A 70,495-nucleotide genomic window follows, 5' to 3' on the forward strand; every position below is an offset into this window, starting at 1 on the left:
GATGCGTTTCATTTCCCTGTGACTCTCCCGAGAATCTCAAGCCCAGCCACGGGACAGGCTGACCGAGGTGTTGGGCCATCATAAAGCTGCCTGTGATGTTTAAGAGCAGAAGCTGGAGATGCCCCCTTCCCAAGATTTACAGGTGCTAGAGCTAACTATAAATGACCAGAGGAAAGAGTAGTGGTAGGGCTCAAGCAGCCCATTGTAGCAAAATTGCCGCTGTGTGTCATTAAAGCCGCGCACGCATGGGGATTGTTGGCATCAGCAACCGTAGCCACAGCTGTGCTTCAGGGAGCTCAGCCCAGCACGGGCCTGATGCTGGTGGGCTCAGGGGAGCACAGGTTTTCCAGAGGGGTTTGCGCGTCCCCAGGAACTTAGAAAAGCGGAACGGCGTGCAGTGTTGCTCAAGAAACCGGTGACTGGGCAAACAGGACAAACTGCCCCGAGGGATTAATGGCCAGAAATGAGGCCAAGGAGAAACCTTGGTCAGAGCAGTCAGGAAACATTTCCTACGTGGTCAGCTGGAGGAAGAGAACTTTAACAAGGATCTGGGGGCTGTGGAAGAAGCAGGGCTGTGGAAAGCCCTGTTCTGCTGCTGGCTTGAGTGACAGGAGTTTGTGCCTGCTGTGAGGCATTTTTATAACAGAAAGGAAAATGCACAGAACTAACATTTCTTCCCTTCTTTGGACGGTAGGAATGTTTTAATTGAGAAATTTGTTTTAATTACATTAGGTGATATCACAGTCTATTTTACAAGTTCAGGGTAAGAGGATGTGGACCAGTTACACAGAAATCCAGTGAAAGGATAAAAACCTACAACATGAGAAAAATGAAAAGGTTAACTTAATCCCCCCCAAAATGAAACGCATTGAGAGTTTGGTGTGAGTGGAAATGGGAGATTATACCAGCATCCAGAGAAGTACAAAGGATGAGACTAACATAATTTACAGTATTGGTTCTGCATGACCATCGTTTGCCCGTGTTCAGAGACAGCCTCTATTCCCCAGTGCATCGCTGAGCAGATGGTCCTGTCTCTGAGGGTTTGGTCTGGTCTTGTCAGAGGAGAAAGCAAAATAACTGATGGGCAAAGGTCACAACCCACGTTGAGCTGGTCCCCAGGGTCACCGCCTACAGGAGTGTCTTCCACTGGATAGTCGGGGGGTTCTGCACCAAGAACTGTATGGAGGAAAACTAAAAGAGCTCCAAAAAGCCCCATCTCAAACGTAGAAAAGTCTCACTCTGGAAGTGCTTACGAGAAGGTCGTCATCATAGAATTTGGTTTCTATAATAACATTACCACTGTGGAAGGAAAAGAGGAGAAAGAAGAGGTATTAGAAGAGTGCATGAACAGTAGAAAACAACTGCTTCTCTCAATACTCTCACAAGCCTGGGCTGACATCTTACGCCCCGCAACACAAGCTTTGGTTTGGAGCCGCATGCAGTGAGCACTGTGTCCTGATCTGGGGGCCATCAGGGCTGAAGGATCTCTCCACTGCATTCCTACATGGAGCAGTTTCCCCCATCCCTCCCTTGTCACCCCCTTTCTGGGCACAGTACCACGCAGGCTGCAGAGAGTGCTCACAAACTGCAAAGGTCTGCTCAATTCTGTTGCTAAAAATAAACTAGCAGTCCCAGCACCTTCAGGCCCCTCTCTCTTGCAGTGAATTGTGAAAACCAATGGGAATTCTTTTTTTATCCCCCATCTCTGTCCTGTAGTGCTGAGCAAGCTACTTCAACCAACTTAACATGTCATTTCCCTCAAGAAGTACTTAAATGCAAACGCACAAGCATATTTTACACAAACCACAATGGAAATGTAGATTTGGGTGTGACAAAAGCTCTGATGATTTAAGTTGCTGATGTTGAGATTTCGGTAGACAAAAGTAAGGACTTCGGGGTCACTACAACACCTGGACACCTGAGCAGTGTGGTCTGACCATGTCTGAATAACCTGGCTCTTGAAAATCAAAGCAGCAGTTCCATCTCCACTGTGGCTCTTGGTATCTGTAACATTGGCAAAGCTAAACCTGGCAAGAGCGCAAGGTTTTTGCTGTGGCGTGGCTAACGCTTGAACTCAAACGTCAGGGAATGTTCTCAGTCTGATAGTCAGTCATCCTGGGAATCCTTTGCGCAGAGTGCCTTGGTTAGCACCAAATACCACATCTCCATTCTCTCCTGCTATGGAAACACGGAGACAAACATGAGGTCTTTGGGAATATCAGAAAGCGAGGGGTTGTCCAAGTCTCGGCAGCTGAAAAAAGATTATTTCTTTGGGCCACAAAACCCCCTTTGGATTTCTTTGGGCTGGTGATTCTACTGAAAAGCCTCAAGAATGACTTTAGGACACCTGCATCAATAGGAGAGAGATCTGGGCTGCCCACTACAAGTGGACAGACTCCAGCGAACGAATGGGACACTGGAAAATCCTCAAGGTCACTTGAAAACTGGACTCTTGTGACTCCCAGTCCTGAAAATGCCTTGATTTCCTGAGATGGTCAAAACCAACTTGTCAGATGTCTTTGTTTCTTTACTCTGATTCCCAAATCTGGCTCCTCCTGTACTGACTGAAAGCCACCAGCTCTGGGAGCCAAGGACGTGTGTAGCACTTATGAGGTTCTGAGCAGATTGTGCCAGTGAGCACTCTTTGAACACTGATGCTCTCTTCTGAGTCTGCTCTCTCTTTGAAATGTGCTGTGAATAGGAATCACTGACGGTAGTTCCCATCCTGGTGCCTTCTCTATGCGACTGGCTTGTCTCCAGAGAGGGATCGAGAGGGAAAACGCTGGAGAGGAAGGTCTTCCAGAGGACACGGTGACCTTGCGGTGAGACTGGCTGCTCCCTCTCTGCCTCTTGTTGGCAGGAGGATTCCCATACCCTTCTGTCTCTGCTGGCAACGTGCTCCTCATGTGCTTGCCAGCACCCATCTAGCACTGCAGGGAGGGTGGCTTTTTGTCAGTGATTACAGCTTCCCAGGGACCTCCCTCAAGGAGCCTTTTCCATCATCCCACCAAAGCTTGTGCCTTGCTGTTCACACTCAGAGCAATGCCCGGCATGCATTTCTGACACAATTCCTAGGGATCGCTGCCCTACTCAGAAGTCACTGTGCAAACAGCAGCCAGGACTAGACGTTTCTGAGGAAGGTGTGTGAATGCCATTACAGGTGACTGTAAGATGACTGTTTCCTACCTGTTAAGGGTATTTAATCCCCAGATACAACTCCATATGACTAAATACATAGTTTATAATCCAATGTAAAAGACACAAAGTTTGGCAAAATGGTACAGTGATGAAATAAACACTAGAGCAGCTCCTATAGGTGATACACTGCATGAAAAACAACCACCTTGGACAAGAGTCAGTGATCAATAGTTGGATTTGAAAATGGCCCAAACATCGCTTTTTTTTTTTTCCCCCTGGATGGAAGGGGTATTAAGCTGCAAAGCATTTTAAAATCCTTTCACAGTTCACCTTTTGAAAAAATTAAGCAACTCTAATAAGGGATCAGTTCCACTTTCTGCAAACTTTTATTGCTATATTAATGCAAATTGGACCTATGGGAAAGAAGGTAATGAGGTTGGCTTTGCCCCTTTTATCTCTCAACAGCTAACCGTAGTGAGGGTGATTCAGAGTTGGTAGCAGCTCCCTCTCTTCATTCCCACTGTGGCCCCCAAGGAAATGCCACACACTGCTTTTTCTTTGCCTGCTCTCAGATTCTGTAAGCCCAAGGCACTCACGTTAAAACGTTAGCTGGCATCATCTGTGATTCAGGTGCTGCCTCTATCAAGGACTGCCAAGTGTTTGTGGAGTTAGGAATCACAAAACCGAATTCAAAGAACCATTCTGCAAAGTAAAAAGAAGATCCAGAGGCATTTGAAAGAAGATAAAATCCACAAATGGTCCTTTTGCTTTTCACCTGACAGGCTGGGGAACTCCCTAAACTGTCCTGCTATGCTGCCAACATTTTACATTTAAATTACTTTGTACAGCTTAAACTGCACTGAACCCTGCCCTCCTCTTAAAGCAGCTACTCCCTTTCTAAAATAGCTGATGGTAGTGATAAAGACATGCCACTTCCTTAGCATTCAGTGGAAATTCCATCACACCTAATTGGGAGCAGGGAAACCACACTCCCCCTCTTGCAGACATCCCCTGGATCCAGTCGAGACTAAGTGTACAACTGGTTGCCCAAAAGACAAGGAGCTCAGTGTTTTATCTCCCCCTCCTCCACCCTAGATTAAGAGTAATACTGCAGTGAGGGAGATCAGATGTGCAGCTATGGAGTCACACGGACAATACTTGGTGGCACTGCTGTAACCAAAGTAAACCAGAGGCTCGTTTAGTCTGGCCTCCAGTCTGGCGGTGGCCAGCACTAGGTGCTTTTGAGGAAGATGCATGAATCCCCATAATGGATGACTCTAAAACAACCTGTTTCCTTGCCTCAGGCAGCCTGCAGTGGATTTATGCCCTGAAGCATGATTACCCAGATTTTTTGCTTACATAACGAAGTGTTAATACACTTATGAAATGCTATCCCTAATACTGTGGCCCATTAGTCCTGACAAGATGAGTGCTTCAGTGCTACTCTGAAAAATTAAAATCACCATTTCAACCCATTTTAGTTTCTCTAATCCCCACCGCGCTGGGGGTCACTCCCTGTGCTGCAGCAGGGCTGCACACAGAGCAGATGCATACCTTCTAGACACTGCCCTTTGAAATAAACTTTCTGTTCCAGTCGGAATTTTTCCATTTGTTCTGCTGAGGAAAAGTTTAACTCCCGAGACACTGCTTTGCATTTCAGGATTTTTTTAGGAACTCGAGCTGTGAAACAGATAAAGAAGCATTATTTGGGCACAATAAAACAAACCCAGCTGCTTCAGGTGCTATTATAACAGCGCTTTGAAATAATGATTAGTGCTAGTACAAGTTCACAGTAGCAGGAGAAATGCAAACATAAAGGACTTTGTTTTTACATTTGCAGGAGTGAAATCCAAGATGCAGATAGGTTAAGTAACTTGCCTAGAGCCAGGAAAGAAACTTGTGACAGAACCAGGGATACTGATTTCTCAGACTCCTGGTTATTAGCTGTTTATTACTAAAAACACAATTCTTCAAGTCGAAATATGAGATGCAACTTAAATTTTTACTTCAGGAAGTGTGCTGAAGATCACAAGCAGCCGAAGGGCTGCTTAGTACACCAAGTGTGTTAGCCTTTCTCATTTCTCCTTCCCTTTCAGACTGTGCATCTCCAGCAAACCACAAACTGCTATTTCTCAGCCCAGCAGCACTGTTTCAGCCATCTCACATAGCTCTGGGAAGTCGTCCTGTAAAAGTATGCAAAATGTCTGTTCCCCAAACATTGAAACCCACAAAGGCATTAAAGTCAGTACCAAACTAGAGAGTTTAAGAGAGATTTGGCAAGTAATTTGGCAAGTAATTTGGCAATCCAAGGTATCAGGGCTCTTGCAATGGGTGAGACACCACCAGCAAGTGGCAAACTGTACCTGGTAGATATTTCATAAGGCTTTTTTTAGAGGTGGAGGAGTAAGAGAAGGGACAGTTTGGGAGCATTGATTAATATGCTGAAAGGTCCCTAATCAGGACAATACGGGGGGGGAGTCAATATACTAAAAATCTCCCAAGCCCGTCATACTTCAGTGGTGTGATTGTACATAATCCTTCCTGCGTATTAGAAAATGTTTCATGTAAATTTATTAGAAATAAAGAGGGGAGGGAATACAGCTGGCATGTGCTTTAAGAGCCAAACTGTTCCTAAATGGAAAACGTATCAAAACATCCATGAGCAGACAGCAGGCTGCTGTTTAATAAACGGAAGAGTCTACCAAACCCCAGGCAAATCCACCTAATGTAGAACAGTTTAACGGAGTAGGGCCTTGATATGAAAGCAACCTAGAGAGCTGGAGGGTTAGGGAATGCAAGCTACCATCCTATCCCATGGAGAAGTACACACCCCACCCTTTGTGTAAAAAAAAAAAAAAAAAAAAAAAAGGTAAAAAAGAAACTTAAAAGTGTAAGGGAAGAGTTTTAAATGTAAAAGCTCTCTAATTATTTTTAGTCTTTCTTTTTTTTTTTTCAGCATAGAAATCTACATGGCACCATCTTTTACTGGCCTCACAAGTACAGACTACAGACTGTTGTGAATAAACATCCCTTTACAGTTAAGTGTAAAATGACTTCTGCAATTTAGTAATTACATTTCTTTCATCCCCAAGACAGACTGCTGGGAATGTTTAATTTAATATTGTAAAACTACAAAATAAAAGGTTACTTTTAATAAAAGTAGGACTGTGTAGTCTTTAAACCCCTGATCTAAGAGGTTTTAATTGATACGTATACCATCAAGCAGAAAATTTTAATTGAAATTATTTATTTTAAACTCATTTTGCTTTTATATCTCTTATTTTCCATTAAAAAGATAGAAGAGAGAGAAGTTTGATTCCCATCAGTTAGGACCATTTAAAAACGTGCTGAAATGCAGGTAAGCATAGACTTTATCCTAAATTTAGTATTGCTTGTTGTTAACCTGAGGATATACGATACCTGCACATTTATTTAAGCACTCATAGAGCTAACTTACATTTAGTCAGATACTTAATTCTGATTAGGTTAGAAAGGGAGGAATGACACATTTCTTATTTACTATGCAAGTCATTTTGGGTCCAACTGCATTTAGTTCGAAACTGAAATTCAATTAAAATATCTGTATCATTACGTTTTCATATAGTTTAATAAAACTACCTTAAATATTTGGGACGTGTAAGAAAGCTATCTTAGCCAAACTTCTTTTATATTTCAAACTACATCTTTTCTTACATAATGAAAGGATTATTTGTATTTCCTGAATGAAAGCTGGCTGTGGTGACTGGGAACAACACTGGAGATTCTACAAGTGCTAGACCGCAGCAGCTTACTCCAAGATTTGCTTGTACATTGGAAGAAACCAAACTTTATGGATTTGCATCTCCCAGATTGCCTCCCAGTTTTGCATGCACTGTCACTGAACTGAGCTGACTGAGTAGAGGGAAAAGCTCCTGCTGTCAAAAGCTGGTTTAGATGGTTAATTCCAGTTTCAGTTGCTCAGGCAGTGATTTTCACTACTGTCAGTGGTTTAACGTTAAGACTTCGGCAGCAATCCAATACCACATTAATATTCTTTTTATTTAATCTAAGTGGTAATAGTAAGTTTAGGTAGTAATACAGTATCATGATTTGAAACTTAAGAGTTCATTTTTTAAAGAAACCTGTACTTAAATCAAATAGAAGTCCCATTTAAAAAGCAAATAGAAGTCCTGTTTAAAGGAAATACATTTTATTCACTCTGCTATATATTTGATTCTTTGTTTGCTATGTCTAGACTGTGATTTGCCCTGAATGGCCACAGAACACACACAGACAAGTACTATATAATGACTTTGAGACACACACAGCCTTCATTTTAAAACAATCATTCTGACTGTTTGCCCTCCCTGTTTCTGTTGCAGGACTGTACCATTTCCCCACACCTTCTTTTAGTTCATAGCCAGATTATCCTCCTTTGTTGGACACCTCTCCCCTTTCTTAGCCTATTTATTGAGAATAATCTATCCATCTCAGCCTTCTTTTCTTGCTAAGCCACACAAGGATGGCTTTTTTCCTCTCTTCTCCTAAGGAAGACCATCCTCCCATCTGTAATCTTTTCAGTGGCTTCTCCTAATAGCTCTTCTCTGCACCTGTTCCAGTTTGCAGTCATCTATCTTCTAGATGGATGACTGAACTGCACACCAGATAAGGTCTTAACAGTTCCTTGTACAATGGGCATTAATCTCATGCCAGAGTATGCTTTAATTAATTCCCCAAGCTCCTCTGATGGAGGTGAGGGTTCCTGTTTTATATGTGAGGAAAATCTGAGACACAGTGAGGTGATATGATTTGCCAAAGTGAGAAAGATGGCAGGAGGGAAATGGGGCAACACAACAAACCCTCATGAGACACAGCTCCAGCTGTCCTCTCTGCCCCAAAGCACACCTTTCTGTAGTTTGCATTAATCCAAGGCAGTGCAACAGTCTGTTGAGACAGAGTGAAGAAGATTTGAAGACTAGCCGTGCGTCCAAGGAGAAACTTTTGCAGTGCAAAATCTGGGAAGACTGGGAATACTTTTGGCTGATTTTCTTCTGCTTTCTAAAGCCTGATTCCTCATTTCTCCTAGGTCTCCTGTTAGCTGCTGTGGACATGCCAAATATTAGTTATATCAAGAAGGCAAAGCATCACTAACCTGCAATTTAAGAAATTTAGTATTGAACTGATGAATTATCGCATTTCTTTTGAAAGTTGTATTTCAATTGCTTTCCTACAGGTGTATTTGAAAGTGCTGGAATGCTTTTCCTTAGTGTAGGTATCTTGTATGGTAAGCATGAGTAAATATCTAAGGCCTATTGGCAGAACTGTTTGCTGTTACCACTGGTATGAGAATAGGAGTACAGGTTAGCAAGGCTGAAGGAGACAAAGCTTGGAAAATGCTCTTAGTAATCAGTGAGTCACAGCTTTGCTTTCCTCTAGCTCTGAGCTGCAACCTCTATTCCTGGCATCAGGCCCCTCTTAAGCTGAGACAACCTACTACTGGTCCTAATAATGAACTCTTGTCATAAAGCAGATGAATGTTGACTGGGGATCAAATGAGGAGAAAGCAACTCGTTTCTCTTGCACCTTAAGCTGGCTTTGAAACCAGGTATATTGCTGGAAGACTACTGGACTCACAGTGTTTTGCCACAGATCTTCTGTACACTTTCTGGGCAGAGAAGGATCTTTATATGCTGGTTGCCTCCTTCAGACACAACAGATTTTCCAATTTATGGGAGAGGTAAGTCCTAGTAGTGCCAGGCAGAACTCAGTCCTTGATGTTTAACCAAAAATACATCAATGTCACCAGCATAATTAAATGATCAAGTTTACTCCACTTACTGGAGATCAGCTATGGTACTCACATAATAGAAAAGCCTTTGAAATTAATTCAGTGAGGTCAGACTCTTCACAGAGCCAAAGCAAAGCTCTTGGCAAGGGATGTTACCTATCACAGTGCTTTGTCACAAATGGGGAAGAGTAAGGGACAGTGAAGTCCCCTGCTACTTAGTGAGGACAGAAGTGGAAGGGCAACAGGCCTTCCTAGCAATGGTAGAGGGACGGAAGAGCAGAGCGAATGTGCCATGTATGCCATTTTAAAGCAGAGGTCAAATTTAGTGCAGGAGAATATTAGGACAGTTGTGGCCAGGCAAGGTAATAACTGTGTATGCTTCATCCCCACTGGTTCTCCATTTGAGCTCTACCTTGACTAAACCCTGTTTTTATACTTAGAAAAGTCAATATATTTTTATACTTTTCATTTTGGAACCAACACTCGACCTGGCAAAGGTTGGACACTCATTCCTTACCCAGCTGCATGCCCTGCTTAGCATTGTTTAACTTGTGCCCTTTGCCAGCCACTGATCCACTCCCACCCTTCTCCATGTGTCCCTGGGTTATTGTGGTGGAAGCCTCTGAAGGTGTGAAGTCACAGCCAGGACATCTGTCCTTCAAAGCAGGGGTACACTTGCAGCTCTGGTGACCCAGACATACAGCACCACCCAGCCCCAAAATGCACAGTAAGGCCACACAGTACCTTCATGCTCCACTCCAGGTACAGACAGGTCTTCTGTTCCTTGCCAGAGGATTTTCCCCGTTTCTGCATCCCGAAGGTTCATCCAATTTCTGATTGGGAAGCAATTAAGGAAAACAAGCTATCTACAGTCCCAAATGCTGTGCTTACTATTCTTTGCTAAGCCCTGAAATAGGCTACTCCAGCTGAGTTTCAATCATGTTTTGTGATTCTCAGGAGGCCAAGGAAAAGAGACGCTTTTTTCCCAGAAAATAAATGAACAAACCAAACCCTGACCAGAATGAATGCAACAAGAGTTGTATAGTCACAGATCTAGTTTTCATTTTAGAATGAAGATTGTTAACCTCATTTATAATTTTCCATTGCTTCTAAAGGATAAAGGCAATGTCACTGTGCTGCAGAGAAGCAAGAACATTACTAACAATAACAGATAATTCTACACAAACAATTGCTGTTCTCCAGCATTTGAAAAATGCTAGAAAAAGAAGTGCTTCCTATATAACATTAGAAAAAGAAAAACACCCAAGCAAGCTTGTTTTCCTAGTTTACAAAATATTAATATCAAGGGTTGTTCTATTGCTGTTGACCTGGTAACTGCCACTCACGGGAATTCTTCAGCTGCTGAGCACTAAGCAAAGAGAGAGCCTCTCTTTTCACTATCAGCACGTGAGGCTGTGCTAGCTTTCAAAAAGCCTAGATCAGTGAATTAGTAATTAAAGTTATAGGCAAGTATGAAATACTCACATTTTCAAAGGGACAATTAATAATGATCTTAAGCACACCTTTGAAAAATCTCTCCCATAACGTAACTCAGGCATTGACACATCAGAACAAGGAACCTGCACACCTGCCCGCTGCCATTTTGAACAGGGATATAGCTGTCAGTGAGCCCAAGGTTCTGCAGCAGCCTCCTGCTCCACAGCTCACCAGAGTGGCTCTGAGGAGTCACCAGCACAAATGTAAGCAGCCTAAATAGAGCAGGATCTGTGAGATAAGGCCATGCAAACCAACACCTTTCCAGGTGTTTCCTTTTGTTGGTTTATGGCAGTGCACCCTTCGTACTCAGTACTTCCTAGACAAGATACTGGAAACTATCTGGGAGAAGGGGAGAGACCAGCTGCTCAAGGAACTGACTGGGGAGGTAGAGTAACATAAGAGGGACAATATGGACCTTGACGTAGGTATAAATAGGAGCTGTCAGAGACATGCATATTGAACTCATCCTCTAACATACACAGTTTCCATTCCAGGAAGACTCACACAAACTCGTCACATTGATCAAATTTTTCCAGAGCTCCAGGGAAGAAACAGATGCTTTAGCAAATTTTGCATTACAGGGTAACATTTGTTTTAAAATTATGTGTGTGGAGGAGGGAAGGGAAGATGGCTGCTTCAGCGCAGATGTGAGGAGCCTTTCCCTTCCTGAAGGCTGGCCAGACTTTCCATGTCCCACTGAAAGGGCAACGGGGAGGAGAAAGGTGGGAATGCATGCACAGGGGCCGTTTACACAGGCATGGCCTTACAGCTTCCAAAACTTAGCAACAACTTGGAGCACGGGAAGAGGGAGCATAGGGCAGCCTGCTCATGTCCTTCTAGACTTGTTCTATAACACATAACATCTACCACTTGTTCTGGGATTAAGGCAGGAGGGAAAGGGGGAGAAGATGGAAAGCAGCATCCCCGGAGGGCCCCACATGCCACCTCCATATCCTGGCAGAAAGCTGGAAATGGAGATCCCTCCCCAGCTACCAAACCAAGGGAGACGGGGGCTGTAGGCAGGCAAGTCAGAGAGAGAAAATGAGCAGCAGCATGGCAAGAAGAACCTGCAGCAGGGCTGGGCACTTCATGTGGTGCTGGCTGGAAAACTCGAAGTCCCCAGCCAACGCAACCCACAGGATGGAACCGCCCCAACCGTAATTTAAAATGTCCAAAAAAATCCACCATTTTTAGATACATCTTCCCACAGACAAACACACAAACTAGCCAGGGTGAAGCTATTTGCATAGAAAGCAGTGTGCAATCTATCAAATGCCATGTACGAGGGAAAAATAACAAATGAGACAATCTGAGCATCTCACTGACAAATTCATTTATCTTCACAACACCTTGCGATGCAAACACTCTTGACTATTAGCAGTACAGTAATTCAGTAAATTGGGCACTTGATTATCAAAAACCTATATTACATTTAAAAAATTATCCCCTTCAGAAGTATTTACTTGCTATTTGTTCACTATCAATATCAGTGGGAATCATGAGCTCACAGGTCCGGCCATAGGCTGTGTAGTGCCAAACTGAGCAGTAGACAAGGACCACTGAACTGGAGATGAAACAGTAACCAGAACAGCAAACCCAGCATTGCACAGGAACTGATCCAGCCTCCCAAGTGCTATACCAGTACTCTAACCATGTTCCTTTTTCCTTGCTATGCCTTGCCCTACCTTCCTGTCCCTCTTCCCGTATCAATTTTTGGAGTACTCTGAAATCACGTTTGCCATTTTCAAAAGTATTACATTAGAAGTGCCCTTCAAAGAGTATACATAGCCTCTCAGCTTAATTATTATCCTTACGTGAAATACATAGTTATAGAGTGATAGTGACCTACTATTTCTGGTGAGAGAAAACACTACTGTAGACCACTGACCTCTGTTGCTTCTCCCTGTAAGGATTTATCTCTCAATCCAGTCCAAGAGAGATGATACAAGTTACGTTGCCATGCTGAACAATGCTAGATATGTTAACATTTGGGGTGTTAGACTTCTATAAAGTGCTATCAGACTTTATTCTGTATTGATGTTCCACTGTAAGAGTAAATCTATGCAGGACAGCCTGCCCCATGCTTTGTATTCTAGCTGTCAAATTAAAGATGAAGAATAAATAAAAAGCTCAAGACTATATCCCTGCTGATGAGAGCATGCAGGTCAGCAATGCATGCCACAGTTCCTAGAAAATATCTTGTATTTAAACAATCTGGACATTGCTAACCCATGTAAATTCCGTATCAAATGAATAAAGGTTTAGTGTCAGTGTAGCCAAAGGCTTTCTGGCCTAGAAAGATGCATGTGCAGGTTCAGGACATGCTTTTCCAATTTCTGCAAATAAAAAAAATGAAATCAACCTGCTATTCAGAGTGTATACACAGAGTTAAAATATGTGGATCCAGACATACTTTAAGAGATCACAATACTCTAGCCAGTTCATAAGTTTTTTCCCAGTAACTAAGCATTATTAAAAGGGAAGAACAAATCATCAGATCTTAAAAGTGCACACACAATCCTCTTCTATTGGAAAAAAACACTTCATGTTTAAGAGATTCATTCTTTTAAAAAAATAAATGTTTAAAAAGAAACAGGTATCTGAAAAAAATGTCCTAAGTCAAAATAGAGATAATTTATAAAACTTAACTGTAATGGAATTAAAAAAAAAAAAAAGGCAAAACCCATCACAAGTGATTTTTTGGCAAGGGAATACCTGACAAAGCAGCAGCTGTACTGCTTACCTAGTTAGCAGCTTATCACACTATTTCTGTCATCTTGGATAGAAAGGCTGGTATTAGGACATACCCCAGAGTGAAGAAAATGGAGATCTTGAACCAAACCCACACACACTGTTATCTTCTAATGTGTTTAATTGGTTTAAGATCCTTCCATCCCAGCATGAGATATTGTTACTAAAAATAAAAAGTGCTCCATCTTCTGAGCAGCAGTGGAGACCTACAGGCAGGATGAAGAGGGCATTTTAAGTATTATTGAAAAGGAGAAAGTAAATTAATATAGGTTTAACACAATTACTCTTTTTGAAGAGGCTCATGTCAAGTCACCTGGCAGGGGTAGCTAAGGAGAGCAAGTAGAGAGCCAGGCAGTTACAGCTTTGTGAGGTTAATATATATGAACAAAAAAAAGGAAGAACAATAGTATATTCCTAATTCATCTTCTCATTCTAAAATCACAAGAACACTCTTACACCATTAAATTTTCATTCTCCTGGATTTTGGTTTTTTTTGGTAGGAAACAATGTCTGATTTAAGACTCGTTAGATCAAATACTCTTCAATCCTGAAGGCAAGGAAGGATTAGGTAGAACAGCAGAAGGAAGGGTGTACTGTTGATCTATTTATATTCCACCACTTATTGGGTCAGCAAAGTCTTACATAAAAGCTTTGTAGTAGCTGGAATTTGACTTGCTTTATATACATGACATGAATTAGCTTCCTCACAGACCTACTTTGCTTAGCCTGATGAAGGGAAATGGTTTGTGCATTTCTAAATCCAAGTTTTGTTGTCTTGAATACCTCTGATCTCAGAACAGAAATTCTTTCTTTTTTGTATCTGTCATAGACATCACTTCTTTCAAACAAATCGAAATATACATACTTATCTTCAAGTGCTTTAGCATTGCAAAAGATTCCCATGTATTACCACACTGGTAATTAAGAATAACCTTGAAGGAAGAGAATGAGTACAAACAAAATTAATCATTGAAGTAGTATGGAATTAAAGAAGTTCTGCCCCAATCTCCCTGACTATTATTTGTATGTTGTAAAGTTTAGCACTTTTTCAATATCTGAAAGGCTGCAGCAAACAGTAGGTGTCATTTCTTCCATTAAAATGGTCCATTTTTCATTTTATTCCTTGCTGTCTACACCACTCTAAAACCTGAGTAACTGCTGCACTCTTATCTTATTCATAATAAAGGCAAGCTTAATGCTCGTAACCACTCCTGGAAGGGAAGGTCTTTCATCATCTTTGCCAGCTTTTTTTTTTGTACACAAAATGCAACATTAACAACAGTTCACTACATGCCAGGTGCAAACAGGATCTCAACAATTACAAGTTAATAAGAATTGTCCTATGGGATAAATGACAGAGAGAAGGTGGCGAAGGTGGAGCTGAAAGGCCTGGACAATTCAGACTTACATCTCTGTTGCAGACCCAGAAAAGCTTCTGATCTGAACTGCCCAACTTTCACTCCTTATTTTACATTTTCTGTCGTGAAAAGCAGACACAACCAGGCACTCATGACATGGGTGAGCATGTTACTTTAAAGAATGTTACAGGTAAGTAAAGATCAACCTTTACGGATTATATTTTTATCAGACATATTTTCCCAGAAGAATATTTGCACCTCAGTTGTTTCAATCCAGTCTGAGGAGTAAGGACCAAAATAAGTTACGCAAAATAACTACTGAACTACAGGATTACAAAGTAGACCACCCAGACAGCCTTATGCTTCTACTCCACTCATGCCATTCATCCTGTAATCTTTCCAATCTCTAATCTCACTTTTTATTACAATTCCCAAATCCCTCTTCCACAGAACTCTTAATTGCGTGCTTAAATTTAAGCATATGCACAGACATTCTGCTGAATCAGGTCCTTGAGTTCACTCTGTTCGCACTCAAGAGAAATGCTGCTGTCTTTGGTGTTTAATAAACCACAAGTATACATGTTGGCAGTGTGTTAAGAGAAAAGGAGTCTTTTCTCCTAGCCTAAGGCTGAAATTCAGTGCAAAATCATATCTGAAAGAACTGGATGAGCGTCCATCCATTCTGTCTAGTAACAGAAGTACCAAAACAAACACACAAAATGGAAGCTATTCCTCAAACAGTACTGGAGCCTTTGGGTATAGCACTGTCAACTTCTCCTGCTTTCAGACAACAGCACACTCTCTTGGGTTCCAGATTAGTCAGAAAGGGTGCTGTGACAGCTCTTACAGGAGCAGGTATTTTTTAAAACTCTGCTATTATAAACCAACTTTCCTGGAGTGACGCACAAGATGTGGGTTACTGTGCTTCTCCAAATGACGGGAGGTGCTGGGTACTGGAAAGGTGCTCTATTAAATCCTCAAATGGAAGGAAGCCAATTATCCCTTCAAAGCACTCCTGACACTCCTGTACTCACTGTAAAAGAGCCTGCTTTTAAAGTCTCCTGCACAGAACAAATTGCTGTGCAACAGAAGCCAGGGAGATCCACGGATTAATGTGAACCACATGACAAAATGCAGCAAAAGTCCTCAGCAACCAACAAGTAATTTCACAGCAAATGATGTAATCAGAGGGATATATTTAACAGCTATAGCATCATAGCAAAAAACCTGACACAATATCATATACTCGTATATTTTGTACTTCCCTTTTTACTTTCCCTCTTACATCTTTGCTTGCAGATGCTGTCTATACGGATCTTGTATCACCACATATTTTCATCTAACATCAGACAGTCCTGGATTAAGCTGTTCTTGGCCTGTACTTGGAAAGACAGTCACACATATTACTGAATACCATGTCCACCTTACCTTGATTGTAATAGAAAATTATGCTAATAGGGCAGAAGTTAATATTGCTACATTATATTAAGTAGACCTCAAATAATTTCTGCTATGCAGCAAGGTTGGTCCTGTTGTTAAGCTACAGTATGCATTGCTACATGTCACATTCTCCCTGTAAGAATTTAACAAAGACAGTCTCTGCACCTTGGGTAACCATTTTGAAGATGAGCTATGTTCTCACCATGAAAGTATTTCCTGCTTGAACCTCTTAATATATATTATCTTATTATCACGTTGTGGCACACTGCAAAAGTCTACAACAAAAAAGCAGCATAGGTCAATTCGTAGTCAGACCAGCTGCAAAGAGATGCTAATCAAACTAGAGAAATACAGAAGCCATTTAACTTGGCATCTTTGGAAATGCAGTAAAACCACATCCAACATTTGCTAATAAAAATTTTATGCAGACTATCCAGTTTCACATCTGTGCCTTTCAAAGAGTTTAGGTTGAATAATACAATTATTATTCACTATTTTCATCAAAATGGACAATTAACATACATCTCTACTTCATAGCATCCTAGTGACGTCACATAGCAGACTAAGGGACAGAGTTTGCTTTCAGTTAGATTACATTTAATTTTCACTCTTGTCAATTTACTGTCTGAAAATATTCAGGGTGAAATCTCTCCAAATCTTAAATATTTAAATCAGAATTGGTGACACCTGTAGTAGGCTTAACAAAAGCAGGTACTTGTACAAAAACAATGAAGATGGAGAGCTCCTAGACTCTGGAAAGAGAAGTGTCCAGCATGGGCAGGCAGGATGGGAGAATGTGTTTTGTTTCTTCAGTAATACACAGCAATACTGCAAACTAAGGCAGGCTTCCATTTCATTGACTTTCCCTCTCTTCCTCAAACCAAAGGAGCAAGAAAGAAATGGGTGTACATTTTGAAGGAAAGAGTTACAGACCTACTGAGATGAAGCTAAGGGTCATCAGGAGGGAAAAAGGTAAAAAAGAATAAATTACAATGTTGTGCGAACAGCTGAACTAGGGACAGATGTAGACACTATTGTTTCAAGATTTACCTCTCTGTCCACATGAGTCTCATCTTGTAGAAGCTTAACTCTCTTACAAATTCCAGCAATTTTTGTTACTGCTGAGCAATAGGAACCAATTTAGGCATTTGCAAGCAACCTTTGATTTCTTCAGACAAAAGCAACAACATGTGACATTCCCCAGCAGCTCCTGCCTGCAGCAGATGAGAAGTCTGCCTTGTTACCCCAATGTACCAGCAAAGGCCACATAGACAACGCTTCTGGAGCGTGTGCTAGGCACTTCTCTAGGAAGTAAGCTCAACCTAAAAAGACTAACAACTTCTAAGCTCTGAAAGAAATACCTAAGATTTGAGATCCCTAACAATGAAAGTTAAAGCAAAAACCAAAATGCACTTGTGGTACATAGAATACAATGTTGTTTAGAGTGGGAATAAGCTCCAAATCAAATCTACACACACAAATTGCCAGCTTATGGGGCAGGTTCTTCCATCAGAGGGAGCAAGCTGCTTTCTGTGCCAGCTCTGTGGAAGTGCTTTGTTTGCAACTATTAGAAATGTGTTTTGTTTCCTCTAGAAATAGATGTTAAAATGGTTCCTAGAACCAGATAACAGTGCCAAAATAAAGGCAAGCTGAAGCAATGGAGTGGTTTTATGTTGCTTTCTGCTGCCTATGTTTTTTAGGCTTTTCTTTGGCCTCTCTGAATAGGCTTGACAGAATTCCTTTATACCAATGCCTCAGCAGGAAAAACAACATGCGATCACATCTGGAGATTGCTTTACAACCTAGGTAGTAAAACAATCAATAACTTAGAAAAACTCATCATTGCTTGCAGGACCATCTCAGAAGCATGAATTGCACAAAGAAAATTATTTTCTCTTTCCCAGTGCAATAACGCTCAACTCCTCCCCATCTTCCCTGCATTCTAAATGGATCTCAAAAATTAGCGTGTTAGAAAAACTTGAGCTCATGCTAAGAATCCTTTGAATATTAACATAATTAATGTCATCAGTAATACTGAGTTTGCAGAAACAGCAGGTGAATCAATGGGAATTATGTATTCATCCGAGAAAAGAATGTGACCTTTAAAATCCATAGGGCTTTATCAGAATGCAATTTTAAAGTGGGTTGCTTGTAGCTCAGTGGAAAGAACAAAACTGAATGTAACTAAGGAGAAAGCTAATAGAGACACCACATACACAAGGGAAACTAAAAATACAATTGAAACATAAAACACTGGGACCTCCTTACAGAAGATGCCCCACCTATATCAAAAGGTGAGGCAGCTCACAGGACAGCCTGAGAAACCACTCCAAGGGACATTATGATGAGGGAGAAGCAATTAAAAGAGCATTCCTGGAATTTAAATCTGGCTGGATAGAGATTTTTTTATCCATAATGCTTAAAATTAAGTCAAATGCTTTAAGCCCCCAAACAATTTGGAAAAAAAAGAGTATGCAATTCAGTTTGCCCACTTTTTAATTTTAGCACATCAAACAATTTTCCTTTCTGCAAGTGAATGCTGAAAGTGATTCAGTGGTTGAAACAACTTCATTTCGTCTTAACTACTTCAGAACATTCAATCATTTCAACACAGCTGAACTATTATGATAATATTTCAAGGTTCTCAGCAATAAGTGAACTAGAGGGAGTTTCATGGAAATAATCTATCAAGGGGTTCTGGTGAATAACTTCATTTTCATAGATGAGGTTGTAACCAGAAGCCCTCAGAGGAATTTACCTCCCTGTAAATCGTTATGGCCTATTGCTCTTTATAGAGTTGAAACACAGGATGTCACGACAGTCATGCAATGAAATTAGCTTTAATGGAATTAGGTGTTTCGAACCTTGATATGCCTCTTTATTTTATGCCATTATTCAATTGTTTTAAAATACGCATTATATTGGCTTGCTTATAAAGGAAAGCTTGTCTTGATTTCATGTCATTTTTACAACACTGTAGGAGTGGAATTTTTTTTACATGTCTAAACGGATCTTCACACTTCCGCGTACTGACAGGGCACAGACCCGAGCAGACGAACAAAGACTTCTTTGACCAAATTTTTAAATGGGATAAACATGGCTGCTTAGCTGGCGTTTTCATATAGTTTCACTTGAACGACCTGTAGCCTTGTGTGAAATGTGGGAAAAAAAAAAAACCTAAAAGGCTTTAAAAAGGCAGTTTTATATAGCACTGTTTGTGGCCGGTCGATGCCTTTGTTCCTTGAAGGCCTCTGCAATAATATCTCTATTGAGTGAAGTGATGTTTATTGAAAATGGCATAGCTGAGCATCAGCAGGTTCCCCTGCTGTTCGGTTATCTATCCTCTGAACTCCAACCAACATCTCGGTCTGAAAGTGTCCCCCTGGTAAAATAAGCAACTGACAACACAAAAAGCCTAGATGACTTCCAACTGCCAGTGCTTATGTTGTGACTATGTGCTTTTTCCCCCATTAATGTTTAATTTCTTTTTTTTCCCCTTCACCTCATGTCTCTTCTTACAGAGCTCTCTAGCACACCAGCCTATTGAGCTCCAAAGACTACTTCTGATAATCCATAGATTTATCAGATTCATGTATTTCAAAAGAATATGTAATTTACTGGAGGTATTAATATATCATGTTCTTCGATGAACAGATCTGCAGATTGGAAATTGATGGGAGACGGAGCTTTGGCATGAACTCATTCACTGTGCTACCAGTTTGCACAGCTTCATACTGTCACTATCATCTACCTTGGGCTACTCCAGACAGGAGACGAATCCTATAATTTAACTAGAAAGATAGGATATCCCACTGAATAGGCAATACCCTACAGCTCAGTGACTAATAACTTAATTCCTAGTACTATGCTGTGCTTCAAAAACTTAAAATAATATTCTCAAAGTAGCTTTTTAATAACTACATATTGTAGGGACTGGGAAATAAGCATGAAGACTTGCCCACAGCCACACAATGAATCAGTAAGGGAAGAGGAAAGAGATCTCAGGAGGTGTTTGGCTTCAAACCTTGTGCTTCAATAGACAATACTGCTTCTCTCTTTAGACAGCCAGGAACTGTGCTCTCTAGCTAATGGAAACTCTTACTCTAACTTGGAGTGACTTTGCAGTAGCACAGATTGCTGCAATCATGCTACGGAGCGGGTGCCAGTGGTTCCGTTCCCTCCGTGTTTTTCTTGCTTTTGGTGGTTTTTCATTCACCCTAACTAGAAAGCAGGGTGGTTCTGAATCACTGCCAAGCATTACTAATGGAAGTGGGGGGCAGGAAGGAAATAAAGATGACTGGTTGCAGAATTAGAAGTACTTTTTAGTGTCTAAAATGGCATAGGAAAGCAGGACAAAAAATAGATCTATTAGCTCTGACAATAGAAGCTAAATGCTTCTAGCTAGAAAAATGAGCAAACCTCTGAAACTTATCAATAATATTTTTGTTATGTTAAGACAACTTAAAACCACCAGAAATATAAATAGGATAGTCATGGGGGAAAGTACCACATTTGTTCCTTTCTTTGTTCATTTTAATTCAAACAGAGTTCCCATGAAAATGCTTAATTTCCTTTTCTTTTTCCTTTTTAAATCTTGAGACTCAAGCATATTTTGAGCTCTGACAAAGTGCTTCAATGAAGTCCATATATGGGTTATGCTTAATATCACAGGTTGTTTCTTTGTTCATTTAAGACAAGTAGTCAGCCAAGTTAAAAAATCTCCCCCACTCTAAAAATTAGAGATGCCCCTGATACATGGTTTCTAACATGCTTTTATATACAAGGCTTCCTTCCACAAAATTTCATTAGGTATAAAAGGGAGCCCAATGAATGAGTGGAAACACAGCACTTTCTCATGTATTCAAATTGCCCTCAACATTGCCAGTGCCGGGAACTGTAGCAATAATTTTGCAAAACATAGTCAGCAGTTAATCTGAAAGGACAAAGTCTTAGGACAAATGCTGTGGCTGTTCATTGCTGGCAGGGATAGGCAGACACCATTTTGTACAAAGTGACCATCAATTTTGTACAGAATGACATTCAGAGATTACTGACTAAAGGACTCTTAAGAGCTGAACCAATATAAACATATTTTCTTTAAGTCCAAACAGCCTGATACCTCCTTCACTACATCAGCACTCTCACCATCAGACTCCTTGAACACGGGCAGTCAGTGGTTGAGCTATTAGTCTAAATTTCAGAGAAAATGCCAAGTCTTGAAGCTGTTTGGTTAAAATACTAAAAGTAAAGTCTCCATGCTAGGCAGAGTTGTGCTTCCAAAATGAATGCCACACAACCAGCCATATTACAAGGATCCATGAATGGACCTGTAACATTGAGATATTCCCTTACACTGTTTTGTTATGGAACTGTATTTTGGGACTAGCTGTTTCCATATCCAATGAAGCTTCCCAGAGTTGGATTGCAAGCAGGCAGCCACTATGGGGAAGTGCCCACCCTTTTGCATCTTGCCTTGTTTCCTTTCTTCATTACATTCTTTCAGAATCCATTGGGATCAGAGCAGAACAAGGTCTGAGCAGCCCTGGAATAAAAAACTTCTGGAAAAAAGCAGTAAGTTCCAGCAGCAAGCTTTTCCTAACTAACTTAACTTTGCTTGAAAATGTTTCCAGTAGTTCCAGCCTCACCAGATCCAGCTGGGAACGGGCAAGGACTCATTTTTTCACTCATACTTGTATTGTTTTTATGCAATCTATTAACACATACAGTTTAACATTTTAGTGGGAAATCTTTCAAATCTTAAGATATCTACCTGTAGTTGAACTCCTAAACATCAGGCTGCCATTTTTCCTTTCACAAAATCCCATGCAGAAACATTTATATTTATCTTGATGGATCTTCTCTATTTGTGAAGGATGTCTGAACCTATTTGATCAGATTGCCCCACATAGGCCAATTATAAGGAGAAACAGCAGACCTGTTACCAAAGACACACACTGTGACTATACAGCTTGCGCTCAGATGGAGACAATTAGCCTGGATGGGTCTGGCAGCCCCTACCCAGAACAACTCATGTTTTAGCACTGCACACCGCAGCACCATAGGCCAGGAATACAGGCTAATGATAACAAGACAGGTCTGCACACAGCCAGCCCAGATCTAGCAGACCTTCAAGTGTTCAAGCTCCCTACTGAGCCTCACCTGTGAAATTCTGAGCTTCTTTACACTTTGGGAGTTACTGCCCTTGTCTGCTCTCTCTACCACAGGAATAACTTATTGTAAAAAAATGTTGGCTACTTAGTTGCACAAATAGGTAAAACAACATTTCATAAAAGGAGGCGGATGTACTTAGAAAAGTCTCAAGAGAGCTAGTTAGATACTCTGCAAAATGGTAACTGAATCTTACTTAAAGTTAGAAGAAACAAACCTATGGGGAAGCCAGTTTGTGTGGAGTGCATTTTAGTTCAACCAAGATGAGCTGCTTGGCTTCCTAACACTTGTTCTATTTATTCCTCTACTACAATCTTCTCAGTGTGACGTCTTTAACGAGGAGATCACAACATCCTCTATACTGGCCAGGGCAATTAAGCAACACACAACGAGAAAGCAAGAGTCTTTGAGATTTAACTCAAAATCTATGCTGGTTTGCCATAAAGATTTGACATTTAATTGGCTGAATAATGTTAATCTTCCACTAATATTAGACTGTTGTTATGAGTAGGCATTACAGGATAAAAACAAACTGTTTCCTTTTGAAAATATATTTCTTTATCACTATATAAAAGATGTCTGCTGATTTTCCCTAGGGTATCTTATGTTCCTGGGAGATTTGAATTTAATGGTGGATTTGTCCATGCCTAGGTGGCACTTAGACCACAAGCTAGGGAACAAGGGGTTTGTTTTTCATTTTCATAAAGCTCAATAAACACACTATTCCCTACTAGAATGTCAACTGATATACAATCAGAGCAAAGTCCATCTATTTTTTAACTGACCAGGAACAGATTTTGTAGTATTTTTTTTACAAGATTCACTGGTATAACAAGGAACTCAAGAACATAATGGAAGTAATTAACCTCTCATTTCTATGTTCACATTCATAAGAGACTGCTTGAGGGTGAGAAGCGGGAAGAGAGAGAAGATCACAGTTGAAACAAAAAGAGAGAATTTATCTCTTGTCAGTAGTCTGGCCATACTACAAAGCAAGTACACACAGCAGCAATAAATTAGGATTTTTTAAATAGAAAAACTAACCAACAATCTTAGCTAGAACTGCATAGCTGAATGCTCAGATGTGTGGCATCTGAACAGCCTTTCATTTAAATAAGCCTGCTTTAATTGCTTATTTTCTATCTTTTTCCATTGTAAGACAAACAAAGATGCCATTGAAGATGCATCTCCCCTGATAAGGCGATCAGAACATGAGCCTGCAATTACAGTAATATTTTGCATAAAGGCTTCCCTTATATTTATTAATCCAAAAGAACTCTAATTTCAAAACCCACTATTTTACTACGCTGCCATCCTCAACAGTGCAAAAATTCTTCTGTTTTTTTGTGCCAGTACTCCAAGCTGCTCAACTGGGCTTCCTCTCTTTAGAGAACCTTTATTTATTCCATTTCCAAGGATAAAAGAGGCACGGTATGGTAGCATCACTGAGTGTCTAGCAGTTCAACATCTGGTTCTTCATACTGCCATTCCTTTGGACTGCTGCCTATGTCAAAGATCAGCACCACGTAGTTCACACATACAGGATGCACGTACTACCTAGACATCTATGTTTGTAAAGCCTCCTATTAATTATTCCTGTACTGCCATAAATTAACATTAAGTAGGTGATTAGAGTGTTCACGAAGGAAACAGTCCTGCTAGCTTGGTTACCTCTCTCAGATGGATACTGTTTACTCAATAATTTTACTGTAATCTCTGTTGGCAAAAAATATTCCACACAGAACAAATATATATTCCATCTTTTAGTGGAATCCTTTTAATCAGTCTTCATTAAGAAAAAAAAAAAATCCAAACCAAAACCAAAAACTTGTAGCAGCTGCAGACCCACAAGTTCTGCAAAATAAGGGGGAGATACATGTGAGTCCTCCTAGACTGAACTGGATGGCCTTAAATAACCCTTGGAGAAACACTGTTCTGTGGAGAACTATTGGTAAGAGAAGTGAGGTGCCTCCCATGAAAATGTTCTCAAACAGATGCACGTACTAAGAGGAGAGAGAAGAAACAGGTTACTTACCACAGAAGCAGCCATCTCCATCTACCAAAGTACCCCTACTGATATAGAGCAGAGAATAGAGGAACACATTAACATGTGAGATAGTGGAAATCTGGATAGGAAAATCAGCAGTTGTCTGCAATAGTTTAGTCCCAGTATTCTTTTCAGTTGAACTAAACAACTTGGCCATTCAAACTCTAAATCATTAAAAAGAGCTAATTTCAAGACCAAATCTCTTCACAATCCTACTTTAGTTCAATGATGAAAAAGGTGCAGCAAGTATGCCAGGTGACAGACTCACATAATTTGTTGACATACTTACACATTGAACATATCCTAAAGGAGACGGGTCTTGAAAACAGAACACTTTTTTTTAAACCCTAGTTGAGTTAGCTATGCTTTAAGTTTGAAAACCTCTTAGTTTCCAGGATAATTTTTACCTAGCATTACCTATACATTTCAGATTAAATTTTATACTTAATCTTTATTCAAGTTATCAGTGGGAACATTGCTTCCTGTTAAATTTTTGGTGTAATACAGTAAATTGATTCACCCCATTAAAATGATAAGAAAAGGATTCTACTTGTTGGAGCTACAACTAAAACTATAAAGCCTTAACAAGAAGCAATGCTTCCACCTGTGAAGAAAAATAACAGATCTTGAAAGCAATCTCAGAAGCCTCCTGCAAAACTCCTGAGATTCCAGAATTCCTTAAATGTAAATTCCAGAATCTTACAGCTTCAACAGTAAGATTATTCTATGTCACCTGTTATAAGTGAAGCTTTCTTCAGTCATCCTCTCTGGACTAAAATTAAAGCACTTCTTCAGATCTACAAGAAAAACTAGATCCCATTTGTGCATCTACAAAGACTATTGGAATACTTTTTCTTCTGAAGTTCAGCACTATGTTCACAAATATTTGTATAGCTGATAAGAACTACTATACACAAAATAAATAGTATTAACTTATTGGTAAAGCAATCCTAATCAATGTTGCTGAACACTGATTTCTTCTCTCAGTAGCTAGCCGCATGAAGAAATCTGAACGGAGGGCAGTGAATACAGAGGTTTAGAGATCAACTGTATGGGATCAAGTCTGTTAAGGCCTCCCTGGGACTTATAAGAACATTTACTCTGCTGGGTCAATCTTCCTTGATTCAGACACTGATTAGATCCCAATAGAAAGAGATGAGAAAGTGATATCCACCTGCTTCTGCACAGTAATTCACTCAACACCTGTGATTTTATTTGGACACAACAAGGTCTGTTAACTTGATGGCTTATCTGTAGAAGATGGCACTGGTGATGTTAGTTTGAAGAACTGCTTCTGTGTATCCCAAGACCTCTGATAAGCAGGTTTGCCTTCACCTTCTCTTTTAAAGGGTACTAAATGTATCTGTTAATGAATGTGGCATACATAACAGTTTTGTGTCTTCTTGAAACACACTCCTCTCTTCTCTACATAGTGTGTGGGAAAGGTGCAGTCTGTGGGTGCTTCCTGCATAGAACAAAAGGTCCACAACTTTGCTCTGACTTTCAAAAGACTCAGACTCCCTGGACTTGGACTCCTAGATATTCCAGAATACTCACCTTGGCAAGGAGAACCCCACACCAAAATAGTGCTATCAGTGGACAATAAGATGTTAGGAGAAAAAAGGAGCAAATTAGAATTTGTGTATATGACATGACAAGTTAACATCTACAGCCATATTAGCAAGGACTGTGACACAGGTCCTTTTGAACATCAAATCTAGCAACTGGGAGGGACTGTCATTTTTAAAAATCTTCTACAGCAGAAAGACTGGCCAGGGCAGAGCCTAGGAGTATAGATTTTGTACGTTTGAAAGATTTCTTACTTCTGGTTAACTGCGCAAAGACTGGAAGAGACTACAAGCACGCTGCATTATTACTGGGGAGACATCCTGTTCTCAGCCAGCCCTTAAAACTCCCCTCCATGCACAGGAAGGCAGATATGCTTAACTCCAGATATCCAAGCAACAGCAGCTACCACAAAAGTCTTCAAGAGCCATAAGTTTAAAGAACTCTCAGATGGTAGTTTGTTGTTCTCCAGCGATCTTATATATTTGGTGAATGTTTGGTACATGAAAGTAGGCATCTTTCATATCAAGAGCTTTTCACGCACCTCTTTCGCATGAGGGAGAGATAGTTGTCCCTAGAGAGAAAGTCCTGCCCTTGACTTTTTATATTTCTCATGAAGATGATGTTGCTTAGCCTCTTGCTCTTCCAGGGAATCAGGAAAGAGCAGAAATAAAACTGTCTTCAAGAGCATACTTTAACTGGTGTTGCTGAGAACAGAAATTAGGCCAGGGGAGATTTCAGAGTTACTGTCAAGTGAGGTATCCACCTATACAGAACAAAGCAAAAAATCATCATTGAAAAAGACTGTAAAAACTCCTTTGAGGGAAAATCTGTAGCTCAGTCTTCACAGAGACTTGTCTTGATTTCAGACAGGCCTGTAAAAGAGGAAGAATTCATTTGTGCAAAGGACTTCAGGGACTCAAGAGATTTTTATTTGGCCATGGAACCTTTAGGCTGTCTGTTAGCACTCCAAATCCCCATCACATCAATAAAGCCTGTAGTCATTACATCTGATAGCTCCTACCTTCCAGGAAATGAGCTTGTGAGTTTTATTCTAATTGCTAATAGGCAGGTGTTCGCACCACCAAAATCAACGGTAACAGGAGCACTTAGAGATTCTTGTTGGCAGTCTCAGAGAAGGTACAAATAAAAGGTCAAGCACTGAATTTCTCTTGCATTCACACACTGATTCTGACTAAATTCCCCTTGTTTTACCTAAAGAGAATTTGTTCCTCAATACCTTATCAACACAATGCTAAGTTTAAACAGTACCTCTCACTAGCAATTGAATTAATTAGGAGTTTGTCAATGCATAGGAGCCAATCCAGATTAAGGCATGGAGTAAATTTAGAGTTGAGCTAACTATCCCTTATTTAACCCTTGCCTGGATGTTCTTACTGTGCATCAAGAGAGTCCAATTCCAAAGCTTTGAAGGGACTTCTGTGATTCGGAACTGGACACACTCATCCTGGGACAAAAGTATGCGCAGTGGGGAAATCAAGCAGAAATGGTTAAGCTGGAGTAAATTTTAAGCATATAAACCCTATGGTTTTATCTAGATTAGAGCTTTTTGCAACAGCATAGCCACCTCTTCTTTGACGCTGGGGAAGAAAAGTATAGACACTGCTTTATCTCAGTGCAGTACATTTACATAGTGTAGCTAATGAGTTCAAAAACTCCTGGTACTGACAAGCTCCATATTGCCCAAACTAGTTGGCATAAAGATGGTGTGTATTCCCTCAGGGTGGGATTAGAGCTCTGTATGCTGTTCAGGAAAATAGGCCAGACAATTGAACTTCCTTTTCCAGGTGTGTTCATATGCCTTCTCTCTCAAGTAATGCTAAAAAATGACAAAAATGAATGAAATCCTGAAAAGACACTCTTTACATAGCTTTCAAAGCAAATGCCAATTGCAGCCTTCAGAGAAAAGGTGAAGCAAGTGCTGCTGCTACAGTACATCTGTTAATTAGTCTATAAGGATTTGTGTTTATGACAAGAGTGAAAACTAACTATTGCAACAGAAGTAATACCAGCTGAACGCTGTTCTACTGTTTTGTTCAATCTCATAGCAATACTCAGCATATCTGCACTGGCATGAATGTGACACTGGAGTTGGTAGGGCAGAAGTCACTCAGTTCTACTAAAGGTGGTTTACTCAAAGGACTTCAGGCTTTTTTGAACCTCTGCACCTTTAACACTGCCCCAATATATCTCACACACAGCATATCCCTCACTGTTTCAATCCAGTGTTGTTCTGTAACCAGGGATACATCTAGAAATCACCACAGGTTCTCTGGGAAAGAAACTCAGTATCCTTGAAATGTAATTAGAGAATGACAAGGGGATTTAATCTTACTGAGATTTTATAGTAAAACAGTATTTAGCCCTGGCACTAACACTCTTCACTTAATAAACAAAATAAAAATTCAAATCAGCCAGAGAAACAGCTATGACAAGCACTTTCATGAAGTCCACAATGACAAATGCCAATCTCCTATTTGCTGATGCGGCACAGCAGGGGAACAAGCCACCCTTTTCCTGGCATTAGCTTAAATGGTTCCTCAGATATACAATCCATGTGGACAGTACTGGCCTGAATTTCATTGGAGCTACAAATACTTTGGTTTTGTTTTGTTTTGTTTTTTAAGTTGGGCTATGTGTGCTTGAGAAATGGGCATACTTTAGCCTTACAAACAGTACAACCCTTACAGCCAGGGCCTCCGTGACTAAACACAAAAAGCATCTTCACTGCCAGCTACCCTATTTTTCCAGGGATGAACTGGCAAAAAATGATTACGAGCACTCTCAACACCAAGCCGAGGGAGTAAGTAAGGAAGTGATTAATTAGGTGAATGTAAGTGGCCCTCTCAACTCACAGGACAAGACCACAGTGAGAATCAGAGGTTGTTCTCCAAGGGACAAGAGAAAAATAGGTCATGGATCTGAGCCACTAAAGTAGTTACATCTCTGAAGCACTACGCAAGTCATTGAAAGAACCATTTTACAGCATCTTTTAAAAAGCTGTCTTTCTTCTGCTGACCTGGCACTGTTATTTTTCAGAGCCAGGAACAATTTCCACTGACATGATCGGAGGCTGCTACACAAACAAGAAGTTGACAACTCATTTTAGGATACGTGGTATTAAAAACATAGGATATAAAAATCAATAGCTGCTACATGGGACACAAGTAAGTTATTTAACAAAGTGAAAGCAGTAAATTAGCTTAATGGCAGGACCACATGCTGCAATATAGATCAAACCATTTCTGGTTTTCCATTTACAACTGACAGGACTGAGATTATTCAAGGAAAACAAGTTCATTATCTTGTCTCTTCTGAGGAAGGGAGGAAAACTTAGAGCACACAGACCAAGTGGAGAATCAAAACAAAATTGAAAATACAGTCAGGAGGGAATGATTGGCAGTTGCATGAGGAAACTAATCTTGTAAATGGACCAGAGGCTGCTGAAAGTGGAGGCAGAGAGGAGGAATAAAGGGGGATTTACGCAGATTGAGGCAGAACTCTCAAAAAACAAGGACTCCATATCAGAATTACTGTGCTTTTTTAGGAACCTACTAGAATATGAGAAGTGCTTAAATTTGCAATGTGGATTAGTGATTTGACAATTTAACCATCCCAACATTTTACACAGTGTTAGACAGTATGGCAGTCTGAAAAGAGAGTAAGTTGTTTGGAAGAGCACTACAGCAACACACTGAAATTACAAGTAAAAAATTCAGTTCCAAACAAGTTTAGAATAGGTAAAATACTAGTATTTGGTTCTGGATGTTGTACTTTAATCAGCCTCTACAGATATAAATGTGAACTATACTGATGTGAACCCCTGAGCATGTCACTAGGGGATCTCTGGAAGATGGAGGGTCTGTGCCCAAACCAGCATCTCTCTGCTTTAACATGCACTGGAATTCAGATGAAAAACATTACTGTGGGGATACAATAATGAAATCTCCACTGAAATGGCAAAAAAGTGATGAGTTCTATTGCAGTTCCTATAGATTTCATTGTCAATAAAATCTAGTTATGTTTATGCTAAGATTTTAATTTTATTATTTTAACAAGCTTGTAGCTGTATGTTAAATTTTCAGAGTATTTGAAATCTGATTTTTCAATTTTAATCAAAATCTATTAATATTTTTTTCGCTGAAGCAATGGAATATCTTATTTCTGCTGTGAAAAAGAACAGCATGCATAAATAATACAATCAGCTGTAGTTCACAAGTGGATTCTTTCAATTTAGTTATTAATAATAACAAAATCATAACAATTTAGTTATTGAAAAGCTAGACTTACACTCGGCTGATACAAATATTATGTTTTGAACAATATTATTTTGGTGTTTCAAGGTGTGAACTTCACAAGCATTTATGTTAAGGTGAATGCTAACGTTGTGAAGTTATACACAAAAAGCTCAAAAAATGCTGTAATTAGCATTATCTGCACCTTTTACAGGTGTGCCTACATTAAAATATAGCCTTATTTCAATTTGCACAACCTTTTCAAACACGTCTTTGCCTTATTCACTGCATTTACTATTTCAGAACTGGCAAAACTGGGACTTGCGCAAACAATGTTATTAAGCAAGAAAACAAGGAACTACTGTTTTATCAGTGAAACAAATGCACAAGACTGTCATGAACCATGAAACATTTTCACCTGGCCTCTGGCACGGCTGTATTTAAATGTGGAAGAGGGACTTGATGAGGCTAGAGGTCTTGGAGGAATAGAGGCTTGCTGTACAGCTGCCTGGTTAATGCCTCATCTCTACTTTGTATAGACAGGGAGAAGGAGGTCATGGTAGGGCTGCTAGTGGCAAGAAGGGAGCTTTAATCCTCTTCTCTGTGGAACAGACCAGAGCCTTGAAGAGGTAAGCTTACAACTTTCCTTGGGGAATCTTTGGTTTTATTTTGTAAGTAGTACTTCAGTTCAGGCTACTTTAAAATACATCTATAGGTTTGTGGGGTTTTTTGTTTAAAATTCTAAGGAACTTATTCTAATGGTAGAATGGAAGATGCTAGGAGAACTAGGGAAGCAGTTTTTTCTTTCTATGAAGCTAAATGTTTCTCTGCAGAAGCTGAGCTTAAGGTTAGTGTTATACTAATATAATGCAGTTCCCTTTGAAGGAATTACAGGGGGAAGCACATAAAACAATTCTTGCCTGGGGCTGTTTAAATACTGCATTTTTATGGCAACAGTGTAACTGTAATGATTCCTTGTGGATTAATGAGGGTGCCATAAATAAAAAGCCCAAACTGGACTGAGAAACTTATTGGCTCTTCTTGTAATTTAAAATGCATTTCTCTTAAGAGAAGTTATATGACCACAAACTTAGCAATGTGAAGTTAAAATGCTGAACTAATAATGCTAAGTTAGGACTTCAGAATTGGTGCTGCAAGGGTCATTAAGCATGGTGATGTGAGAAACCTCCTCAGGTGAGTTGGTGCTGACTGCTAGAGAAGACAGCATGAGGCTGCACTGAGAACAAGTCCATCTGATGTAAGACTGAGGCTGTGGGCATGAGATCTGACAGCAGCAGTGGCTGGAGAGGACTGCTGTTTACAGCCCTCCCCAGCTGCTTCTTACTTTCTCCCTCAAATCTAACGGCTGAGCAGTTTGTAAAACTGCTAACCTGATCTACTTGACCAGCACAGGTCTCTGCTCCTTAACCTATTGCTTAAGCTGTTTAAGCCAGCATGCTTCATTCTGATTGAAACAGGAGGTTGCAGTGCTCATCTGAGCAGCTCAGCAAGTAAATCTGAAAATGAGGTAACAAGCAGCTGGGGATGGTAATCTGTGCTCTGCACAGCTGCTGTGACAGAAGCACACATTAAGAAGAATGTAAGGGCAGATATTTTTCAGATGTCCTCTTTCCTCAGAAGCAACAAAGCCATAGCACTTCCTGGACTGAGCTTTCTAAAATGTCACTTAAAGGCTAATAAGGTTCAAGTGAAATAACAATCAGAAGGGCTTTTTTCCTCCTTATCTCAGCTTCTGGGAAAGAAAGTAACTTGCCTAGGGAAACAATGAAGTCTTAAGTTGGACTGTGGCTGACAGGCAAGTATTCTAATGCACTAAAGAGTCTACCCTAAAGACTTAAACTGGAAGTCAAATGTCTAAAGTATCTCCAGAAGATCCCCCTGTATTAAAGGTCAGTAGGTATTTCTTGGTGTCCAATTTCCAGACAGGTTGGTCTACTCCACCACGTGTCAGTACACTAATGGGGACAATGGTTCTTCCACCTTCTCTCTCTCTGCAAACCTCTTCCTTGAAGAGGAGTTGGGGTGTTGCAGAACTCCCTTTAAGCACAGAGCTAGCAACAGTTCATGCCAACAGATGAACAGAAAATGGGTTCCTCCTTAGTGAGGGTCTCTATAAGCATTTTCCCATACACAGAAAGAATTTTTATTTAAAGCAGTGCAAATAGCTCGTTTTTCACTGTCTCCTAAAATAGAATTTCCTTTGACTTTCCAAACTAAAGTGACTTGATGTTAACTCTTTGCTTGCCTAGCAGGCTGTCCCTGATTAGAAGCTTCTGACACTCTTAATAAAATAATAGGTGTATTTCTTGGTTCCAAGCATGTGTAACCTTTCTGTTGGAAAGGCTTAAATCAAGTCGCCTGAAGTGAGGAGGAAAGAGGCATGCAGGCAGGCAATCTGCTTAGGTGGGGTATACATTCATTGTCAATTACAGTGTAAGATCCCCATTTTCTTGATACAATAAATAGGAAAAGATGGACATAATCAGCTGTCCTAGGGACCAAATGAGCTTCCAATTCACTACAGAGTAGATGAAGCTTATATACACAGTGTAGCATACAGACTGACCCATATAAATACTCCTCTATAGAATTACTAAGAAGTAAAATCCCCTGCACTCTCATTCTCTCTAATGGAAAACAATATTGCTCCTAGTTAGTTAAGCAATCCTTTTGATACAGGAGTGGATAAATTTAATAAGATTATGCTTTTGTGCACTGTTATCCCAAAGGCTGACTGAAAATAAAAAATTACTTTTCTTGCTCTTGCTTTTTACCTAAGCCTGCCATTCTTTCAGAAGAATGTTGCCTGATATTCTAGTCATGAACATAATCAACTGAAAGGTTCACTCATGGCTGAATTAATCTGATATTGTTTCCTTTAAGTCTCTTCTGTACCTAACATTTGTGTCACAGTGAGAACTTGGTTCAGCAGAAATCTGACAATGGAACCGCAAGTTCATAATCATAACTGAAAATCCTGGCTGTCGATCAGGATTTAGCATTATGCAGCTGAGATGTGGTTCCTACTGTCATTCATGAGAACCTCAGTTACTGTCAGGTGTTTTCTGGACAGAGCTTCCCAACAGTCCTACTGTGTCTACTTGGACATGATGTCAAATGGCTCTGGAAACTTCATAGTAATGCCCAATGAGTATATGTGGGTGGGGGTGTTCCCTCAAAAACTGCCACCTATTCTCTAATGCTGATCCAGGAATGATGCTACACAGATGCCAAACCTCTTGTTTCTCTGGGTGCTCCTGATTCAGTCTCAGTATAAAAAGGCAGCCCTGGAAAATGTTGTGGGTTTTTTAGTATTCAATGCTCACTACTGTAGTTTCTTGCACATCAAATGTAAATACATTATCTGATCCTTAAGGTATGTGAGCAACAGATGTGCACAAGTCACCATTCATGTGCTTACAGAAGTAACTTTTGATAAATTTTGCTATACTAATATGCAGAAAAAGACAAAGTTCAGTATTGCCAGGTGGACATTAATAGATCATGATATTTTTCTGCTTGTTATCTGGGAACCTGGCATACCTCATACTTCTATACAAACTTTGACTATCTAGATTAAGCCAATGCTTTGTTTAGTCCTTAATGGAGGGTCTGAGCTCAAATTTGAAGCTGCCTTAATTTCCCAGCTTAGAGATACAGAAATAGAAGAGACTTATATATTACATCTGTTGTGGAAGTCAAAGGCAGAAGTCAGAGTACAGTGGCCTGTTATCTTACTAACTTAATGTAACATTTTCACTTAACATTCTTTCCAGATCAACTTAAATTTAACATGTGTAAGAACAAGTTGAATCAGCTTCCATGCTAAGACTGCTTTAGCTAACAGAAAACTGTTATTCAGAGACACAGGAGACACATCAGATGTCTGTATAAAAAAAAACCTACTCTGAACAGAATCTGTTTAATTTGAGGATTTTTAGATGTCTTCCCTGCTTGTCTACATTTGTGTAAGCTTGGCTTTTTTCCTACATGTTGGCTGTGAAGAGGCATGGTGGGGAAGAAGCTCTATCAATTCTCACTTGATGGATTAAATAACTATCTTCTGATGTGTGGAAATTCAAATACTGTAACAATGGCTGAAGCATAGGTCACCAATGACTTCCAAAGACTTTGATCCCTGCCAAGGATGCAAAGAGTAACTGATATTATCTTAATAGGATATAAAGGAAATAAGGGAAATAATTTTGCTAGTGACAACTGCATTATTTTAGGTATGTTATTAGGTTGGCACTAAGCAAGCAATTAAAAATACTGAAACCATAATTCCAGTGAAATGCTGGATGGGTAAGTTTTGGAGAGATGAAAGGATAAATCTTAGAAATGAAATTCTAACCACAAGGTGCTAAAGTAATATTGCTGACTAAAAAGAAAAAAACAAACTTCAATGTCAACTTATGCTTTTAAATCAGTGTTAGATGTATTCTCTGTAGCACCTGGCAACTCATTGTTTTGAGATGGTGGAGCTCTTGATGCCCCTTCCACTGTCAAGGACACAAAGCACCACTTCTAACGCTATGAGTGGATTGCATTAAATCTGAAATGCAGAAAACTGACTGTAGCTCATTCAGATGTAAAGTTAATGCAAATCACTGTTTAAGCATAATTAAATATTTACATTTTTTTAATGATAGTTAACAAGAGAAGGACATGAAGTTTTTGATGTTCACTGAGGAACCAGGCAGGTAAAACCAAACCTGGTAAAATTGCTCCTGCTTTATTTGCAGGTATGCCTCATGACTTATGCATGTGAAACATGATGAGTCTGTGTTTAGCATGCCAAAACTATAGATCATCACATACTGCAGAACTTCTGTCAATGCCGCAAACAATTCTGATATGGTAAAGGTACCTTGACCACAGTGACACTTACTTAACTACCAAGTACAACCCAGCTAAAGCTTCTATGTGAAACTCTGCCTCTTTGAAACAAAGATCTCTTAATGCTGCCAGGGTGGGAACTTGTTCTGCAGTCAGACTAACTGGGAATCTGGACAACTCTTGCTTGTAAAGTACTCTAAGGTTTGTAGACAGGAAAGTGGTAATGAGAATTCAAGAACAACAGAAGACCAATTTTTCAGATCATATAAATGATGAACTCTATGCATTAGATGGAAGAACATCCTAGTTTTTAGAAACCAGAAATGTGGATGGGGGAGCACAAACTCATGTTTTCTAGAATGTTTTAAAATTGCATTGGTGCAAGCTACATGCAAGTTCTGCTTTGGCTCTCTACAGAGCACATTTCCCAGCTTCTGGGCAGCCCTGTTCCCTCTTTTAGATGGCCAGTGTCTCCTTTTAACCCATGAATTTGGTGATTCATCTTCCTATTCAACTGTAAGAAGTCTAAACAAACCAAGATCTGAGGAAGTACATAGAGGAAACCTCCAAACAAAGGGAAATTTTTAAGCCAATTAAAGCTGCTACCTTGTTAGTTTTGTAAATACTGCAACAGATAAGCATTTTAAGTGAATAAGCAGCTAAAGATCTACTGACCTAACAAATACATCGGAAACTCAATTTGATGGACCCTCTGTTTGGATTTCTCAACTTTTGAATGCTCCATCAAATGAGTTCAAAACTTCAATGACTACTCTAGGAATTGATAGGCAAGATTGTCATTGACTACAGTTTCTGTGTTTACAGCGGAAACAAGGTAGAAGTTGGAAATGGAAGTCTCTCTGTCTGCAGAGTAATATAAAGTTCATAGAAGCTTTTAATGGTTTCTGGTATAACTATATTCTCATTGCAGCTCTATCCATCTTTCTAAGAGGTTAATGCTCTGCTAGAATGACTTCCTAGACAGAAAAACAATGGTGAGAGGGGAATTGGAAGAAGCTCTGGGAGCTAGGAAGATGTTGCACAGGGAACTTTGAGGATTCCAGAAAGCAGGACAGCCTTTGACATATAAAGTTTTGCCTACAAATGTTTGAGTGCCTAAGCTACAAGTAATGTTTATACTGACCATAGATACTAGTTTCATAACTCCATAATTATTCTGACCTACAGTTAATATTGCCTCTTCATGCTTATGTTCACCATATTAACTTGTTTCAGGAGACTTCTGAAGTACAGTAAGATATACTGTATAGCTTTAAATGGAAGTTCATGGAGAAACTTATCCTAAACTGATAAATACCTATATGGCAACTAACACTATGGAGATCCAATTCTGATGAGACTCCTCTGTACAGAAGCAAATAAATTAGGTGATATCTTGTTTGACTTGTAAGATTTAAAATAGAAAATGGATGTGCTTACTCATATGTTGAGAGGCTAGACTTAGCACCTTAACTATGCTATGAGACCCAACGGACTTGTTTGGGTTTTCTCTTCCTTGCTGTTCTGGCTGAAACATTACAGGAAGAAGTGCATAAGGAAGCTGAACTGTGGTCCCTCAAGAGTTGCATGTGAATCTGTTGTTGCAAACCATGAGTGGATATTTCTAATCCACAGCATGGATGCTATGTAAGAAAGCAAAGCATGTATGCTTTCCAAACGTTGGCAAACCAAATTAAATAGGATAACTGTCTACAATGTCCTCATTTTAGTGAACATAGTGCATAAAAAAAATAATTCTGTGCTAGTTTGTATCAGAACAAAGATAAACAGGCAACTCACAAATTATCAAGGGGGCTGGGGGTGGGGGGGGAAGCCATCAAAAAAAGAAAACCCAAACCCTGGGTTCTGACTGTTAGGGAAATACATTATTGCTGTTACATTTTTATGAAAAAGATACTAAATATACATTTAATAGTACACAACTCTAAAGATAAAATGACAGAATGAAACCTGAAGAATGTGTTGAAAGGGTAAGTGAGGGTCAAGTAAAATCCAATTCTGTAGCTTGACAGAGTAACTGTCCCATCTTCTGGAGAAAAAAGGCATAATCAAATTTCATGCATTTGAGATTATAGGACCAACTGTGCATAAATACTTGCAGAAATAAGACTTGGCTAATATTCCAGAGTAATGAATCTTCAGTTACCAGGTGAACTGATATTGCTTATAGTAAAACAAGGAGTCTGCATTTTCATAGTGCTAGACTACCTGTAGATATTATTATGTTAAGTGTAACAACTGCTGTTCAGGTGAGTGCCTTCAAAACAGGGAGCTGATTAACATACTTACAAGCTCTATTAACAAATACTGTCTCTGAAGAAGTGACAAGCTATAAAAGTTTTTGCTGGCTGCTTTCAGTCTCTTACTGCAACATACTTACTGGACTGTCAGTGTTCAATTTTTAACTGGTGCCATAAAAATTCTTAGGACAAGTGTAATAAAGGATAATGAATATCCTCATTTGCCTGCAATAATCAAATATTTCTCCTTTGGTTTTAATCTTTTTAAAATAGCAAAACCCATGAGAGAGTAAATGTTTCTGGCTTGAACTTCAGGACACTAGCCACAACATGTTTCTGCACTAGTGTCATAGAGGAAAGAAAGCATATCTCTGCATTAAAGTTAGAGGGTGGATTTGGGCTATAATTTAACTTCCACAGCAGTATGTCCCAATCAGTTGGAAAGCTTGTAATTAACCTTCTCAGGAACCACAAGTAAACAGAATTTGTTTGAGGAAACTTTGATTACTCAATGTGAACTGGATTTACAGCTAGAGTGCCTGTTCCTGTGTTAAAACAAGCAAGTATTTTGGAAGCCTGCTCCCTCCATGATGCTTTCTACCCTACCAACTGATCTTACCACACAAGGAATCTAATACAGCCAGACCCTAGGTGTAATACTGTGCTAGTTTCTTGTGCTAAAAGCAAGTTCAGTTTGAAGTGCCAAGTTTGCAGGGTGTGCTTAAGTTGGTGGAGTTGAACTCCCTCCCTCCTGGGAGCAGAGTAAAAAGTTTTCAAGTACTCAAAGTATAAATTTAACAGCTTGTCAGAATGTGTTTCCCTTACTTTCTATTAAGTAAATTAAATTAGCACATACAGCAGTAGAGTGGGCAGAAAATAAAGCATCTCTTTAAAATGTAATGCTCTCTAGAATACATGCTCACTCTTAGAGGAAGTGGAAGTCTGAGCTGATGGCTGCCTTACAGAGAGCATGGTCACATCTGGGCATAAGTAGTTTCCTGTGTGGATGGCGCAGTGTCTCAAGGCTTCCTCTCATAAATGAGGAATGTGTCTGTTCAGCCATACTTCCAGTTTACTAAAGGCATATATAGATGGTTTTTTCAACTATTTTAACTTGCTAAAAGTTCAAATTACTAAATGTTTGGAGAAACTTTCCTGTTTCTCAGATTTTATACTACCTGGCCCCTATGGCAACTACCAAAGTACTCTAGCATGTTTTTGGAGAAGCACAGTCAAGGTTTTGCCTAAAACTGTCCTGTCAGAAGTAAAAGTGATATCAGGTGTGGGGTTTGTTGTGTGTGTGTTTGTCTTTTTTTTTTTTTTTTTTTTGCAAGGACCAGCAAAGGAAGACTAAACTTGAGGTACTTCAGCATGGAACTGCAGAGTATTTCTACTACAGTTTTTTTGTCCATGCTATGGCTGCTTGAGATAATAGAAGTTTACCTTAGGTTTGGCTAACACCCTTCCTCTCAAAGGGCAAAAAGCATTTTCTACTCAAGCCAACAAACAGCAAAATGGGTTATTTCATCCCAAGTTGGACAAAGGCCTTTATGTAAACTCTGCTATCTGTAAAGACTACATACAAACACATGCAAAAAGCACTTAAAAGTTTGTTCCCTAGGCTTAACTTTCCAAGCACTCCTCACTTCTACCAACAGCTTAGTCTGGTCTTGTCACTTCTACCAACAGCTTAGTCTGGTCTTGTCAGAAGCTTATTCTTTTTCTAATTGCTGGCACAAAAGGCTCTTAAATCATGTTTTGACAGCTGAAATACTACCTCTTCATAAATAAAAAGAACTGTCAATAGTGCTAGTGCAGAAGCAAAGGAACCAGATGCAGTACTAAAAGCTGGGGAGGGGACAATGATTCAAAAGTTCAGAAAAGCATCTGCTTATAACTTGATAGCAGCTATCTGTCTAAATCCAGCCTAGAAAATTAGATCCTGCTACAGCTGGCATAGAGATTATTAACATCTCACTGGGGAAAAAAAACTGTTTAGAAATAATAGTATTAGATGAAGAGGGTATTCTGTTCACTTCTGTCCTTTTCATTGTAAAAAAGAAAAAGCCAAACAAACCAACCCACAATTTCTGGTGTCCAAAGGTCAAGCTAGCAAGCTTGCATTTGTCTTCCAAGCTTAGAAGAATCTACTATAGTAAAATATACTAGCTTTATTTTACATGTGGCATATTTCTCCTACCCTTAGTTTGCACATGGGCCTTTAGATTCAGCCTTTCTCTACTTCTCTGAAATCCTGCATTGGAAGGGTGCACGCAGGACCTCACTTCTCTTCCAAGCTCAGATCTATCTCATTTCATCAGCATTAAATTCATATTCAGATAACACAGACATGAAATGAGAATGCTTTTTGAAAGCCACAACATGAAAAGTTTTAAAATGAACTGCACAGAAAGGCATTAACACCTAAAGTATGCTGGCGTTAGCAATAAAAGACATTGTATGACCAACACAACCTGTGCCAATACCTCACGGTATGAAAAGGAACAAGATATTTAGTTGCTTCTGGACCTGAAGACCAGGTATTTCCTTTCCAAGCAGAGGTGCCTAAGCGCAGGCCGGAGGGGAAAGGATCAGATCCTCCTGGGATGGAGAGCACTGGGTGCCCAGCTACTTCACCTGCCCTCTGTCAGCTGTCCTCGCTGCCGAGGCGGGGGGGCTCCTGCCGGTCGAGGGCCGTCGCCTCCCTGCGCAGCCCCTCTCCTCCAGCCGCCCATCAGCAGCCGCCCGGCGGACAGCTCCGGTGCGGCGGGACGCCGGGGTGGGGGCCGGGGAGGCCGCCGCCGCCCTGCGGGGCTTTGGCCATCTGCCACCGCCCCGATGGGGACCCCTCCACCCCGCGCCTCACGGCAGCTCCCAGCGCTACGGCGGCTCCGTCCCCCGCGCCCCTCCCCAGCCGGCTCAGGGCCGGTCCCTGCCCCGCGGGGGTTCAGCCACGTCCAGGGGGAGGGCCACCCCCCGCCACCGGAGGGGGAGGACGCCACTGGGGACAGCCCAGCCGGGGAGGCGTTTCCATGACAACCCCCTTTCCCGCCCCGGAGGCCTTGCACCCGCCCTCGCCATAGGGGGGCGACGAACCCCGTTCCCACCCCCCCTCCCCCCGCCCTTCTTCCCGGCCGGGTCCCGCCCGCCTGCCTCACGGCCCCCGTCAGGAGGATACAGCTTGAAGCCCCGGAGGATCTCCTTGGCCCGCTCGTCCGTGGCCGACATGGTCCTGCCGCGCCGCGCCGCGGGCGGACGGGGCTGGGCCGGGCTGGCCTGGCTGCGCGGGCCTGGGCGGGAAGGCGGCGGTGACAGCGGCGCCTCAGGACCCCCCACCCCTCCCCCCTCACTCCCTCGCACCCGCCACTGGCCGGCGCAACCAACCCGAGCGGCCTCCCGCCGCCCCGCCCCCCGGCCCGCCGTACCGGCCAATCATCCGCTGCCGCTGCCTCGCCGCCCCGCCTTCTGGCGCAGGAAGGACGGCGCGGCTGGCCAATCAGACGTTGCGTCCGCGTGCCCGCCCCCCCCGTCATTCAAGGGCGGCTGCGCAGCGGTCGTTAAGGCGTACGCCCCGGCCCAGCCTGACGTCGCCGGGGGACGGGAGTCGCCGCAGGACAAACCTTTCCCCGCCGCTCCGCGCCGCTCCGCTCCGCTCCGCCGTTGTGAGGCTGGGCCGCGGGGGGGCGCGGGCCGGGACCGGCGGAGGGAGCGGGTGCCCCTGCAGGTGGCGGCGGCCCGGGCGAGGGGAGGCCTCGGGGCTGTAGTCGAGGGGGCGAGAAGCCGCCGCAGGCCTGGTCAGCACCCGCCCGATGACAGCCCTCGCGGCTCGGTGCCGACCGGGCGAACGCCGCCTGGGCTGTGCCCGAGGTGCTGGAGCTCGGTTGGCGCTTCTCCTCAGGCGGTGGGCAGGTCTGGCAGCGAATTCATCCCTCGGGCTGCTTGACGGCAGCTCCGCCGAGCTCCAGCCGTGGATTTGGGTGGTACTGGGGACCTGGGTGCTTGCTGTGTTCCGGCCCAGAGCAGCTTCTGCGTGTGCCGAGGCCGGAGCTAACAGGACCAGCGTTATGGAGAAAGTTTAAAATAAATAGCGTGTTTTCCCTGGAACAAAAGCAACCTTCTTTGTACTGCAAAAATTTGGCCTTTGTGTTTGCGTAGATTGTGGGGGAAAGTCTCTGGTTCATTAGCACATCCCAGAAGCCAGGCTATTCTTTAATATGAGCACAGTAAATTAACTCCTCCATTAACAATCTGAGCGCAGCTAATACAAAGCATTAATAAGTCATGAGAAAAATAAAGGCAGCAGTTGTAATCCAGGCTCGGAACAGGACCAGCGAACAATCGGGGTGCCATCAACACATTCATGGCTCTGCTTGCTTCCAAATCAGCCACTGTACAAATGGGGAGAACGTGAACATTAATAAAAGTCGTGTTTAATGCATAAGGACAAGGCCACTGCCAGTATAACCAATAAGAGATCTTAATAATAAAAATAGGTAGCATTTATTTCCCTGATGTATGTGATCCACGCTCAGCTCCACACCATCAGTTGAAAAGCGTATGAACAGATCATTCTGAATCTGGGCAGAGCGCCAGGGGTACGCTATGCTAATATATATCTATCTTTTATTAAGAGTCCTTCCTGGGTTTTAGATAGGCTGTGTAATTGCATGCTATCTAAGGAAGAGGGACTAAAGATCACCGAGGAGAAAACACTGATGGGGAGAAAAAGCAAGCAAGAAGAAAAGCAGACCTGAAGAAGGTAGAAACAAATGGTTGTGTGTGCGGGAAGAGCCTGACAGGTGGAAGTATGACATGCCATTTTACGCAAGACATACGGAACTCAATCCTGCCTCTGTTCAGGCTCCTCAGAGATGAAAGAGTCAGAGACCAAATGGATCTTGCAGCGAGGAACTCTTGCAGCATTGAAGGGCTTCTCTAGCACAGGGGTAGGAGTGGTTCCAGAATTTAGAGTTGGGGCCTTTATGTTTTCTGGCCAAATTGCAGAGTTCCCAAATTCACTTTGCTGTGCAAGGAAGCACACGCCTCTCATTTTTGAACTTCTGAAAATGACAAAAGAGCTCATAGCTGAAGTGTGAAGTTCTTGTGACTGCTCTGTGACTGCACGAGCAGCAGTGGAACATGTGACACCATAACTCAGAGAGTGACAGAAGCCCTGGGATCTCTCTCCTCTCAAAATCCTTTGGCAGCATTAACACAAATGACGCCCTTGAGCACGTCGGCTTTCCAATCCACTTGCACGGAAGTTGCTGCAAGTCTCGCTGTCCCTTGGTGCTGCTTTGTACTGAAAACCTCACCTTGGGTTTCACCTCTCTGGCAGGTGAGACAGTTTCTGAGCTGCCATTGCATGTGAGAAGATGCCTCCAGCCTGCTTTCTGCTTCCCCAGAAGCTTTTCTCTCAAGGTGCTGATAAACGAGCTGGTGTTTCTCCAGATCAGCGTAATTGGGAGATGGTTTCATAAGCGGAGGCTTCATCCCACCCCACACTTGATGGAAGGGTTTGTACAGCTGCATATCTGCAGCCACCCAGACACACACATCAATCCTGGCCTGGCCAAGGTGTGAGGTCAGAGTCCAACGAGCAGCTTAGTCCTGAATCCTGGGAAATGCGGAGAGCTTGACAGCTTCTTCAGCAGGAGGTGGGAGCTCCCATCACCTTGTGGTCTGGAGATGTGTGCTGGAAGCTGGGCGGTCAGAAGCCTGGAAGGAGAGAGAATAAATGGATGAAGCACAGTGAAAGCATACACAGATGAGGAATGAAACTGCATCCAGTACTGTGTTAGCATTTACGCAGCCTAGCTTCCCCCTAGAGCTACTGGCCATTCGGTCATGTGCAGATGCACCTGCTCCTGCTCTAACATGGCCATGGTGCCAACAGTTGATTTTATTTTGCTTTATGTTGTCGGGAAGTAAAAGTATTACACTTTAGGAACCAGATCCTAATACTGGTAGCTAAATCTAGCCTAGTGTATGATTTCTGAATATAATGTGTATTATGTGAGTTATTGGTAAGGTCCTATGTTGTCTTAACATACCTCTTTTCACAAGAGTTTTTGATTTAAACCACCTTATTTATCAAAGGTGAGGAAAAAGATAAGAAACACAGAAATACCCGCTTTCACTGTCGGCCCTCTCCTTGGTGAGGCCGGGTGGTAATTTTCTTGCCAATGGCACGTCAGAATTAGGACTTCAGGAGGGGAAGAACTAGCTCCAGAACCGTGTCCCAGGGCACTGGGAGGTGCGTGCCTACAAGGGGTGAAGCTGGTGCCGCTGGCCTGGCAGGCAGGAGGCAGACACAGGCAGGGTGCAGACACTGGCAGGATGAGCAGCTGGAGGCACAGCGCGCTGAAGAGCCTGAAGAACCAGACACTGAACTCGGTGTGATGGAAGCTGCAGGACAGAGGGGTGTAATTGTGCTGTTAATTGCACCCTTCCCGATCTCTGTCCCTTACAGGTGACTTTGCAGCCTCATGCCTTGGCTTCTGACTGAGAGAAACCATGCTCTCAAAGTCTCTCTCTGGGGCTCCACAACCCCACTGCTTGGGGAGATTACTCTGGATTTATGGTTTCTTTTCTCAGGCAATGCAGAGAAATAAGGTGAATTATCTGCTGCCTAAAAGGGACCTGGATTGCAGAATCACAAGGGGAAGAGATGGGGTGAGTCAAAAGATAATGCCAACATTAAAAGATGAAATGGATTAACATCTTCCTGCAAGCAGAAAGCTGCGTGGGTAGAGCAAGAGGTTGCAAGAGCAGTTTAAAAGGGGATGAAACAGCTGGGCATCCTCGTATTTTTCTCTTAAAAAAAAAAGAAATCCATCCCAAAAGCTGAGCTTAGCTGATGCTATCCTCCAAAGTCTGTGTCAGTCATCCAGGCTGGCTGTCCGCAGTCTGGAGGTGTCAGGACAGCCTGACTAACAGACCCTGCTGGCTGACCTACATGGGGCTGTAACGCAGCTGATTTTCACCTGCAGGCTCCAGCAGGAGGTTGCAAAAATGATCCATGGGAAATAGCTCACAATCATATATTTTCATTTCTGTTTCAGCCTGGGATTTCAGCTTTAACGACTCTTGAGACAAATGAGGCCACGCACTGATTGCCCAAGGCAACTGTTTCAGCGTGTCTGTGGGGTGACACGAACTGTGGTGGAGGGCCTGTTTAGGATGTGATTAGAGTTAATTCTCCTGCCCCATGCAGATGAGATCTAAGCGTGGCTTAAATAAATTACGGAATGGCTTGTTATAGCCCTGTCTGAGTTCCCTTGCTGCACAGGGCCTAGTTTTTTACATCTGATTTGCTGTGAAGCCCGGACTGTCACAACAGCATCCCAACACCTGCATCTCTGCACTTGTCTGACACCCCTTCTCTGGAAGATGGGACCCCGGGGACCCGCTGCGGATGGCTCTGAAGTGCAGGCAAAGCCCCATCAGTTTTCCTAATAGTTTCCGATGTTCATTCCCCGAAAGCTCCCCCCTCCTGATGATTCCAGTCCATGGCTTGATGTTCAGGGACTAGCTGACTGAAAGCCAGAAGCACTTTGCTCTTGGCTAAAGGATTTTTGACAGAAGCGTGCTTTATTCACAGTGTGAATAAAGCAGTTATCTTTAAGCAAAAGAATTGGCATTCCTTTCCTAGCAGCGCATGGATACGGCTAACCTCGCAGTTTGAGCATACAGACCTCAGGAAGGGTAACAACCCCAAAAGCCCTCTTGTTCCCACCTCTGCTCTTTTATCCCCTCAAGAGTCTGTTGGCTCCTGATCCGTGTCCTGGAGAGGATCTCAACCCCTCCAGCTCCCTCCCTGCTCCCCCACGTCACAGACTGAGCTCTGGCCTTTGGTTTGTCATTTGTATGGGCCACTTTTCTACGGAGTTTAAAATCACTTCTAGCACCTTGTGATCTTTTATGCCGTGTCTTGGCATTTTTCCATTTGCACCCCAGGAGGACTGGCCGGAGCCTCCATCGTCCTGCCTCGTGCAACCGTTCAATCCTTTGTTGCCGTTAACAGCCCCACTTCAGCTTCTCAGGCATTGCCCGCTTCTTGCCATAAAACGGAAGATTTAATCCCCTCTGAAGGCTGTAGCGTATGCAAGGATTCAAAAGGGGAACGGGACCTGTTCGTGTGGAACAGACCCGTGCTGCCATGCTGTCACCACAAAGAACGGGCTAAAACGTGGCTTTACAATGGTGGCCCTTCGCACAGGTCATTTCGGAGCGCAAAGCCCCCGCGACGCTGCCACGGCACCTCAGAGCCCCGACGAGAGACGCAGAAACTTCACTTGCTTGTAATTAAACAGCTTCTCGGGACGCGGTGAGGCGGCATCTGCTCTGGGAGCCACCGCCGGCACAGCCAGCCTGCCGTTCCCTGCTCCGGGGGGCCCAGCCAACCTCATCCCGCCGCGAACGGGCGTGCACCGGCCACGGCTGCCCGGTTGCCGAGGGATGCCGGGGCGCGGTGCTCGGGCCCTGCGGCCGCCCTGGAGCGGAACGTTCCGCGCGCGGCCGCGCGTTCCGGGGGAAGGAGCCGCGCGCGGGACACCGGCGCCGCCATCATGGCGGCCTGAGGCGCGGCGGGGACGGCGCCGGGAGCCGCAGGGCGGGAGGCCAGGCGGAGAGGTAACGCCGGGGGAGGGAGGAGCGAGGAGCCGCCCGCCCCTCCGCGCACCGATCCTCCGCGCACCGACCCCTTCCCTTCCCCGCTCCGCGGTCGCGTCTCGGCGCTGCCGGGCGTGCGGCTCCCCGAGCCCTGAGAAGCGAGCGGGGACTGGGGCGGCGGTGAGGGGCGAGAGGGCCCCGCGGCGGGACCCCGGGTCAATCACCCCCTGCGGCAGGGCTCGGCCCGCTCGGTGGGGCACGACTCCCGGCCCGGCGGGGCCCTCGGGCCCTCCCGGGGGTCTGTGGGGACGGGAGGGTCGGGGGGCCTGGCAGCCTCCGACCCCGGCAGCTCGCCGCCCTCCTCTGCGGTCTGCGGGCTGCTTCCTGCCGTGAAACCCCTTCAGGTACCTTAGAAAGGCTGCAGCAAGGCGTGACTGGGGGTAGAAGCCCGGTTTATCCCCCTGTATGGTTTATTGTAGCCTTTGGACAAGCTCCGTTAAAGTGTCTTCCAGCTGTATTTCAGTCACTGCTCCCTGGAATAAGTCGGTTGTGGAAAGAGCAGCGAGGTAGTCCCGGTGACACGGTTGTGCAGACAGGTTGCAATAGCAATGCAGTTGTCTGAACGTTAACTTGGAAAGGAGCAAAGAATTGGCATCCCTTTCCTAGCAGCACATGGATACGGCTAACCAGTCTTTTGTAACCTCATACACCAGCGTGTGTTTTGATTACCTGTGAGGGAGGACAATGGCTTGGGAACTGTGAAATCTGGATTTCATTCCCAGCCCTGTCACTTTATGTGCTCTCCTGAGAAAATTGTCTGTTCTCTGTGTCTGTTTCCTTACCTGTGAGAGGGGAGAGTAGTACTGGTGTACCCTCAGGTGTATTAGGAAGCCACATTGAGTGTTATTGTATTGCAGGGATTTCTCAGTCAAAACTGAGGTACTATTCAGTCAGGCTGCACATGTGCCTCTGATGAAAAGAATCCCAAAGAGACTTTACACTGAGAACCAAGAAATCTTTGTGTGGAGAGTGCAAAAGATTGCCCGCTCAGGTTGGGACCATTTGTACCTGCAGGTGTAATGGAATAGAGTAAAGCATATTTTTAGAAGCTGACTAACAAAGGAAGCTGGCTGCCTTGCCGTTACAAGTCTTAATTTGGTTAGGCATGGCGAAACAGTGCAAACACCTGTGTGACTGTACCACCCCCACAAGGGCAGATGTGGTCCCAGTGGTCACACAGAATGAGGCGGGTTTTCTGGTGTCTGGTTTTCTGCACCAGAGTAAAGGTTGCCTGCTATACTTGAGAATTATCTGATAGAAACGTAACATAAAACCCCCCTTATCTGCTAAGTTCTTTGTCTGGTGTCTGAATAATATGCTTGGGAAGTTTTTTCTTAGCTGTTTGTAAACAAATAACTTATTTTGTTGAACTTGTTAATAAATAGTGTTTTACATTTCAAAAGCAACATGTTGTGCTGGGAGACAACATGCACACCAGAAATGTCAGGCAACAGCTGAAGACAAAGACCTCTCTTTACGGGGACTTAAATAGAGCCTTTGTAGAAAGGGTATTTTTGTCACTTAAGCTTTCCAGTTAACCCAAAACACTTTAACTGTACAATGTAGACTGGTAAGCTACTTACAGGCCACAGTTCTTTTTGCCTTTTAGGCTCAGAAAGCAATAGGAATTATGTACGCACGCTTTATCTATAGCTGATGTAAAAGAAAAAGGTGCAGTGGTGCAGGCCTACAAGGTGGATAAAGTCTTCACAGAGAATTAAGTGAGTTTTGGGAAGGAGGAAGTTTTAGCTGGCTTCTAGTAGACATAACAATAAACATCTTTGCAGTTAGTGTTATTTGGCAGCATCGGTAGAAGGAAAAGTCTGAAAACAGCATGGAATCTGAACTCCTTTCCTACTAGCAGGAGTGGATCCTTTTAGGGAACTGACCAGACAATCTGCAGAAATTTTGCTCAGATATTGTCTGAATTGTTTTTGCTCCCCAGATAATTCAGCATTTGAGCCTGCAGGGCTCCTGGCCTGCCCTCTGAATGCTGAAGAAAAACCTGGCTCTGCTGACACCAAAAAGTTACTCTGCTGAGCATACCTTCTGATCCAGTGCCAGACAGAATTCAGCAGAGGAGAAAGGATGTATTAATATCATGTTCTTTTCTTGACAGATTGAAAACCTAGAATGGCAGGAGAACAGAAACCATCCTGCAATCTTCTAGAGCAGTTTATTTTACTAGCCAAAGGTACAAGTGGCTCAGCTCTGACTGCTCTTATAAATCAAGTGCTGGAGGCTCCTGGGGTTTATGTCTTTGGAGAGCTGTTGGAGTTAACAAATGTGCAAGAGGTAAGAGATGAGTTTCTATCCTAATGCCCCTTCTGTACTCCCAGTGTAAGGGAGTACAGAAGTCACGACAGACAGCCTGCGCATGGAATTTCTGTGCCAGGAAGGGCCTGGTGCAGCTTACCTTGGTTCTGAGATGTTTGCATGTGAGAGATTGATGTTACTTTTGCCTGTATATATTAGATGTTAAAAAATACCTATATAAAGCTTCGCTACCTTAATGCGATTGCTAATACAGGAAAAACCTGGCAGCAGCACAGTAACAATTTTAAGAAGGCACCTAGCCAGCCAACAATGAAAAAAATCCCTTTCTACTCTTTCATTGTCCTGGGAAGCATAACTTCAGTGCTCTCCAAAAGTCTTCATGAACAGGCGTCTAGTGTATCAGGCCTGGGTGGTAACCAAATCCAAACCATTTCAAACCAAGGTGGAAAGTGAGTTCCAGAGCTTTTACTGAGAATGCCTCGCCAGCACTCTCCTCTACTGCAATGAGGGAATCTAGGTTGAGTATCTCTGCAGCTGGGGTAATGTGGCATACAGCAAGTTTGGCTTTCCAAACGGGCTCTTAGATATGCTGAAAAATGCCTCTATGGTTATTCAACATCAAATCCCAAGTACGTTTTTTCCCCTGGATCTGTGTGCAGCAAATGGTATTAAAAAAAACCCACTCAATAAAAATCACTGCTTGGTGCTGCAGTTATTCCAGTGAAGTGTTTGCACGTGAGAGGAGTGCTATTACTCTCAAATACACTCAACTTAAAATGTTCTAGCTTGCTTTGCTTTGAAGTTTTTGTGGCTCTGCAGGTAACCTGTCTTAGCTTTCCCAGTAATAGCAAGGATGCTTAACCAACCAACACCATTGCCTGCTTGCTTGTCACAAGATGAGAAGAGCTGGCCCTGTAGGATGTCAGCTGAAATTTAGAGTCGCCTTTTTCTTTTACTTCCGAAGGTGCTGCACAGAGCAGTTGACAGTCCAAACCGTAGTTAAGTTGTGATGCGTAGAAATGGCTAGATCTGACTCTGAAAATGACTCTGAAACAGCTGACATTTGCTGCTGCTCATGAGGCATTAGAAAGGGTCCAGCTCTTTAAGATCGGGACATAATTGCTTTTCTGAGTACTGCTTGTCCTATGCAGACTTAAAACCTTCTCTGGAGAAGTTGCCTACCAGTATCATGTTGCCTGTTAACCATGTTACATGGAATTTCTTTTGTTTTCTTCCCATCCAGCTTGCTGAAGGGTCTAATGCTGCTTATTTCCAGTTGCTGAACCTGTTTGCATATGGAACATACCCAGACTATGTAGGTAAGAGACTGCCGCCTGTTTGCAGAGTATGAGACTGGGTTGCCCTTTAGAATTGTCAGAGGCAGTTCTTTGCCTTCTGTGGTACCTGCTGTAGTGTGGCTGGGTGAAAGCGTCCAAGAACAGAATTTGCTTGGGAGGAGAGTTGTTCATAGGGGTCTCTGGGTCATATGTGCTTTTTAATTGCTAAAATGTGGAGGAAGGGCTAGAGATGATGGTGTTTTACTGGTTTGGATTGGACTGCAGCACTGGATTGAATTGGTCTGTAGCTGTATTCATTGATGTTCACAGGCTGCTTACCTCTGTGGAGTGCAATTTCAGACATCTGTTTTGAAATTTAGATGACATTGGTTATGGAAGCTGTAGAAAACTTAGACAAAATTGTTCTGCATTATTTATAAAAACCTATATGGTTTATGGCATAACCTTTTATTCTGTGATGGCATTGCTGAAACAAAATGAAGCATTTCTTAGCTAGAATACAAATTGAAATAATGACTTTTAAAGACAGCTTCAGAAGGACTATGTGTGAATCATCTTAGTATCTATCGGGATGTGCTTTTATCTCTGGTGCTTAGGCACTTCCATTCTGCTACAATTTAATACTTCATTTGTGGGTAGCAGCCTAATCCAGACCATTACAGTGTGACAAATAATTCTGTCATAGTGCTGGCTATCACTGTGGTGGATGAGCTATCTAGTTCCTGTAAGGAGAAGTGGCATCAATAAGTGCAAGGACTGGAAATTCCAGTGGCTGTGGAGCAACACGAGCCTCATGAATTCTGTGACTGATTAGAGGATGTGTTTGCTGTGCACGGATCTTGTGTCCTAGCATGTGACAGCGCAGTTTGTTCTTCCTTTTCTAGTGAAGAAAGATAAGGCGGGGGGAAAGTAGTCAAAATGTAGAGCATTGAATGAGGTGGGATGGATGGGAGAACTTGAGTGGCCCTGAAACACTAATTTCCATTAAAGCAGATATTTCAAAGAGTTTCTTTGCTTTGGAAAGCCGCCAGTTTCCTTTCTGTTTTTAAATATTCATGAGGCACATGAATATAATGCAATGACAGTGAGGCCATGTAAGTATCTAGATTAATAATTTCTCCTCTATTCCTCAGCCTGGTACTTTACACTTTCAACCCTAAATTCTGCAGCTCTCCAGAGAAATAAAACCAGCCATATTTAAAACCAGATCAGCAAAAGGGGAAGATCTTATTCTGTCAGATCATTAATGAAATAAAAATGACTTGGTGGTAGAAAAAAAGCATTGACCAACCGTTTTGGCAGGACACCACTTGTGGAGATGTGAATTATGTTCTAATTCCAAAACCAGAATTACTAAATAAGCAGAGAAGACTGGAATTGCCAACTTGTTTTTTAATATTTCCCCTCTCTCCCTGGGTGTGCTAATCTGCCATCAGTGGCAGCTCTCTCTGCTCACCAGCACCCGCAGTACCTGAAGGAGTTCAGCCTTTCAGGGTTTAGTGTGGTGTAACTAGCCTGAATTTCTGTAGCCTGGATTATATAATTATTGAAGGAAAGTCCTGAATCTTGTCTTTTTAACATTGACAGCAAACAAAGATAATCTGCCTGAATTAACAGCAACTCAGAAAAACAAGCTGAAACACTTGACGATTGTAAGCCTGGCTTCCAGAATGAAGGTAAAGTACACTGTGTATGATAGCAGTCTTCTTTTTGTTTGTTTTTGTGTTTGAAAATGGCATCAATTCCATAGCATTGAAGTTGTACTGGACTGCATGAGCACTCACAAAAAAATCCTGCAACTAGGAAAGTATCTGTAATGTACAGTGTTCTCTCGTGGTGCATTTGGGACATCAACTTAGTGGACTTCCATGGGTGAGATGTGGGGGTGTATGAACTGCCATGCAAATTGGTCAGTAAGGGCTGCGAAACTTTGTATGGTTTCTTTCACAGCTGGAGATGGAGGATCATTCTTAAAAACACTGACACTTTGTTCTAGAGAAAACTAAGCAACACTCTTAATTTCTTCTACAATCCCATTACCTTTTTTCCTCCAGAATATGCTATGCCAAAGCTTGAGGAATTACCACAGTTCTGTCAGAATATTATGTAGCCTAGTAGCAGGTGTTTGTTCAGCCACGATCAGTCACTGCTTCACTTGCAGGTTAAAGTGTAGGATACAATAAACATTTGGGTCTTGACCTTCTGAGACTTAGCTGTTCATTTTGGCTCTGGGACTGTTAACTTATTCTTGGACTTGCTGTTTTTAGTGCATTCCCTATTCTGTACTGCTGAAGGACCTGGATATGAGGAATCTGAGGGAGTTGGAAGATCTGATTATTGAAGCGGTTTATACAGATATTATCCAGGGGAAGCTGGATCAACGAAACCAGGTGCTAGAGGTGGATTTTTGTATCGGCAGAGACATTCAGAAGAAGGACATCAGTAACATTGTCAAAACACTCCAGGAATGGTGAGGCAGTCTCTCCACCTTCCTTGTTCCTTGTACGTAGCTTGTCCTGTCTTTTTCTTATTCCTCAAAGTTTCAAGTGCTGGCTCAATTTCACCATGTCCCATTAATCAGGAGTCTTATGCTGTAAGGAGGCACTTGAAGGAGGAGTCTATTGGGCAAGTTTTCCAAGATCCCATCTACGATTCAATTGTGTTATGTATGAGGCCAAACTATACTAGGTCTTGAGAGTCTGCTCTCACTGTAGCTTTTACATGGCAGAACCCTAGCAAGGAGTCAAGGGTCTTTTCAAACAGACATGCCAAACAGGACTGAGGGTCTTATGGTGGGAGCTACTCCCCTTTCTGCTGTTACACTTGATAACAAAAACAGAATTGTCCATTTACATTTCAGCCTTTTTCACTGTGATGAGAACTGCATGGGCAAATTCTAGAGAATCACAGTTTTTTGGAGGGGATGTCTCTTCAAGTTTGAAGTTTCAGATGCCTTTGTTTGCCTTCTCTTTGTTCCTGCAAATGCAGGCTGCATGCAACCATATTGGGACTGTGGTACTATCATTTTGTACCTTTGCCAGGAAGCTGCTTCTCAACTTTTTGTAGGATTCCGTTCCCAACCAAAGAAATTCCCCTGTAGAGTGTGGAGCTTGTGGCAGGTTCTGAGCTGACTGGGAATTGCGTCTTAGTTGCTATGGTAATGGGTGCATGAAAAGTAATTAAACTGCTGTGCAAATACGCTGTCCTGAGGTGGGGGCAGGCTTTTTGCTTCCCTACTCCAACTCCCTCAATCCCATCTCAGCGGGAGGGCTTTGGCAGCTTCCAGGACCTTACAGCATTGTTTGGAAGGTAACAACGAACCCACTGCCAATTCCCTTTCTGTCCTTTCCAGTTACGAGTTCTGTGCTGGAGGAGTGTTCTTGTCTTTTGAACACTTAACAGGCAGGGGGATTCTCTCAATCTGACTTTTTTGTTTAATTTTAAAATTTTACTTACTTTTGAAAAATGCGTTGCATCACCCTTTAAGCAGTAATTCTGATTGAAAAAGAGATTGAAAGTGCATTGAACCTGCAGTTAGTTTTTGATGGGCAGGTAAGAGTAACATGAACTCTCTAAAGAATGCTGTGAAATACATTGAGTAAACAGCAAAGCTTTTTCTTGATAGCTTTTTGGAACTCTAAGCAGGAAGTATAAATTTAATAATCTCCTAAACTTTTAGGCAAGCATGATTTTTCACGTTGCCTGATTAAGCTGCCCAGAGAGAACTCATAAACACTATTTGACATTGTTTGTATCTTGCAGGTGTGATGGCTGTGAAGCGGTTCTTTTAGGAATTGAACAGCAAGTACTTAGAGCCAACCAATACAAAGAGAACCATCACCGAACTCAGCAGCAGGTAGAGATGGAGGTAGGTACAGAGTCACTTCAGACTGCTCTAAGCTTTTTGATAAATGTTTGTTTACTGAAGAAAATAATCTGGTAACACCTGGTTAATGGTAGTGGCTTCTCTGAAGTAGACTCGCAATCATGCAAATCAGATGTGCTGGTTTGGGGTAGGAAGAAAACACATCTGCTTCCATGTGCTAGTAACACCACAAACGTCAAATTTGCTCACTCTGAGCAGGCTGGAATTTTTCTTTATAAATATAAGCTAGGTGGGTGCACTAGCTATAGTTTCCTGAATTTATTTGTTAGGAAAAGTGTGCTTTTAACACAGAGCTTGGATGCATTTTGTTCCTTTTGTGCAAGGCAGGCAGGAAGGAAAAAACAGTTCACTTTGTTTTAAACCTGAAAGTGTAATTAACAAAAGTCTCTCGAGTCTCATTGCTTTTGCAAAAAGTGCCCTTAGCAGCTTCCTTCGGGGTCTTTCTCTTGGGGTCAAGTTGAGCACCCAGACAGGACTTTCTGACATGCTTTCTTCAGCAGTGTGACCTGGGAGCGCTCCCGCCTCTGTTGCGTGTGCGGCTAGGCGGTAGATGGCAGCACGGGCACGCTATTTTAGCCCCTGCTGATGTGTATTTACTTATGAGAACAAATCTTGGCTAATACAGCTGTAAAGGTGAAAATGGTCCTCCCGAGACGCGTGCTCAGGGTTTATTTCTTGCAGAGTGCTGCATCCCTGCAGGTTTACATTTGCCTTCTGAAGCAGCATATGCTTGGCGGCTTGATTGGCATCCATAGCGCATTTGGTTTGCCAGATGCCTTTGGCCTGGAGTTGGCACACCTGACTCCCAAGCTTGTTTTTGCCTGTGGGGTTTTTTTTAAGGTTTGCTCATTGTATTTCTGGTGAGCCCTACAGGGTTCCAGGGGACAGAGCATGGTGCCTGGTGCTGTATCTCTCCTTTTCAGCCAGAGTAGCAGAAGCACTACTGCTGCCTCCCACGAAACCAATTTCTGTTCCTGCTTCTAGCAAATATCTGTGGCTCAGACAGCCAGCTAGGCCAAATGGCATTTTCCCTTTTCAAGCTCTGTCCTAAGTGTAAGTTTGTTTCTTTCACAGTCTCCTTTGTCCTTCCTGCTTCTGGCCAAGATAATGGTAGGATGGCTGCCTTCTGCACCAAGGCAGTAGTAAGTCCCTCCAGTCAGCCAGACAGGTGGTACAATATTGTGCCATTGTCTCTTAGGAAAAAAAAAAAGTAATTTCTAGTTATTCTGTATTGGACCCAGACTGGAAATATTAACAAGTCTGGCTGTAAGTGAGGATGAAACATTACCTTTAATAAACGCAAGTGCTGAGCATGTTTCTGGTGGGAGTTTATTTTATAATCTCCACTCTATACTCCAGGGGTTTTTCAATATGTTTATGAACAGAGTTTCTGCTGCAAGGAGAGGAAGGAGCAGGTGCTGATTCACTGTCTCTTCTTGGCCAGGTCACAAACATAAAGAAAACATTAAAAGCTACAGCCTCGTCGTCGGCACAGGAGATGGAACAGCAGCTGGTAGAGCGAGAGTGCCCTCCACACACAGAACAAAGGCAGCCCACAAAGAAGATGTCCAAAGTCAAAGGGCTGGTCTCCAGCCGTCACTAGAACATACCATCTAAATGTCATTCAGCTAGGAATGACAACAGGAGGAGCAAAAAAGGGCCTGCGTCTCCTTTTTCAGTGGGTTCTGGGCTAGTCCCTTCCAGGCTGGCAAATAAAAAGCCCTGTTTGAATACAGCTCCCAGTTAGCAGCACCTGGTGAAGTTACACTGTGCAGCCCCTATTAATTTCCAGGGTGTCCCTGTTCTGGTCCTGTAAAGTGGGACTTCTAAAGAGAGGGACTAACCAAAAGGGGCAGGGGGGGGAAAAAATATCTGTGGACAGTTTTGCTCCCTCCCAGCCAGTCTCATTGCTGCTTAACCTTGAGGAAGCTGCTGTACTAAATCAGATCTTGGGAGAACTTCTGTAGCAAGTGTCTGAATCCCAGGGTTGAAATGTGGCTACCAAAGCCAGGCTGGGAGTGAGGAAGCCATCAACACAGATCTTTTCATTCCCAAAGGGAGCACAGAAAGCTTTCTAGGCCAGGAACTGCTTTACATGGAAGTTGTCAGCCTTTCCGCTACCCCTGTCTATTTTAAACTGGGGTGAAATTCACACTACCTCGCTCTGTGAAGATGAGATCCAGTGCTGGGCTGTTTACTTAACTGTCTGTTTACTGCCCTTACTAAGCCCTTTAATCTCTCACAGATTTAAAGCACTGTTCTGCATCTCTGAGGCATCAATACAATAAGGAGGAAGCAGGCTGCTCTTCCAGGCCTTCCTTCTTGCAGGTGGTTAGGGGCATACTAGAAACTGTTCCTTCTGAATGTGATGTGACCTCCCAGAGCTGCTTGTGAGTTGTTTCCCCCGTTGATACCTTCAAAGGGTAATGCATTTGCTCTTCCTTGGATGCTAGCGACAGAGGTCTGCATGGGAGAAGAGCCCGTTTAGCATCGTGGCAGGCTGGTGGCCCAGGACCCACTGGCAGGGGTCGCAGCAGCATCCCCTTGCTGAAGCAATGGACTTGACTAGTCTTTCTGAATTTTGAACACTTTCAGGTTGTATTTTCCTCCCTTTTTTTGTACATTGTTGTGATTCTAAAGCATTTCAGCCTTTGTTTTGTGTTTTTTATTTGTTACAGACTAACTTCAGGGGATTTGCACCTAGTTTGGCAAGGTGTGGGTTTTTTTTTTTAAGGGGGAGGATGGGGTTGGCATTGAAACAGCAATTCACAAAAAAGCACATTTTAGAAAAAAAATTAAAAATGCTGATTTAATGTCAGAGTCTGGAGTCTTGGCTTTGAGGCTGCTTTAGGCTTGTAGTCTAACAGCACTTGTTCACTTGAGCATTTACTTGATTCTCGATGTAATGTTATCAGAAGGTCTGACTAATCTCCCTGATGCATCCGGGAGGCAGGGATGTGCTCTTCCCATTTTGTCAGTAGTTCATCTTTGTCCAAATTTGTGCAGAAGGATCTGTGGCAAAGCCAGTAGCTGAGCCCAATGTCCTGAGCCTAAACACCTTTGATGCCTGATTGTGGAAGGTTTGTAGTTGTGCTCTGTCTTAGGCCAGTCAGTTCCTTCCTCTGGGTCTAGCAGAGTACTGCTTTGTAGTTCAGCCCCTGCATTTCGCTTCACTCCATGCTGTAAAGAGAAGGGCTTTCTGTGAGCAGGCAGGGGAGCTGTTCAAACAGAGGACTGTGACAGTGCTCCAGTCCTGCAGCCAGCTGTCACCTGCACTTACTTGTGCAATGCACGTGCCTTCCTCTTATTGCTACCAGAATTCTTTGCCATCTGCATGTTTTCAGTCCTTAGGACTTGTTCTACACTTGTGAAAGTAAATTCCTCTCCTTTTGTTCTCCTGCAGTGCAGGGACACCAGCGTTTAATCTTGAGAGGTGGATCTAAATACCTCCTATCCAGCTGCCTCTGGGTCAAGTCCCTTGGTTTCTGATTCTTTGCCAGCTCTCTCTGCCCCTAGAAATGCTAGCCAAAAAATTCCCAGTGAAGGATGTTACATGATTAAGCCCTGAGCATGAAGCCTTCCCTATATCTCAAGGGAACTGTTTCCCAAACAGTGGCAGTACAAGTTTCTGTACTAGGTTCTCCCAGTGTTTAGCTGACAGCTTCTCAGGAGGTGTAGGTGGACTTTGTGTACCCAAGTGCAATAGATCTGTGTGATGGAGATGGACTGAGTCTGTTTCTGGCTTCCTGCGTGGGCAGCTGCGGTGTACTGGTCATCCAGTTCCTCACTAGATTTGACTAGCGAGGAAAGGTTCTGTGGTCTCACTAGCTGTTTTCTTTCCTTCCCATTTTTAATATCAGTCCTGCAAAGAGGCAGGAGGAATACAAATGCCTTTGGAAATCATTTTAGCTCCTCAGCAAGCCACAGTCTGCTGGGGAAATAGATGTGAATTTGGCATCCTTGGTGTTTATTCCGTGCCAGTTACAGGAGTCACATTAGTTTGCTGAAGCTTCTTTAGTGTGTTGGAAGTTTTTGTGTTTGTTCCTGAGGTTTTGCTGTTCTCAAAGTCTGGCTGGGGGTGAAGATCTTATTTATGCTTCGGTACACATTGCCTTTGATCAGCAAAGAAGCAGGGGAGGAAATAGCACTTTGAATAAAGAGCTGTCCCATGCTTGACGGCGAGAGAGGGCAGAGAAGGGAATGGGGTATTGGAGGGAACTGGGCTGTTTGCATGTTTGGCTTTCCTGGTGTGCCAGTGATGTGCTTGGTGCCGCAAAAGGAGGGGGCTGTCTTTGCAATGAGCCCAGTCTGAGATGAGTCATTAACAAATGACATGCACAGAGTACCTGGGGGAGGCAAACAGCTCTGCAGCAGCTGGTTAATGAATCTGGCTTGAAGGAAAGAGTTAGAAGCTATTCCAGGAATGAAGCAGAAGGCATAGTTGTTAACAGGGAAGGATGCAGGAGGTGCTATGCTGTTTGAGAAGGACAACAGATAAAGACTGTGTTGGCTCCCTGTGACTGCAGGGAGGGCAGCAGCTTGGAGCGGAGTTGTGTGAATTAGGGGCTGGTGGGGGTTGAATTGCAGACAGTTTTGAGTGGGGAGTGCCTGGGGAGCTTAATTGTGTTGTGGGGACAAGAGGGAGATGGAAGCAGAGGTGGATTTGATGCAAACTCCCATGTATTGCATGTGCCTGGTGGAGGCAGCTAATGCAGCTTGTCTGAGTGCTGCTGGACACTGCTCCCTGATGTGGAGAGAGCATCCTGCCCTACTTTGTTTTATGGCAGCAGTGGGCTGCTCCAGCTGCAGCTCACTTCAAGATTGCAGCAGGACAGAGTTTGAGCTATTGAACTTCTGTTTGCCTCCTCCACCCGGAGGGAGACAAAGTAGATGGAGCTGCCTTCCCTCTGCTCTTCAGGGCTTTATTGTCTAGCTTCATGTTCTGCAGCTCCACTTGTGCTAGTGCTTGTTTAATATGGAATTGAGCACTGAGCTGGAAAATGGAAGAGAGGATCTCAGCTGATTGCAGTGCTGGTAGACTGCCCTAGCCCTAAAGCTGTGCCTCATGCTAACAAATGTCCCTGGCATTCCTGCTGTGACTCAGTTGATACCAGCTAACATCAGGCAATTCTGGAACATGATAAAGCAATGCTGATGTCAATCCTTTTACAGAAAAAAAGTTTTGGCTCAAAATCTATTGTTCTTTTACTTCCTTCCTCACCTCCTTAGGTAAGTTGAATGCTAGCTTAGTCTTTGGTTGAGAGCAGGAGGGAAAATCAGTGATGCTGACAAACCCTTCTGTGTTCAGATTTGAGACCCATCCTGCAATCAGTCTTGTGCAGATTTCTGAAATCCCATGGGTGCTTGTGGAGCTGTGTGCAGGCTTGCAGGTCTCTCTCCATGGATCGGGTACAGGGGTAGAACCTGCAGAGCTACTCTCCAGAGTGAAGCTGGGGAAAGTGAAGCTTTTCTTCCTTTAGAAGAGAGTGGTGGTAAGAGATGGCCATTCTCCCGCCAGCCATGCAAAGTGAATTTTGCTGAACAGCTTTCTGTTCCTGGAAGAATGGAAAATGATAAAGAACCCAGTGGGTGCTTTTGTTTTTGCTTTTAGCATTCTGCTTATCCTTTGAGGGGAAAACGCATTGATCCATGTGCGCAAAAAGGAAGTTGGGCTTATTAATTGGGGGGGAGGCAGAAGTGAGAGTGCCATGAACTTTGATAGCTGTATTAGAACGTAACAAATCACACGGGTAAATCAGACTTTTCCTAAACTTTCAGTTCTGTACAGGTTTATATGAGCGCATCTAAGCTCTTTAGAGAGGCCTCTTGATTTTGAAAACCAAATAGAGCCTACCTCCTGCTGGGGTAAAACAGTCAAAGCTTATGCATTCCTAGGCCTGTCGGTGCTGCTGTTTGTTACTTCAGGATCTGATCCTGTTGCAAACTTTGCAATGGAGAGAAAAAACATTGCTCTTTATTATTCCAAATAATGGGGAAATTGAGAAATTAAAGAGCTTGCCCCACAAGTATACAGACGCAGCTAGCCAGATCTCTGGCACCTACTCCCATACTGTTGTTTTTTCCCCACTAAGTCCTCTATAGCATCTGACCTAATGCAAGGGAACCACAAAGTGAAACTGTCTAGCTTATTTTTGTGTAATCTGAGAGAGAGTAACCCAGGGGCATAAAGAAAGGTAAATTAAAGTTTAGAGTGATCTCAGTTCCTACTTGTAACCTCAACCTTGTATTTTTATTATGGAATTTTAACCTGTCAGTCTGATAGAATTTCTCAGCAGAGTTTTTAGAAATATGTCATTGTTTCACTCTGCTCTGTGGCGAAGGTCGGTGTCTCTCAGGGACTGTTGACATTTTGCTGATATTTCATCAAGTTTGGCCCTACCACAGAGCTACCAGAGGTAAGTGATTGAAGCTAGAGAGGTGTACTGTAAGGAGAGTGCATATTTACCCCCTAGCCTGATTGGCTGCGCCCTGCAGCTTAGTGGCACTGTGGTGGTACCCCTGTCTCTGATTAGTGAACCAGGCAAAGGATTAGACAGGGCAGCACTTTGCTCCCTGTCTCCAAATACGCACGCATGCTTCTTTTTCCCACAGTGCGTAGACCTCGCAAGATGCCCTGATGTATTTGCTGCAGGTTGCAAATTGCATGAGTGTGATAGCTGTGACCATGGCTTTTTCTTGTCAAGAAGAAGAGAGGATGTCCCCGCTCTAGCGAATGAACATGCACACTGGAAATTCGAGGTGGTAATGGGATGCCATAAGGTCATTTAACAGTCCTGAAATGTGTATTTCCCCACAGAGCGCAAAAGAATTTGTGCCAGTAGTCCTCATTTGGTGTAATTTTAGTGGAAGGTAGGACACTCTTCCACAGCATTAGGTCTCCTATAGAAGCTTGTGAATCTCAGTATCATTAGGGCATTTTTCAAATGCTCATGCACACATGATACCTCTGTGTTTTCCAAAGAGCTGATTATGGTGGGTAAGTGAAGCCTCGCTCCACCAGAGATTGGCCTTTTTGCAAGTATTTAGAGCTTCTCTGACCACAGGGACATATCTCTGCGAGTATGAAGTTTGGAAGTAGTGCTTGTCTAACCCTCCAGACTCTTCCAGAAGATGCTGTTTATCTCGTCAGCCCTGATGTTTCAGTTGCTGTCTCATGATCAGCTCAGTCCTAAGGCTGCCTTGTGTTGATGCAATAAGTAACGTCTTGGTGTTTCATTGTCACCTTCGCAGCTGTTAGAGAGCACCAGTTCCTACAGGATCACCTGCCAGCTGTGATGCTATTCCTTTTACATCACGATTGTGAGATGACACCTCTCCTTGCTGGCAGACAAGCCAGGTGGGTAGGCATTGCTCCTCAGAGCTGTTCTGCGTCTAGGGAGGTGCAGGCTGTTGCCTGGTTTAGCGTAATGGAAATCAAGGACAAGGACAGTGTTACAAATAAGGGGCAAAGCGCAGAGCTGTATCCTATTCCAGCTCTGCTACAGCTGCAGAAAGCAACCTTGGGCAAATCAGCTTCTCTGCAGCTGCGTTTCCCAGGACAGACTCTCTCTGGCGTGCTGACTTTGTGACAGAGGTTTGTAAAGTGCTTTGGTCTGGCTGGGCAGAGGTTCATTGCTGATGGAATTGAAGAAGATGCATGTGTATGGGAGGGGGGAATCTTAAAGCTTTTTAAGCTTTTCTAGAAGTTGTCTTCCTCCCATATACCATACCCTTCTTTTCCCCTGATGCAAGTAAGGTGGCCCACTGTGGGAATATTGGCCTGGAGTATTATGGGTAATATGCCAGGTTAATTATGGAGGTGGCAGGAAAAATAGCCTGTGCCGTTTTCAACAATATCAAAGGGATGCTACCTAATGATTTTCCTATTAGCTCTTTTCCTAGCCTGCCAGAGTCACTGCAGAAGTGTCACTTACAAAGGCAGTTTGCAACTCATTACCCTGGATTTTCGCTCTAGTTCTGCTCCAGAGAGCGTGGGCTTTTGCTGCGTGCCCCAACCTAATGAATTGCCTGATTCGGTTAGTACTGCCATCCCTTCTGACAAGGTTAGTTGCTGACTGACAGGAAGGGGCCTGGATTCAATTCCCTTCTTGTTTTCAACTTGCGCTTGTGTCAAGCACAGGCTCCCTCTGGAAGCTGCCCTGTGATCCCTTCCCTTTGTTTTTCTGCATTCTGAGGAAGCAGCCCATGCTTGGAGAAGTCCTAGAGCAAGTGGCAGGAGCGTGTGTGCTGCTGTCCCCAGCAGTCCCTGCTCAATGCCTCAAGTCCCTTTCCAGCTGGAAAATTCCACTGCTTTCCTGTTCTGGGGCTCTGGGCTTTTCTTTTTCTTCATTGGTTTGGGATTTGCTGTCACCTGAGCTGGGCTTTGTAACCCTTCAGCAATAAATACCTTGGAAAAACTGCATTAATGGTACCAGGGAAAACATGCCAGGCGGGCTGGGGGAACAGAACCGATTTCCCACATGTTAGAGGGCAACTGCGTCCCTGTTGTGGGAGCTCCAAGGTCTGCTCTGGCCTGTTTGGGCTTTGCAAGGCACTTGTATAACAGCTCTGGAGAAAGCTCTTGTCCTTTTTCACTAGAGAGCACTGTGCTTTTTCAGGCTGGGGGCCTATGGCTCATCTATGCTAGGAATAGCTCCTGGAGAGGGGAAATCAAGGCTGTTCCTATGTCATGTCACAAGTGCTCCCACTTGGAAGCTGAATGTGGCTACTGCTCGTTCAGCTGGTAGAGCAGGAAACATGTAGGTCCCGTGGGTGGTAGTTTGACCTGAGTGTGGACAGAGAAGCTTGGGGAGTGTGTGTATGCACCTCTGCTAAATGCCATTCTCTGAGTTGAGATGTCAGATGCCACCCCCCTGAGGCTGCAGCTTGCATCCAGGACAGCTCTTGCTGTTCCATTATGTCGTCTCCAGGCTGGGATGTGGTGAGGGAGTTTTCCAGTGCTGGCCCTGGGTCCTTTTACTGGATGTCGTGAGCGTTTGACCTAGCTGGCCTACAAGGGAGACAGTGACACGAGATCAATTTGTTTCTGCTGCACGTGAGGGCCCCTCCCCTCTTAATTAGATTCCTGTGGTCCTTCTCTTCCTTGCTGGCCTTGCTCCCTACTGAACCCCTGTCAGGGAGACCCAATTGTGGCCTTATCAGGTGCTCGCTGTGCTCTAATGAGCCGTTTCCATTTCCCATTCCGGCCTGTCCGACGAACCGAGGAAGGCACTTGTCAGCACTCTGAAAACTGACCTCTACTCACAACGCCACTCTCTGCCCGTCAGACCCACCAGTCTGGCTGTGCCGCGTGGGTGCTGAGGTTGAGTGGATCTGAAAGTTTTCCCAAGTGCTCTTTCACCCCTGAGTGCTGCTTTCTCTCTTGCACATCAGTTCACACTCCCACGTGAGCACGATGTTCCTGTCCTGCAGGTGGGAAACCAGCATGCTGAGGGACAGGGTGACTTATCACTGGTCAGAGTGGAAGCAGCAAAGCGAGGAGCCAAGCTTTTATCCCCTCCGTCTGCACAGGGAGCTCTCGATCTGATCGCTCTCCTTCTGCCAAACTAGTGTCCTTTTGCAGTGCAGCTTTGTCCTTTTCCTTGGGCTTGCTCTTTTCCAGGAAGCCCAGGGGATGGAAGGAACCCGTGCTGTGGGGCTGCGCTTTTCCCCTCAGACTACGCTGCAGAGGAGAAATGGGAATCCAGACCGTACGTGACCCCAGACTGTGATCTCTGGGATCTCCCCCAACCTGAGCTTGGGTTATGCCTCACATAAGTTGTCAGATTTTGAGGACTGAATTCCTGAGGCTGAGTTCCCTCTGCTCTGTTGAGGAGAAACCCTCTGTCACCAGGCAGATGGTTTCATTCCAGCTCTGGCTTTGCAGCAAAAAGCCAAAGCTGGGAGGGGAATTGGTCCCACCTTGGTCCCAGCCTGGCACTCTGTTACAGTCACTACTCTGGCTTCATGCTCAAGGACCAGGACCCTGAGGGGGTTCTGTGGTACCATCTCTTTACACCGCTGTTCAGACCTGGTGTGCAAGGTCTGGACAGTGAGTGATTCCTTATTGTCCTTTAGGTTTGCTGGGTGACAGTGGACAGTCCCCTCTGATGGACATCTCTTTAGGAGCTCCTGGCACAGCCCCTCCTTCCCTCTAAAGATGTGCAGAGCCGGTAGGGTGACCTTTATGGGTGTTGTATTTGCCTTCCAGAGCTCTTACAGTGGGTTGTCGTTACCTACGGACATCTCTGGAGGGCTCTAGCTGACCCTGAGGCAGGGCACGGAGCTGCCAGCTGCCTGTCCTGCCTCCCGGCCTCCCAGGGTCTTGATTTTGTTCCCCATAGGCAACATCTTATGTGGTCCGTCAGCTGCTGCTCCCCATCCAGCCGGACTCTGTGGGCACCGCGAGGTGGGTACCTGTCTCTGACAGAGGCTTTGCTCGTACGAGGCTAGAAATGTCACGTGTGCTCTCCTAACCTGATGATTGAGCTGTCGGCTGTCTGGATGAATCCTCTTGTTCTGTAAACATAATGTTCTCTAATAGTTGGGGAGAATCTGGCTGGAGGTTTCTATGGTTTCCTGGTGGTTGCTAAGGAAAAGGATCTCTCTGCCTCTAGGTCTTGGTGACTTTCTTTTTGCCCTGTCCTAGGCACCGGAGCCCAGCAGAACATAATGCTCATTGTTTCCCAGCCCACTACAATGGTCAGGACATAATTTGTGACTCCTGTCACGGCTGGGCTGGGCGCCTGCCACTCTTTTTTTTCTAAGGCCTCTTTGAAGAATGAGACCAAAGAGCCTTCATGCAGGAGTTTGCGTGTTTGCTGCGCTCCCCGCCCCCTCACTTGCTGTTTCCTTTAGAGCTCCAAGTCATTTTAATGATTTATTTCATGCACTTTACATAGCAAGAAGCTGTAGCAACAGCTGTGTCCGTGAATCCTTACCAGGCAGCCCTCAGCATGTTTTGGTCTGTCTATGTATTGTCCCAGGCACAGTTAAATAAATCTCTGCTGGAGGAAGGGACTTTATAGCTTAGCAGAGAAGGTTTGGCGAATGGGAATATCAACAAGATACTTAGTGAGCTGCTGGATCCTAGAATAACAGCGCCTCTGGCATAAAGCTCTGTTCCCACTGGTGCAGCTGGGGGCCAGATCCAGCGTGGTCTCTTTGTTGCTGTCGGCAGGGACTGCATCTCCATACAGCACCCGGTGACAAAGCTATAGTTATGGGATGAAATTTGGACCCAAACCTGCAGACTGGAAGCAGTGAAAATGCGTCTAGGCCAAACGCTGCTCTGTCACACTGCTATCTGTCAATCCGGATCTAGGCTGTTGAACACGATGGGCTTATTTCCACGGGTGCTATTCAGGATCTGGGCGATAGATGAGTTGCCCGAGGCCGCGTGCTGTCGCAGGGAGTTCAGTTGGGTTCCGCAGAGGCTTGCAGCTGCATGCAGCGCCGGGCAGGATTCGGTCCGTCAGAGCATCGCAGGATTGGGCGCAAGTTTACTTTTGCATACGGGATCAAAGTGTAAAATATCAGCTAGCCTTTCTCTCACTCCTGACTTTTCTAAAACATCTGAACAATTTATTCTTTAACTGTTAAAATCAATAAATCTGACATTTAAATTGTATGTGAATTTGATAAATAAAGACAGGTTACAAAATGCCACATGGAATGATTTTTTTTAAAGTTTTTCAACTACTTAGGACAAAAAATGTTACAATGCTTGACTTTTCATTTAGTTACATAAATAATTTTTTTATAAATATCTCTTTATAAACAATATATAAATAGCTTTACAACATAAATACATTTATGCATGACGTGAATTTACAAACAGCAACGTTATACAGCTGGCTTCATCAGTCTCTTGGAAAAGCACTGTCCCTTGTCTTGGTGAGTGTTTGTATATATAATATATATAAGATAGAGAGCACTTTTTAAAAAAATAACAAAACCAAAACAGCTGGTGCCATGACTCCTCGTACCAAAAAGAAAAACACAGCCACATCTTTTGTCCGTTCCAAGGGGGTCTCTGTTCTTCTAGGCGTTGCCTGGGGGATGGCCCTGCCTGGCCATGGTAGGAGAAAATGGACTACAGATTCAAAGCCCTGCAAGGAACGAGAACAAAGTGCCCGTTAGTACTTGCCATACAACACCCCTGACCCGTCCCAGGCTGAAGCCCCCATGAGAATAATCCTGGCATGGGGCTGGGGGATGCTGAAGTCAACAGAAAACCTCTCTAAGCTTTTTGCTCGTGCTAAAGCAAGGAAGGAGCTCACCCTTTGCTGTCTGGCTATTTGGTATTTAGGGGAGAGGCTGAGGGAAGCGTGCTGCTCCTCCTGGGCCTAGCAGAAATCCTTTTTTTCCTGATAAGAATTTAATGAGAGAGGACGGGTGCGAGCTGGCTGCGCAGCGTGCATGCGCTTCTCAGAGCCCTGAGCCGGGCAATTCCTTGGGAATACTGAAGAACCGCTACACACGGGAGCAGAGGAGCAGCACCCATCCCTCCGGGCAGGGCCGTGGACCAGCACTGGCGTCCTGCGGGGGCTGTTGCGCCCCGTTCTTCTCATTGCTCTGCAGAGCAGCAGGGTGTCTGGATCCAGACCCCTCCGTGCCTGATTATGTTACTGCAGGGCCAAGGCATGTCCCTTTGAGTGGGGCACTGCCGTGCCATGGGAAGAAGAGTGAGAAGCCTGGGCTGCAGCAGGGAAGGGCTTCCCCAGGTGTGAGTTCAGCTGTGTGCGACCTGCTGGCAGGGAAGGGGCCAGGGTGGTGCCTCACTCCCCCCAGCACCCTCGGGGAGAGCTGGCAGGAGAGGGGCTGCCATGCTTCTCCCAAACCGGTCACTGCGCGGAAGCGATGCTTCCCTTGCTTCTGGGTCCCTAAGCACAGTGGCCGTGGAGCGCTGCGGGAAAAACTTCTCCCAGCTTCCCATAACTTGCTCGGAGGCAAAGCCTGGGTTAGGAAAGTGCAACCCTTGGCTGTCACCGCAACTAGGAGACACCTGGGGAACCTGTGTGTTGTTTTCCCTTGAATTAAATTAATTGGAGCACGGCTGAGACACGTGCCTCGCTAATCCTCCCACCACAGGCACGTCGGGGGTACCCTGCCCTCCCGAGACGTGTCCGTAGGTCACCCGTGCCTGTCAGTGTCGGGGGCTCGGACCAACTGGGAACGTACGGCTGCACCGGAGCTCCTTCTGCCTCCTCCCAGAGCCTACGGGTCTAGGTCACGCAGAAGGGGGAACCTAGCCTGAGCTGCTGCGGGAGCGACGAACCACGGCCGGGGTCTCTGACCCTCTGCGGGGGCAGGCAAGGCGGGAGGGTCGCTGGAAGGGTGGGAGTGCAATTAAAGCCAAGCCTGGGGTCCTCCTCTGTACCCACCAGCAGCACCGGGGCTCGCGGACGGCTCAGCGGGCTAACGACCTGCAAGCCTGCCCGCTGGCACCTCCCACCCGGCAGCGTACGGAGGAGCAGCACGGCAACCCCCGGGGCGCCCCGATCCCCCGGCCCGGCCCGGCCCGGCCCGGCCCGGCCCGGCCGCGCACTCACCGCCAGGGGTCCCTCAGCAGCCGAGGCCGCTCATGGCGCCGATGCGGTCCAGCTTGAGGCCGAAGCAGCCCTTCCCCAGGCCCTTCTTGTGGAGGCCCTTGTGGCGGCGGCCCGGCGGGTCCTGCAGCAGCCGCGCCCAGCCCGCCCGCGGCCGCGTCTCGGCCCGCGCCTCCCGTGCCTCCCGCGGGCCCGACCCGCCGCCGCCGCCGCCGCCGCTCCGCTCCTTGTCCCGCTCCTTGTCCCGCTCCGCCGCCGCCTCGGGCGGACCTGCCGCCGCCGCCGCCGCCGAGCCGCGGGAGGCCTGTGGGGGGGAGAGGGTCAGAACGCCGCCGCCCCCCGGCGACCCCCATCAGGACAGCCCCCCCCCCCGCCCCCGCATCAGGGTTGGCGACCTCCCGTTAGGGACCCGCAGCGGGGTCGGTGTATCCCCCCCCGCCCCGCGATGCACACCCGGGACTGGGGCAGTGGGCACCCACCCCCTCCCCAGCAATGCAGCCCATCACCCTGGGACTGTGCCCAGGGCATCCTCCGCCCTCCCCAAATCTGTGCTCCCTGCCCCACACGGTAGCGGTGCTTTCCTGCCCCCCGGCACTGCCCCGTCACTGCATGCCCCCCGGCTGGGGTCTCTGCATCCCCCCAAAAAAGGGCTGCTGGTGCTGCACCCCCCAGCTGTGCTGCTGTCACTGCACCCCCGTCTCCAATAATCTGAAGGGGCCTGAAAGCTGGCAGGGGACGCAGTGACCCCATTGGGGACCATCGGTCATTGCGTCCCCTGCCAGCTTTCAGGCCCCTTCAGATTATGAGGGGGTGTTCGTGCCCCCCAGCCCAGCTCCAGCGGGTCACACTACTCCGAGCAGCCCTCCCTGCACCCCTGCCTTGCAGTGTCCCCAGCAGCAGTGCAGAGATCAGGGCTCCCCCTTCCCGCTGCCCCCCACCTTGCTAATGCTCTCTGGGTGCCCCCACTCCTCCAGTTCTGACCCACAATTATGAGGGTCACACCCCTTCCTTGCGGCTCCCCCATCTCCCAGGCCCCCCATCTCTCTCCCTGCTTGGGGCTGCTGCCCACCAAGCCCTGGGGTTACTCACCCCCATTCATCTCCCTGACCCCCTCCTCATATCACCCCTTTCTCTGCAGCCTGCACCCCAGTTCCTTACAGCGACACCCCCAGTTCTGTCCCACCTCTGTCCTGGCGCACCCCTCAGTCCATGTCCCCATCTCTACGCCTGGCCCCCAGGGCAGTGCCACCCAGTGTCGGTAGCCTCTGGTGCATCCCTCCTCCTCAGCATCCCGGGACACCCAGCTCCCTGGAGCACCCCCATTTGGGGCGCCCCTTCCCTGGGGGACGCCCCGGGTGCCCCTGCCTGGCCTGTTTGGGCAGGGCTGCCCGGAGGGCTCTGGCCTTGCACCCTGCCCGCCATGCACCTGCTGCCCACCCCGCTCCGGGTCTGCTCCCCTTCCCCAGTGCCCGGCACAGAGGGGGCCCCGGGGTGACGCCGGGGAGCAGACTGCCGCCCTCCCCGGCTCCGATCCGGCAGGGTACGGGGCACACAGCATCCCCCTCCAGCCTCTGGTTTGGGGCTGACATCCCCGGGACACGCACGCTTGGGACAGGCTGGAGAAGCAGGGGATCCCCTAACACTCAACAAGCCCATGGGGAAGGAGGACCCTGCTTTCCACTGACTCTGCCGCCCCAAAGTCACCCCATGTCTCCCCCCTGTGCCGTTAGGACCCTCAGCGGGACAGGGAGAGGAGGGAGAGCTGGGGGCAGCTCCAGCCGTACCTTCTGTGGGAGCTGAGACGCCGGCTTCGCCTCCAGCCTGACGGAGAGCAGAGCGAGTAAAAGTCCACCAGCCAGCAAGGGTGAGATCTGCATCCTGCGAGGCCGAGGGAGAGGGGGCCGGGGGGCAGCGGGAGCCAAGGGGAGCCCCGGGGAGAGGCCGGGACCGACGGAAGTCAAAGTTCAGAGTGGAGCCCCGAGGAGACTCCTCCGCCTGCGAAGTGCCGAGCTAGTGAACTTGGGCTTTCTGCTTCATTCATTTTATAACCCAACCTGCTCGGTGATGTCATCTAAACAACCAGGTCCAACCCGGCCTCCCACTCCACAATAGCAGGAATTTAAAGGGGGGGGGGGGTCCCCTCTCCCCTGGCAGGAGCAAATGACACATCAGCCCAAGGCAACCGGCTCGGGGAGTTGGAGAGCAGAAAGAGGGAAAGCGGGGGACATTTGGCTTCATGCCCCCCCAACCACCCCCAGACCCCCCTGCAAGCTGTCTGCCCTCCCCTTGCCCGGCTGTCCCACAGCCCCTCTGCTCCCCCCCACTTTCCCCGGTGACCCCCCATGGAAGGACACGGGCCAGCCTGGGGTGGCTGTTGCAGGGTTGGGGGGGGGGGGGTGGGGGGTCCCGGTGGGGGGTTAAGCCCAAAAGACAGGAATGACCACAAAAAGCACTTTTTTTTTCACATCCAGGATTAAATCAGAACCTGTTCATCCCCCAACTTCTCTCCCAGGTCCCTGCTTGGCAGGAGGGGGGACACTGCCTTCCCCAGCAGGGACGCTGGGGACACAGGGATACAGGGGGCAGTGGTGCTGCTTGAGGGCACCCAGGTGGGTCCCTTGGCTTGGAGGGGGTGACCTGCTCCCTCCGCTCTCCTGGGGGGCTGGATGGTGTCCCTGGCCCTGGAGATGGGGCTTTTCACACACCCCGGGGATGTCCTCTGCAGGGCACAGCCATGACCCTGCTGGGTCCCTGCAGGGTCCCTGCAGGGTCCCTGCTGGGGACAGGAACCCAAGGGCTGCACAGCCTGGCCTCCTCCGACCTGCTCCCGGAGCTGGAGGGTGCAGAAGAAGGATGTGATCCCGGGATTAACCCCAGCAGCTCACAGGGGCTCTGGGGACACGGTGGGGGCTCCCCCCTGCCCTCACCCTTCCCCTTCAGCAGCTGGGAGGGCAGGATTTGTGCCACTGCTGCTGGTGTGCCTGGCACCGGGCAGCTCTGGGGCTCCGGTTGCTTTTTGCCAATGGAGCTGGGCACCATTCCTGTCACCCCGGCCAGGGGGGGATGCTCTTACTGGGATCAGGCCAGAGGAAAGACACCCCCCTTTGCAGAAGCATGCAGGGCTGGATTGCACGAGGCTGGATTTGCACCCCAAATCCTTTCCCTGGGAGCAGGGAAACAGTCTCTGCTCTTCCCCCTCTCCCCTGGGTCAGCTCCAGGATGGTCCCTTACTCCTGCTCCTTTTCTTGGTCTTTCTGGTCTCTGCTGGTCCCCAAATCCCTGGGGAGCTGCCCCTGCTGGGGGGCCGTGGCTCTTTGGGGGTCAGTGGTTTCCCTGCTTGGGAGCAGGGAGCTGTTTCCTCCTCCACAGTCCAGGCTACTGGGCACGGGACACTTCAAAGGAGATTGGCTTTTCAGCTCCATGTGAACGGGAGCTGGAAGGAGGTCTCGGTGGTTTTTCCATCGTGCCTGCCAGGTGGAGACAACTTGGACTTTTTGGAGTGTAAAGTTGTGCTTGGGCATTTGTCTGCGTGCAGGCAGAGCGAGGCGATGGAGTTGGGATTAGAGCCGACCCCGGGTGCCAGGGAGCCGTGGGTGCAGGCGAGGAGCAGAGAGAGGCCCCTTCTCTCGGGGTTCGGCTCTCGTCCTGCCCAAAGCGTGCTGAGATGTGACATGCAGGCTCTCCGGGGTGCAAGGAGGGGAG

The 70,495-nt window shown here is 44.9% G+C and overlaps 3 protein-coding genes across 4 annotated transcripts; 1 reads left to right on the forward strand and 2 right to left on the reverse strand.

Moving 5' to 3' along the window:
• Positions 1-676: 676 nt before the first annotated feature.
• Positions 677-40,448, reverse strand: PDE6D (phosphodiesterase 6D). Its single transcript, XM_072868402.1, has 5 exons — positions 40,288-40,448; positions 9,650-9,738; positions 4,693-4,818; positions 3,735-3,840; positions 677-1,299 (listed from the first exon to the last, which is right to left on the reverse strand). The coding sequence occupies exons 1-5, from the start codon at positions 40,335-40,337 to the stop codon at positions 1,218-1,220; spliced, it is 453 nt and encodes a 150-aa protein (XP_072724503.1). The 5' UTR covers positions 40,338-40,448; the 3' UTR covers positions 677-1,217.
• A 5,152-nt stretch (positions 40,449-45,600) lies between these two features.
• Positions 45,601-64,922, forward strand: COPS7B (COP9 signalosome subunit 7B). Of its 2 annotated transcripts, none has more exons than XM_072866814.1 (7): positions 45,601-45,743; positions 47,902-48,077; positions 49,303-49,378; positions 50,945-51,033; positions 51,625-51,827; positions 53,120-53,225; positions 54,688-64,922. In XM_072866814.1, the coding sequence occupies exons 2-7, from the start codon at positions 47,916-47,918 to the stop codon at positions 54,844-54,846; spliced, it is 795 nt and encodes a 264-aa protein (XP_072722915.1). In that variant the 5' UTR covers positions 45,601-45,743; positions 47,902-47,915; the 3' UTR covers positions 54,847-64,922. The 2 variants fall into 2 exon arrangements, with proteins under 2 accessions (XP_072722915.1, XP_072722917.1); XM_072866816.1 differs by lacking the exon at positions 45,601-45,743 and adding an exon at positions 45,998-46,126.
• Positions 64,923-65,071: 149 nt separating this feature from the next.
• NPPC (natriuretic peptide C) lies at positions 65,072-68,670 on the reverse strand. Its single transcript, XM_072868379.1, has 3 exons — positions 68,578-68,670; positions 66,797-67,097; positions 65,072-65,353 (listed from the first exon to the last, which is right to left on the reverse strand). The coding sequence occupies exons 1-2, from the start codon at positions 68,668-68,670 to the stop codon at positions 66,810-66,812; spliced, it is 381 nt and encodes a 126-aa protein (XP_072724480.1). The 3' UTR covers positions 65,072-65,353; positions 66,797-66,809.
• Positions 68,671-70,495: the final 1,825 nt, after the last annotated feature.

This window comes from Ciconia boyciana, chromosome 7 (genome assembly GCF_034638445.1).
Source record: "Ciconia boyciana chromosome 7, ASM3463844v1, whole genome shotgun sequence".
Taxonomy (NCBI): domain Eukaryota; kingdom Metazoa; phylum Chordata; class Aves; order Ciconiiformes; family Ciconiidae; genus Ciconia; species Ciconia boyciana.

Excerpts from the sequence above, each read along its gene's own strand:
- PDE6D (XM_072868402.1), bottom strand. The coding sequence starts at position 40,337 with ATGTCGGCCACGGACGAGCGGGCCAAGGAGATCCTCCGGGGCTTCAAG. Across the intron at positions 9,739-40,287 it reads ATCCTCCGGGGCTTCAAGCT|AAATTGGATGAACCTTCGGG; the intron begins GTATCCTCCTGA and ends CTTCCCAATCAG. Across the intron at positions 3,841-4,692 it reads CAAAGGGCAGTGTCTAGAAG|AATGGTTCTTTGAATTCGGT; the intron begins GTATGCATCTGC and ends TTTACTTTGCAG.
- COPS7B (XM_072866814.1), top strand. The coding sequence starts at position 47,916 with ATGGCAGGAGAACAGAAACCATCCTGCAATCTTCTAGAGCAGTTTATT. Across the intron at positions 48,078-49,302 it reads AGTTAACAAATGTGCAAGAG|CTTGCTGAAGGGTCTAATGC; the intron begins GTAAGAGATGAG and ends CTTCCCATCCAG. Across the intron at positions 51,828-53,119 it reads GTCAAAACACTCCAGGAATG|GTGTGATGGCTGTGAAGCGG; the intron begins GTGAGGCAGTCT and ends TGTATCTTGCAG.
- NPPC (XM_072868379.1), bottom strand. The coding sequence starts at position 68,670 with ATGCAGATCTCACCCTTGCTGGCTGGTGGACTTTTACTCGCTCTGCTC. Across the intron at positions 67,098-68,577 it reads CGTCTCAGCTCCCACAGAAG|GCCTCCCGCGGCTCGGCGGC; the intron begins GTACGGCTGGAG and ends TCCCCCCCACAG.